General features: G+C 32.3%; 3 protein-coding genes across 4 annotated transcripts; all 3 read right to left on the reverse strand.

The window, feature by feature from the left end:
* Positions 1-8,704: 8,704 nt before the first annotated feature.
* LOC124365964 (cytochrome P450 6j1-like) lies at positions 8,705-21,639 on the reverse strand. Its single transcript, XM_046822117.1, has 9 exons — positions 21,490-21,639; positions 19,488-19,704; positions 19,173-19,361; positions 17,327-17,459; positions 14,612-14,808; positions 14,319-14,452; positions 12,665-12,871; positions 10,905-11,008; positions 8,705-8,878 (listed from the first exon to the last, which is right to left on the reverse strand). The coding sequence occupies exons 2-9, from the start codon at positions 19,676-19,678 to the stop codon at positions 8,720-8,722; spliced, it is 1,314 nt and encodes a 437-aa protein (XP_046678073.1). The 5' UTR covers positions 19,679-19,704; positions 21,490-21,639; the 3' UTR covers positions 8,705-8,719.
* A 3,297-nt stretch (positions 21,640-24,936) lies between these two features.
* On the reverse strand, positions 24,937-37,283 carry LOC124366542. The gene is made up of 7 exons (XM_046823132.1): positions 37,109-37,283; positions 32,118-32,242; positions 29,417-29,480; positions 28,926-29,028; positions 27,990-28,078; positions 27,101-27,184; positions 24,937-25,180 (listed from the first exon to the last, which is right to left on the reverse strand). The coding sequence occupies exons 2-7, from the start codon at positions 32,223-32,225 to the stop codon at positions 25,029-25,031; spliced, it is 600 nt and encodes a 199-aa protein (XP_046679088.1). The 5' UTR covers positions 32,226-32,242; positions 37,109-37,283; the 3' UTR covers positions 24,937-25,028.
* Positions 37,284-38,962: 1,679 nt separating this feature from the next.
* LOC124365965 lies at positions 38,963-52,288 on the reverse strand. 2 transcript variants are annotated; one of them, XM_046822119.1, is made up of 8 exons: positions 52,158-52,258; positions 51,904-51,938; positions 49,312-49,438; positions 48,020-48,083; positions 47,499-47,601; positions 46,707-46,795; positions 45,807-45,890; positions 38,963-39,167 (listed from the first exon to the last, which is right to left on the reverse strand). In XM_046822119.1, exons 3-8 carry the CDS (start codon positions 49,417-49,419, stop codon positions 39,016-39,018), a joined length of 600 nt encoding a protein of 199 aa, XP_046678075.1. In that variant the 5' UTR covers positions 49,420-49,438; positions 51,904-51,938; positions 52,158-52,258; the 3' UTR covers positions 38,963-39,015. The 2 variants fall into 2 exon arrangements, with proteins under 2 accessions (XP_046678075.1, XP_046678074.1); XM_046822118.1 differs by lacking the exon at positions 51,904-51,938 and having other exon boundaries at positions 52,158-52,288.
* Positions 52,289-57,158: the final 4,870 nt, after the last annotated feature.

The raw sequence follows: 57,158 nt of genomic DNA on the forward strand, positions 1-57,158 counted from the left end.
CTCTGTTTGTTTATTTTTTTACTTTCTTTTCAATATCTTTCGTAATTATATTAAATATGTAATCCCTTACTTTTTTAGTTTTTTGCCGATAGTAAAACACTCCATTAGACGTTTTTTCTGCAAAAGACTTTACAAGTTCTTTGAATTCTGTATCATTTAAGGAAAGTATCAACTGTTTCTTTAAAATGTTTTGGTAATTCGTTGAATTCATCTTTGTTGCACTGTTTTTAATGCTAGAAACTGAAGAGAGCTTGGTGAGTTCATGTTGTTTATTTAGTAGAAAAGTTTTTTTATTAAAGTACAGTATGTTTTTAGTAAAAAATGTTTTAAATTGATTAAATTTTATAAAGATTTCGAAGATTTTTTCCTTTATTCGTAGCAGATTTGACAACATTTTACAAAGCACAGCTTAAGAAAGTAGAAGCAAACAGCTATAGATTTGGTTAATTTTTCATTCCTCAGAGTAGATAGTAATGTACCGATCGCTTTTGGAGACGAACGACTGTAGATTCGGTTAATTTTTCATTGAGATTTGCTGTGTGTTATTTCTCAGCTTCCTTTATGGTACATTGAACAGTATTTTACATTGCTTTTCGGTCGGCTCCGAAAGTGCGCCAGGAACCCCATATTACTATCTACTCATGGGGTTAATAATACTCGAAGTGAAAGGGTTGAAGTCCTGTAGTAATATTACTATATGTTAATAAAAACACAACTTTTTTCCAAATTGTTTACTTTTTGGGCGAGGCCTGTAGTAATGTTTATAAAGATACGAAACTAGTGGTAGTTTAACGAGTGAAGTGACCTGTGGTGAGACGTGAGTGAAGATCCGCATATCTGCCTCTAAAAACTAGACCATGAGCAAGTGGAAAAGCCCATTTTAATCACCGGTTTTTAATGTTGGGTTATACTCGTATTGTATTTTGAATTTTTGAGATAATAAATTTCGAGTTTTGAGAAACTCAATTTTGATTAAAAAGATAATATAATGATAAGAAATTTGACTTTTCATACTGTGCTTTAAACAATATGGAATAATACAGGGTGTAAAGTAAGTCCTGATACACCTGGGTATGTTCCAAACGGTTTGAGATGTAAAATATTCAACATAGGCTACCCACGAAATTACTTTATTGGACTTTTTAGAAGGTAAAAATATTCTCCCCCCTATTAAAGAGGGTAGTGGGGGATCACTTTAAATTTTATAATTGCCAACACCACTATAACGTGTTATACTAATAGTTCTATTAAGTAATAACACAATGACACGAAGAAAAATAACTCTACGCCAATTTCTAGCAAAAGTTATGGGAAATAACGCAAAAAATAACAATCTTTAGGGATAATGCCAATTTCTTGCTAGTTTTGGTAAGAGGTGTCTTTTTCTAGGTGGCATTACAATATAAGGGACTGTTTGCCCATAACTTTTGCTATAAACGGCGTAGAGGTGTTTTATTAGTGTCATCGTTTTTCTATTGAATATAATGTTAATATAAAACGAAAAAAGATAGCGGTTGAAATTTGAACATTTAAAAGTTACCCCTTCTCCCCATTTTGAAAAGGTAGGTGGCATTTTTTGCCTTCAACAAACTCCAAGAAGTAATGTAATAAGTATGGTAAAGGTTGAACATCGATATCTCAATTGTTTGGAATATATCCAGGCGCATCAGGACTTAATTTACACCATGTATAGTTGTAAGCTAAGAATAGAACAGAAACATGTTCAATATGGAGAGCTTCGTAAGATTTTCAAAGAAAGTTTTTAGAAATAATAAAAGGATTACGCTTTAGTTCACTTTTAGTTCCAGGATAGATTTATATTTTAGGTGCACTTTGTATAAAAAGAGCCAATTGTAAAAAATCTCAAGGTATCAATGTCTATGTGACTTTTCCTAAACTTTTAGTTATAAATATCTCTAACGGTATTCAAAATATTGAGTAAAATCTTATGAGAATATATTATTATTTATCTGTTGTCACAAAATTTACCTACTTATTCCGACTGAGCAGGAAGAAACTATTGTAGTTTGGTTTATTTATATGAACCAGATTATAGGTTAATTTACTTTATGTATAACTAACTTTATGCATACTACTAAGGAGGAGTGGCACAAATTATTAGACGATACAATGCGTTTTAAGCTATACCACGTACACTATTTTAGAAAATCATAAACAAACTACCTATAAAGGTATTTAAAAAGAAATATACACTTAATTCTGATAAAATATTTAACACTCTCTGGTCCATCTGGTAGTAGAACCGTAGTAAAAGTTTCTAGAGGCAATGAGAACTGGTAATTTGTAAGTGCATATAAAACATAAAAACATTATATATAAACCTGCAATTGAAAAAAAAGGAACAAAAATTTCCTGAATTACAATATACTGTACTCTATTTCGTTGTTACCACTTTACTCATTTTATTTATTGCTATTTTATTCGTTTTACTCATATATCTAATGCAAGGTGAACACAAGGATGGAATATAATAAACGAGACCATTGAGTCTCTGAGTTTTGACTGTCGCTTGCCTTCTCCTGCCAAGGTGACCTAGACTTGGATGGGGAGTGTAGAAATGTTGTTCTTAAACTGTAAAGGTTTCTGAGTCCGAAGAAGAAGAAACCTGTTAAGGCTTTCCCGCCACCAAGTTTGTTCAAGTTGTTCCCGAGCGGGAAAACGCCCAACTTCCGCCGTCCGTCCGTGGTTGATCGACCACTCTTGTCAATCACACACTTGTACTCGGTGTGGCAGGTTGTTGAAATGTCGAAACACAGCTCCGTAGTCAAAAGTTGTCGTTTGTCCACTGCTTCCAAGGAATACATATCTGAAACATGTTAAAAAAGAAAAATAAACTAATTTTATATATTATTAAAATTCAAATTAGTTTTTGTATGTAAAATTAACATGTGGTTTATACATATTTGGTTGTGAAACAGCTTAGTTGGACGTTATAATGTAAAAAAAACGAGTTTTTATACAAATTGGGAATTTTAAAATAAGGAAAAATTATGTTTTGTCCATAAAGATTTCATAAACACTTCACCTTTATCCGGGGGAAGTTCAGGCACATTTATTATTTTATCATAGAAAAATAAGGATCTACCATACTGAATAGAAATTCAAGAATATTGAAGTATTCATAAACCACTATGTCAATAAACGAATAACTTGTGATTGTTGATAAATAAGGCATATTATCTATATACATAGTAGCCGTACTAATAAGAATACATAATCAAGTTTTTGGATTTATTTTTAAATTTAAATGAAAATTAATGGGTAAATTATTTTGTTGGTCTTTACAATAAAAACTACATACAAAAAATAAAACTGTTAACTTTTCAATTCAAAAACCGATTTTTTTATACTAAAATATGAAACCAAAAATAATTAAAATTTCGATTTATATATTAAATTAAAACACTATGTTTTAATTGGAACATTTATTTTTCCTGCAATTTGGTTTTGCAGCTAGGATAGGAAGAATTATTTGATCTTTAATTTAAAGCGTGGTTGATCGTGCCCTTGCAATGTAAGATTATTCTGAAAATCGTTTAAAAGTCCAATTGAAGAGGAATTAAAATACTTTGCATTCAGAGAAAAGAATGGTCAGACAAAAAGAGTCCTTGATATAAATCGGGAATTAAAAATATAACCTTCCTAAAATCTCTTAGAATATGGTAAATTTCTGCAAAAGTCTAATACTGGTTGAATAGTAGTGAAATAATAGATGTTTCTAAATCTTTCAATCTTAACAAGTTGTTTTCTTCACCTATTTGTTATATAATAACTTCAAAAAAGGGAAACTCTCTCTTCTGCTGCTCTATGCCTAATAAAATGTTGAACTTGGTTGTATATCACTAAATGGTGGAGAAATAGAGATTCCGAGAATGGTGGGCAAATCAATTAATAATGTCAACGCAAATCAATTGTGATAGTATGAATTTCAAGGATATGAGTATATGTAGTTTGAATTTTGAGTTTTAGTATTCCTTTAAAACAGTTTGTGCTGCGACGAGTCATAAATAAACTTATTGAGATATGTTAGCCCCAACGAACTCTCCAAAGCTAATTTAGAGCAATATTGGATCCTTATCTAATTAACGTATTAGTAATTAATACTTAGGAGATAGAAATTTTCAGCCTATTAAAAAATATTTATTTAAAATAGGTATACCGATAATTTTCCTAAAACATTTCAAAAGTCTCCGGGTTTGTGTGAGCGTTAGTCAAATAGTTTTTTATACAGTGTCATTAAAGGTAGCCACTAATGGGAATCGAAACACCCGAACCCCATAATATAATGGATTTATTAAACTATAAATGAATACAACTTCCTAAGCCATTTTATAAATGAACTATAGACTTGAAATTTTGCATTGAAGCCTCAGCGGAAGGCTCTTACGTCCACATCAAGGAAAACTATTTTTTAGTCTTCTGAAATTACCAGTTTAAATATCCCATGCAAGCTCAACTTTGCAAGTTCATTTAAACCTGCCGGACAGGGGTAAAAAGGATTTCCTGGAACGGCAGACAAAGAGCCAGAAGAGCTGGAATAATTACTACCAACCACACACTGTAGAGCAATAGTATTCGTTCTAGCTTTCATGACACCGAACTGCTGCAGCTATAATTTTTATCTTAATTATATATTATAGAGTCTGAGAGACTGTTGCACGTTGTTATAATTTTTAATAAAACCAAGCGGGAGGATGCAGTGTTTTTTTAAACTATTACTGGTCATTATAAACACCAGATGTTTTCTAGGCTTATATACTGTATCTTCCCAATTGTCACAGTGTTGACAGTTAAGGGAGTGACAGAAGGAAAGAAAAAGTAAACAAAATTTACAATCTGTTCAGCTGGTTTTACTTAAACAATAAGTAATAATAAAACTAACAGAATCGATAATACTTCGCTTGCAATCTTATTTCGACACGAAGAAACTATTGTAATTAAAAGGCTTTTTTATGGAATAAAAAATATTTAGCACTCAGATCTAAAGATTTGTCTTTTTAATGGTCCTTTCCAGCCAGCAGCCTCACCGAAAAAATCTTATTAAATGGTGGGCGAAAAATTAATAAATGGTGGAGTAACTTCACAAATATATTTTCCAAAATAAGACGCTTGTAAAAAAACCTTTAAATACTTTTTTGAATATAAAAATCCTTTTTCAACAATTAACGTTTATTTTGTTGAGCAAAAAATATAGCAGGACACTGTAAGTATAGTTATTTTTTACTATTACTATGTATTCTTCCTGTTACGTTGGAAAACTTTTGATGAAAAAACAACTTAGCTACGATCAATTTAAATTATTCACGCTCCCAGCCACTCCTGCTAATTGGAAAACTTTATTTCATCTAATTCAAAACATTCAAGAAAGAACGAAATTTCCCCCACCCCCCCCCCCCCCCACCCCCCCCCCCCCCCACCCCCCCCCCCCCCCACCCCCCCCCCCCCCCACCCCCCCCCCCCCCCACCCCCCCCCCCCCCATTTTTAAATAAGCCCACAAAACCATGCTATTCTGAAGACCAGTATTTGGCTTGCAGGAAGGGTAAAGTCGACAATAGGACGCCAGTTGGTACGTCCTAGTCGATATGGTTGTAGAGGGGCTAGAACGTCGGGATCCCACATTAAGTGTGTTCCTAGACTTATCGAAAGCATTTCGACTGCGTTGACCATGTTTACAATGCTTGACAAACTTGAAACTCATGGCATTCGAGGCGTGCCTCTCCAGTGGCTCAGGTCATTTTTTAAGCCACAGAAACCCTAAATTGTCCAGATCGGAAACAAATTAATCTGAACCAATTCACCTGAGCTATGGTGTCCCACAGGGCTCAATTCTCAGTCCAATTCTCTTCCTGATCTATGTCAATGACGTAGGTTCATCACTTCTGCACGGAAAACTTGTGCAGTATGCTGATGAACACGACTCTCTGTTTCACTAGCAAATCAAAATTGATTCTGGAACAGCAGAGCTTTGTTGAGATCAACAACTGCGTCGAACATTTCAACAGCCTCAATCTTAAGACAAATTCTGCAAAATCTAATTTTCTAAATTTTGCTTTGCGATCAGTAGATACAGGCATGACGAGCCAGCTATTATGTTGGCTGACACAATGCTGGAAGAAGTCTACTGCTCGAAATTCCTGGGAATATACCTAGATCGAGGGTTGACTTGGAATAATCACATCGATCACGTTTGCTCCAAATTGGCCTCAGGCACTTATGTTTTGAGGTCTCTAGCCAAATACTGGGGCCCTATTCAGGTTCTAATGATGGCGTATTATGGCTTGATTTACCCCCATCTCACTTACGGGTTGGTGTTGTGGGGAGCTTGTGCAAACAATCAATTTATGAGAGTGTTCAAGCTGCAAAAACAAGCGATCCGCATTATCGCTCTGTTGAAATTTAGAGAGTCGTGCAAGGAAGCCTTCAAAAATTTACAACTGTTGACGCTGCCCAGTCTCTACATCTTGGAATCAACTATGTTTTGTATGTCCTAAATGTACCATGACGAATGGCCGAGACATGCATGCGTATGAGACTAGAGGCAGAGATAACTACCGAACTGGTAGACACAGAACGGTGGTTTTATGAACGCTTGCCTTCACAGGCAGGTGTTCATTTCGTCAACAAATTACCAAATTCAATCAAAACCGCTCCAACGCCCAAGGTGTTAAAAACTCGTTTGAAACGCTTTTTAGTGTCACAAGCATTTTATAATGTAGACGAGTTTTTAGCATATGATTGGGAAACCACCAATTAAAAAAACTGACTGAATCCGTCGCTGGAAGTGGGAATCATTGGCGAATGAATGGATGTATGTAAATTAAGTAAATTGTATGTCTGAATGTAGATCAATTGTGGGGTGTATGACACAATTCTAGCAAGTAAAAAGTTGACTTTTGCCATGCATTATAGAATGTTCCGGTAATAAAAATCTGATTTGATTTGATTTGATATCAGCCATGCCTAGAAGAATTAAATTTTTTATTTTAAAATTCCCAATGTCCTAGAGGGATACAATGTGACACACACGTTCCTCATCACTTAAATAAAGAATAATTTTCATGAAGATAAACACATACAGAGGTTAAAATAGGGTAGTAACCCTTAGAAAAACTATATGCTCGTTTTTCTAACTACTGATGTCCTAGAGAGATGTAATGAAAAAAAAAACATGACGCATGACATAAATAGATAATGTAAATAAATTTCCTTAATATCAAACATCTACAGGGGTTGAAGTGGGGTTGCAACCCCTAGGAGAACTAATTTTGTATTTTAACTGCTCGATGTCCAACAAAGATGAAATTTGATGCACACTTGTACTATGATCTCAACAGACAAATACAAGATTTGTCATGAAGATCCACCCATAGGAATTTAAATGGGTTCCAAAGTAGGTTATAATGGTCGAAAGTAATCGCTTTATGACTAAAATATACTTTTCAGACCAAAAATATATATTTTGTTGATCGGAGCAACAATGAAGACGTTTCTAGGCACAGGACATTACTTAGACCGGGAGAAGATAACAAAGGCTGGAAGTAGACACACTGACTTAAAGTATGCCTCTCAAACTGAGATGTATATATACTTTTTGATCGCGGAAGCAAGGAAAGGTCTACTACGGCAGGTGTGTAATACAATTGATCCAGATTAAAAATGCTTCTTTATACGCTAAATCTGATATAAGGGCCAGTTAATATTTTGTTTCGCTTTTGATCCTCTTAGCAATGAACACTGAAATAACACGTAGCATAAATATTTCTACTTTTGAATCCAAATTATTATAGAGCTATCCCATACACCATAATAGATTGCTACGAACTAAGTATTCCTCCACTATGACTTAAATATTCCAAGTAACGCTGAAATTGTCGAAGCTATTCATTCAAGTATTATGGAATTTTGTAGAAAAATTTGTGTATTGCATTGGTATTCATAAAAATTGTTTCACTTTCCGACTTCAGGTCCTCAAATATTGCTCTTTACTTAAATTTAAGTTATTCTGAATTCTACCGGGAGATTGGAATATCCAGTGATAATCACTCACTTTAAGGAGTATTTATTAAGCTATTATAAAGGATATCCCTATGAAATATCTGCTATTCAATACGAAAATAGGTGCAAAGCCGCGGTTGACTTCTATATTGACTATAGATATCTTAACATTTTAATTTTTCACATACATCAACCACGATTACAAGTAGATATAATATTGTCACATTGATTACGTAATTAGGCTACTAACAGCCTAGGAGTACAGAAAAGTAACCTATTAGTAATTTAAGTTATGTCAAGTACATCTAAACAACCGTCTACTGCTAGTTCAACTTAAAAATTAAAAAGTATAGTGCATAAAATCACAAATTTGTAAAGTTATAAAGTTTCAAAAATTTGTATTTTAAATTAACCACTAACTACTACCTGATAAAAATACCAATTTTGTTTTAAAATAAAAACGTGTACGATACGAGTGTGGTTGTAGTTCTTACTTATAAAATAAAAAAATAAAGTAAATAATAAATATAGCATGTCTTTGTCTGTGAAATTGGGAAACGTAGACAGTGATTAATCGTTCTTAAATTATTTACCAGTTATGAATTCATTAATATAATAAAATTTTATATTTAATACATATTTATACAACGAGTTATCTAGGTACGAACAACAAGAGCGTTCTATAAACAGACATTCAAGTAACTATTTACCAATACACAAGCGGGGGCCGCCTCCAAAAGACAGATAGGTCATGGGGTGCCTATTCTTGACATTTTCTGGCAGAAATCTGTCAGGATCGAACTTGTCAGGATCGGGGTAAATGTCAGGGTCTCTCTGGATTCCATACACTGGTATTATCACCTGAAACAAAGTAATCAAAAATCTTACTGGATTCATAGGATCTAGCACTACCATTCTTTAAGTCGCATACAGACAGAATTCTATTGTCCTTTTTATGAAACAAACTATTGTTATCCTATCTTTATGAAAAAACAAAAATTGTGCAAAACCATATGGAAGTCATAAGTTATCGTTACAGTAATAAATCCTTTATATGATCCCTGCGCCGTACTTTTAAGACTATTAACCTATGGTTATTATTTTTCCTAGAAAAATTTCCATTTATCTAAAAATCCTGGCCCTTATACTCATATTTGGTTATGTTTTCTCTGATTTTAAATCCAGTTTTATATCCCCTCAGCATATACGAGTAGATCACGAAAAATATGTATTACAGTACTATGCCCAATATGTATACAAATGGCTACTTTGCAACAAAATCCATCTTTTAAATTCAGTACTGTACACTGAATATAACCTTCAAGCAGCCTCGCTACTGATACAATACTTCAAGAAACAAAATATAAAACTGTTTATATATATTTTTTATTGACTATTTTCCTCTCCCCCTTCCGTAAATTTAAAACAAATAAGACTTCTGTAACGTATTTTAAGTAAATAAAAGCTGAAACTTTATATCTTTGATATCGAAATTATTGATTTTATTATTTTTCAGGTGGTTTGTTGTTTTCAAGACTTTTAGTTAAACATAAATCATCAATATCGGTTGAAGGAATAAAGTATATACATTTTTATTGATTAATAGGGAAACATTTAGTGAAAAGTATTTAAATTTTCTATTCAATAACTTTGCTTCTAATAAAAAATTTGCACGTTTCTGAAAACATTTTGTTGCAAGCTCCTCTTTATTAGTATTTATGTGCCTGTTATTTATACGAGCTAGTAGAAGGTAACCGCTGTTCGTAACGGAATAATAGAGCACAAACTATGTGTTTCGATGCTGCGTAAATTTCTGTAATTTCTTTGTTAGCACCTAAGAAGTAAGACCAACTTTGTGTAAAAGTTACAGGAATATAATTTTTGTGATTTTTAATATTTTATTGAAATTATAGTATATTTACGTGTTTAGACTGCAAAATTTAAAGCAAAAATGTCTTACTGAGCAGCAAGTAAGAGGAACTTGAGTACAAGATTTCTTCTAAGTGCGTTTTGTGGCTTTAAAAATCTCAGGATGAGTTAGGCAGTAGATTTTGTTTTTTATATATAAAAAGATTATTGACATGTTTGTATCCCTCTTGTTTTATAACGTTGTTTAAATTTCTCCTTAGTCTCATAAGATCCCAAAAAGAATCTACAATATTTGAAAATAACAATATTTACATGTTATTTTTCATAATTTGTTTGGTTTTTAACACTCATTTAGTTCATAATTATAAGACGATTAAGGTATATAATCGGTTTTCAGTAGGAACATATTAAAAAAATGTATTGGTAAAAATTTAATATTACAGGCATAAGTGACAGCGTTATGCCACACCTAATGTTTATGCATTCCTTTTATGCATCCAATATTCCTAGTGATTTCGATGTTGATTACATTTACATAATCAATGGTCCCACGAAATTCTGATTTTATTAGGACACTACTCTTGCAAACATTAAATCGCAAAAATTTTCTGATAAATTTTTACTAAACATTTTTACGTCGCTAATTTTCTGGTATATTAAAACAGTTTACCGAAGTTTTACGTGAAATTTAAAAAGTATTTTGGGACTATTATGGTGTTAGACACATTAATAAAAAACTGCTAATTATATATATATATATATATTCTAAAATTGTGTATATCAAGACACTAAATAAATTACTTCTTAACGTTTTACATTGTATACTTTATCTAATCTTATATACTGTAAGTTATTAAGGGTAATCTGTTTTAAATAACCTACATAATTGTATACGACTTCCTTAACGTAATAGTAATCGAAATATTGAAACCATCTTTTTGGAATAATGATGGGCTATTCGATGAAAAAGCTCACTATAGGTACAATATTGAGTATATTAATGATAAAATGGACTTACTTCTTGCCCTTTGCGGACTGGAAATGATCGACCACCGGCTTTTAGTACGCAGTCCTTGGTGCATTCTTTGCTCATAATGAAAAGTCCGTACTTGCGCAAAGTTTCTAAGAACAAAAAAATGTAATAAATTAATTATTGGTAATTAATATAATAAAAAAATCCTATTGTTTACACCTTTAGCGAGATAACTTTTACCATGCATGTGAAGTTCTTACGCTTTGAAGATACTGAAATGTTTCTTCATCGAAAGCCAGTTGATTTTTAGTTATTTTAATTAAGTACCAATAAATGTCCCTCTTTGGCACACTTGGAATTAATTTTATCATTTGAAAATATAACATTGTATTATTTTATGAAGCTTCCATTCAAGTCACATCACCGATCCTTCCACTGGCCAATGGTTCCCTATCAAAACTCTAGAAAGTTCAAGGTCATGCATGCAAACCTTGAGACAATTTTGCCTTACTGAAAACAAGCTGTGTGCACATCCACACATCACACTTTCACGCAAGTTAAAAAAGTTTCAACACAGTTTTTCAAAAGTTATAAATGGTAAGGGTGTGATTCCAGTGCATCAAATTATCTGGTCTCTTTCTCAAAAACAGGGACTACCTAAAGCAGATATCTCCTGCGGAATGTACATACCTAAAAGTTTTCCTCTAAGAGTGAACGTTACGAGGTCTATAAAAAGTTTAACCGCACAAGAAAGCTTTGTAAATCCACTGAAACAACTTCAGGAAATATTTAGGTCATATACGAAGGAAATCATCTCAGCGCAGCCTCCATTGCAAAATCTGTTCTTGTTCCAGATAACGGTGGTACACCCAAGAAGGCTTCCGGTTAAGAATCCGTGAAGTATCTTGCAGGATTCTTTGTTGTTAAAAACCTTGTGATCCAAACCACTAGACCAAGTTTCTTCAAGCTTTTGAAACAATTCTGCGTATGTGTTTAAAGGAAATTAACTTGGAAACAATGGAAATACCAAGATCCTGTACAATACGTTTCTTCACAATCTTACAGCCTCAAATCTTATAAAAAAAATAAAGGAACAACCACAATAATGCTGAGGTTCAGGGTCTTGTGATTTATTTCAGCCTTTCCTACAGAAGAGTTAATGATTGAAAAAATAAATCGTCTGCAACTCCCACAAGGAGTAGAAAAACTTTAACATAATAAACGTCAAGTTGGATGTTGCAATTCAAGATAGATTGCCATTGATTTGTAAAACAGTGAACCCGAACTGGAGCCTTGTGGCACTCCTGAACTGGTAATAAAACTCTCAAATTGCGCTTCATCAAAGAGTACTTTTTGTGTTGTTTCCATAATTTAGCATTTCTTGTACATAGCCTGAGTAATAAAATATTTAGTTTAGTTTATATGTACTATGACTAAGTTGAGATGTACCTATTTTCTTTTGGAAATACAGTGGACATTGAAAATTATGTAAGGACAAAATTTGTTTAAATTAATTATAGACCTTAACGTAAGTATCGTGATAGAATTTTGCAAAACTATGAATGCTAACGGACTTTTACGTATAAGCTCTATTCCCATACTTAGTGTTTGAATTAGTTGTAAATAAAAAAGTATCATGTTCAAAAATTCACATGAGCTCTATGTATATTTTTTTCTGACAGAAAATTTTTGTGTGTAATAGTGCAAAATATGTGAAAACTCTTTCGTAAATTATGAGGATATGAAGGTCGGAAAATATACAAATTACAATTAGTACGAAGTTTTCAGGAAATACAACTCTGTACCTTGGATAACGCGATCAAGTAGAGATAGTGAAGAAATGGACTCAAAGCTGAAGGACTCCATGGCCAGAACCTCTTCTCTCACAGCCTCCTGGATGTCTGGGTTCACTGTCAACTCATATATAAGAAAGTTGGCTACCACCGATGAGGTTTCAGATCCATCGGTGAAGAACGTTAAGCTATGGGCAATCACATCTTCGATGGTGAATCCTGCAACAAGATATTAAAAAAAATAATTAAGAATAGATTGATTTGGCTGTAAATATTTATTTTGTATTTTTACTACACGTATACTACAACATTTTTGTAACAATTACGAGTCGGTTTCGATGATTATTTTGTTATTATATGTTATAATGGTTGTATTATAAAAATCTTAAACACAAGGAAACATCCTCAACTTCTTATTTTAGCTGATTGTTCTTTTCTTCTTGAGATATAAAATCCTTGAAATAAAACAATGCACATAACACAGCAACGTGACCTTAATAAGATTTTACCGAGAATCATATGTGACTATTACGTATGATCAGTGTTTGTCAAAATTTTTAATAAAATTTACGGTTTTTTTTTTAAAGGTTTGAGTAAAGAAAGTACCATAAAAACATTTTTTGTTTAAAACCACAATATAAATCGATCATTTATAATAACCCATCTAATTATTTTCCCTCTCTAATTGAGATGGAGAGTGGTTTTAGTAAAACAATGCCATATTAAATAAAAAACATGCTTTGTTGTTGTGGTCCGCGAAAAATTAACCAAATCGAAATCAAGCAATTGAATTGAATTATCTCAAGAAGATACACTATATTTAGGGGCTTAGGGGCTTGCTGCTGGGGGGCCTGTGAGGGTGACAGGCGGTGCTGCTTGTTGTGGTCAAGTGGCCAACCGGTGTGTTAGAGTGATTGAATGTTTCTTGCTTCTTGCTCTTCATTTTGAATTATCTTGTATTCATTTAAATATGTAAGTATTCATTTAAATATATAGATTTTTACTTTAAGATAATTTAATTTTGCATAGGTTAAGTGTTTTTGTTTTTTTTCTATTAAAGAAAAATTTAATAATTTACCAAAACTGCATTAAACTATTGTAAATTTTCTGCATACAATATGGCGTTGAGTGGTAGAGAGGGCTTAAAATAGCCCTAACTCCACCTCTTTAATAAAGGCATTTTTAATTTAATTTAATTTCATATACTCGTATTTAAAATTCGAACTACACGTAGGAAATGAGCCTGCTAGTTTTATTTTAACAAAGGTATACACTTTTAATAACAACACTGTTTAGATTTGATTTGGCACGAACCTGAGTTTAACAAAAGTAGTGTGTAATTATAGAAGTGACTTACTCATATAAAGGGACATAATGAATTAAATTTATAGCGATATTAATCATGTATGTCTCTAACAAGAAACTTAATGTAGAATATATAAAAAGTATGTACAATTTCCTGGAAGAAATACTAATATTAGCTGACACACATGCAATTATGAAAACAAAATATGCAATACAAATTTAGTTCTAATAAGAGCGTGAGGTATAAAAACCGTAATCTATATTATAATATGTAAAACAAGCTTTTCACTAAGTTTTTATTAAATAACTTAGTTTACATTCAACCCTTGAGCTTTTATACAGCATTACGAACTATTCTTACCAGCATTCTCGTTTTTCATGTTTAGAAAATATTGAATAAAATCATCTGGCACTTTATCAGGATTTTTCTTCCTGTACTCTGCCGTTTGCTTGATTGTGTTGGCAAAAAAGTCTAATACATCATTCGGGAACAGTCTGAAATTAAAGCGGTTATTGGTTTTAGCTAAATTAAAATATGAAATCCAAATAATTAGTGAAAGCTATCTATGAATAATAATTAGCTTTAACATTCATGTTATTCAGCCTTAACAATGTTCATATAAATCACACAAGAACATTAACCCTCATATTTACCCTCTTCCAAGCAATTTGTTGACAAAGGGGAGAAAGAATGCCACAAACATTATCACAGGATTGTAAAATGAGCCCGCCCAAAGTTTTTGGCCTTGTTGGTAGAATTCTGCGTTTGGATCGTAGAATACGTTGCCATCTAGACCGAACACACATTTGGCTATGATCTCTGACGTAAACATGCTTATCGCTTTATGAATCTGAAATCATACATGAATTCTTTCACATCATATAATAATGGCATTAATATTTATTTAAGACGTAGATTAATAATCCGTGACAGTGTTAATTTAATTAAGTTTTATTTCTAAAAAATTGATTTATTACAATAAATTCCACTTTATAGTATGAATTGTTTGTCAACCCTTACTAGATAATTCTTGCAGCAAACAAGGGATACATGTGTTGTTATAGTTAGTTTAGACATGTAGCAATATGTATGAAAATAATAAAAAGTATTACAGTTTTATCTTGATCACTAATATATTTTTTGCGGGTTGGTTCGGTAACCAAACTTTTTACGATGAAAAATTCCATTTTGTTACTTTGGAAGAAGAATCCTCATAATGTCTGACTACATTCAGCTATTTCAAAACGGATGGTTCCAATACCGCAAGCCACTTCTCATTATCTGTTCGATTTAATAGTAATTATTACATTACAGTAGACAACAGATTACATTTAATAGTTAATTATTACATTAATTCCTGTCCAAGTGTGATGAAGCATTTTGATTAGGGAGCCGGATGCCGCATGGTCTAAATCGTTGGACTTAATCTGAATCTGAGTTAAAGAACGTACAGTTTTAAATACTGCTGTAGACTCTTTTAGCAATACTTTATTTCTCTTTTCCTTTTTTGGGGGAGATAAAAGCCTCACACAGGCTAAGTGAACAATGAGGACTGGCAGAAGGAGATCAATGTTACCTTTAAAAAAAATTATTTGTTTCATCATCATATATAAGAATCCAAATATCGAGGCTTGAAATCTACGCTCATGTACATATAAGACGATGTACTTAGGCAAGTTTTGATCTTTGAGGTTGACTAGATTGCACCCCGTTATAAGGGGTGTAAATAGCCCCCCTCCAACGAAACAGTTCCAAAATGTTTAGTGATACACCTTACAGCCAGCGCAGGTGTCACGTGTTTTTATGCTCTCGACTTCTGTGCAGTGACGGGTACTAGGTTCATTTTCTCCAGTCTGGACTCCGAGCGGTTCTTGTAAAGGTTAGTTTGTAATTGCCACACGTTGCAGGCATTTAAGCACATTTTTATGTATTGAGTTTATTACACTTGAGGAAGAGGGTAGTTTTAAATCCTAAAACGTTATGTTATACATTTTGTAACATATAATGATGGAAAATGTTCGAAATCCTTTTTGCCCTTTCAAATAATCCATCTTAAATAAAAAAACTTTAAATACAGTTTGTACTCTTCTAACTCTGACACCCTCCCCTGGACGGAGTATTTGGTTGTTTTTATTTTGCTTTATAAATAAAAGTTTATTCAAAATTAGTCAGAAAATATGTTTCAATGTAGCTTAATAATGTTCAAAGCTTTAAAACCGTTTACGTCCTCGAAGGTTAACAAAATTATTTCATTGTTTAATGCGTTGTTGCTAACACTAAATAAATTTATCACCCTTAAAACCAATAAGTAGCCCACAATTTTTTCTCAACAAATTACATAATCTGCATATTTAAAACATGACACTTTCAATTTCGAGCCCAAATTTGTAAATTGGCAAGAAGCAAGAGGAAGAAATATTGATTTTAAATTAAATATAAGATTGTATACATTTTTAAAGTTGTAATTTCAAATTAACCGATGGTCGTCTTGTTAAGTTAAAGTAATAACCAAACGGTCAACAGTCGGTTGAGGATTGTGACCGAGCCTCTGAGAGTGCGGGTTTCTAGAGAGTGAAGTGAAACAGAAAATATTTTGTCTCATTTACATACTTATATTTTATACTTTTTCGTATCATCAGTTAGTCTTACTTGTCAATTAATTAATTAATACTTGCTGTTGTTATTATTATTCATTATTTATTTTGTTAATATTGTTATTTGTCGAAACAACTGATTTACACTTGCTATTGTTGTTTATCATTATTTGTTTTTGTTGAACCTTGTTATTTTAGCACTTTGTATTATACTGCTTGTTGTTTAATATTGTTTAAGTTAAATAGTCTATTGTTGTTGTATGAATGAAAGCCTGCATTATTTTGATGTTATGTATGTTATAGATTTTGTTTTTTGAGTGCTGGGAATTATTTGTAACATTTTTCGCCATTAGCCATTGTTTTTATTCCCTTAGTGTTAATATACACTCAACTCTTATTGCCTTTTACCCACATGATGCTGAAGTGAAGTTATGGTATATATATTTTCATTGTCATCTATAATAAATTGTATTTAGCACGTAATTATTTATGATAGTATAATAAATTATGCACACATTTTTAAATATTCCGTTCAAAAAACTAAATAAAATCTATTAAATCCATGTTTAGTTTAAAAACCAAATTTTTGTGAAAATTATTACAGTGAAGTGTTTATTCTAGGTTTAACCCACTAAAACGGCCGAAATATTTAACCCAAAATGTATCTATGAAGTGTTTTATATTATAAATATAGTAGCGATAACTAAAAAACGTTCTTTCCAAATTAATAAAAACAAGCTGGAAGCTCCTACTGCTAATTACATACATACGCACGTTAATATCCTCATCAAGATGTTTCTCCATGTATTCGTTGAACTCTTTACATACTCTCTGGATTAGAGGAAAAGTGGTCTTTATTCTGGCGTTGCTGAACACCGGGGCCACCAGCTGACGAGAGGTTTTCCAACTGCAAACACCAATGGGTGAAGTTTTGAGATCAGAACATCTCTAAGTTTGTAAGACTGAAGTTAATTTACACTATTCATATTTCGTGGATACTATTAATGCACAAAACATACGCATACATACTATTTTTACAACTACAACTTTTATTTTACAACACATAATGCAAAAAAGCTATCAAAACACCAGGAGCCAAAAAATATATTTGTAATGTCCTAGTAGCTTATTACTAAGATACAACATTTCATTTTATTTTTTAAATCTATTTACAGATTTAAAAATTAAAAATTTTGATAAATGAAATTAGTTAACTTAACACAATACGGCATTGTAACTTAATCCAGTCTAAGGTATTTCAAACGCCATAGTTGAGTTTGCTTTGTTGCCCCGATCGAAAAGAATATATATATTTTAACATATAACTAACATATGATCAGAAGACCAAATACCTGTCAAACGACTTTTGTTTACATTAATCAAATTTGTATAAATGGCAATAGACTTATTTAATTTTTCAATAAACATTGAATCACAAAAAGTACTTGCTCCGCCGGGACTCTAACCCGGATCTCTCACTTGCCTGTATATATTATATAGAGGTAATGGTGGCACATTCACCTGGCAAATGAGATATCCGGGTTCGAGTCCCGCCGTTGTCCCGCTATTGCCATTTATGAAGTAGTTCATTGGGAATCTTGATTACTGTCTGTGAGAAAGATACTCTGGTTCCATTGGTCTTATGAGTATTGGTATTGCTATTGGTAAACCTTGGTATTGGTACCAGAGAAAAACAAATAGAATAAAAAAATTGTAAACAGAGTATATACTGAAAGTTTATAATATAAAATTTATCAACTAATGTCTTGAAATTACTTTGCTGGAATAGTTGGTCTCATGAAAAGCTTGAATATTTTAGCTTAACATGCAATGTTATTTACATAGGAACTAAATTGTAAAGAACTTTTCGTGCCTTCCTACAAAGAATACAGAAAAATAGATGGAAAGAGCATGGATCTCATATTTGTTATCTAAAAGTTGTATTAACTCAATTTCTTGTCTCATATGTACAAATATTTTAAAATTTTAACTAACTTTGCGAATATATAGAGTCTTGAAATTTCGAAAATAACGTAGATTTAGAGATAGTGTGATAATATCCAAATATCATATACAAATTCACAGTATACATATTCAACCCTCACATATACTTATTCAAATAAGAATACTTCTAAGATAGTGACCTTAAAATCTAGGGAACATATTATGCTAAATTATAGTCACTAGCCAATTAAATTTCTATTTATTCACATGGTTTTGCAGACGCAAGGAATGAGACGTACATGAACATTTTACAACACATTTAATAATTGTAAAATCTAGAGTTGCGTTCTTCATTAAAAATGTCATATATGTTAATTAGCCACCACAAGGTTTAGTTATCTGGTTTTAGTTAGTCTATGACGAAAACAGGTTCTGTATTTTTATGTTCATCCTTGAGATAGGTACCTTTAAAATGAGTAAAATCCTATTATGGACAATGTTATGGAAATATCTGTTATAGATATTATGCCACATACGATACAGCGTCCCTGTAAATTAAAAATGAAATCCATGCGGTTTCGTTAATGTATCTATCTTTTAATTGTGGTTATTTCAAGTAATATAAATATTTAAAGCCTGTAAAACACAAAGTAAAACATCATTGTTATCAATATACCTTTGACCTTTTTCCATGAAGAGGTTTTTTTTGACATAGGGGTTCAGTTTTTCGTCTAAATGGAATGAGTTGTCATGGAAACTTGAGAACTCTCTGATAAGCACATCTTTGATCAGGTCCAGGTCTTGTATCATCAAGGCGGGTTTGCGAAAAATATAAACACCGACAGCAGGGTGACTCTTGTTTTGACTGCAACAGTGTAAAATCTATCTTAAATCAAAAGTTAAAAAAATTGTATGTTCAAATACAATTTGATATAATTTTTTTCTACCAGTTCAAAAAGAAGCACACTGAGAAGGAAGTATGTGAACGTACTGGTACATCTCGCACAAAATCCAACCGGCACTTTTCTTGAATAAGGCTGCTTCTTTCAAATGACCAGCTCCTGGCAGGACACCAGGTGGAGTGTAGACTCCCACGGACTCCCAATGATTGTGATGTCGTCTCAGGTACCAGTAGACGATCGTCACCAATCCGACTACTGTGAGCAAAATCCAGTCCCACATTTTGGTTTTGGTAAGATCGTCAAATTCTGAAAATACAAAACTCACTCACTGGTGGAAAGTAAGTAGTTGTGGATCGATACACATGAAAAAGAAGCTTTCTGTACTTGTGATTTTTCAAAAGTAGGTCCTTCTTAGGTATCTGAGGATCACAGCAATATAAGTTTTAGAAATTAACAATTTCAACTGAACTTAAATTATTTTGAACAACTTAAATTTGAAACATCATAATTCTGTGAGGAATAAACACCATAATGGGTGGTAAAATTCAATTTATGATATTGTTGCAACTTTATTTACTATATTCTCAACGTTGAGGAAACATGATTTTGGCATCGTTCAAAGATAAAAAACTCAGTAACACTAAATTTCGAGATGTTCAATCTAATCTCTTCCTCAAGTGAATAACAACCTAACCTATGGGGAAACCTTGGTCACAATGTTTGTGTTTTATCGTAGATGGTTAGTCGGCGATTGCAGACCTATTATAACCTATATTCTGTAGTTTTAATAATTAGTGTTGGGTTTTATTTGTATTAAGTGTATGTTTTAGAGTTAGTGAAGTTGACACACAACATGGTGATCCTGACTCAAGCGTGTCACAACGCTCTGGTTTGATTTGTTTATTTAAATCTAGATTGTAATTATGTGTTAAGTTAGTTATTCACCTGAGGAAGAGATAAGATTGCAGATAAGAAACTTAGTATTATTGATTTTTTTGTATCATTGAACGATGGCAAATGTTCTGAAAGATTCTGTTTCGTTCTCAAACTTTCTATCGTCAAAAACTAACTTCTTATCATTGTATATATTATTTATACAAAATATATCCTCGGTTGGTATAGCCGGGTAACTCTTGATAGAACGGTCCTAGACACTTGAAACTGGGTTGAAGGACACGTAGTGATTTTAGTGGGGTCAAAAGGGAAAAGGGTATTCCATCTCTTTGAAAACTCTTTCGTTACGTTCTGTTCAATCTTTCGATACTCCGTTGTATCGGTTTTATAAAATTATAGGTAGGTGCAATGTAAAAGGGCTTTCTAAAATTTGAGAAATTTACTAAAACCTTCTTTAAAATATCGCTAAGGAAATAAGACATACTTTAAAAGTATCTTATTACATACTGAATTTGAAAAGTTATTAAAGATTACCATCAGTCTAACAAAGATTTCTAAAAAAACTCGAACATATATACAGATTTTTCATTAAAAAATTGCAAAGTATAATTACTTTGTACAAATGTGGACATTTATTTATATATAGTTTAATATTTACAAATTATTTTAGTGAAACCTATTAAACACATGAAATGTTATAGTTGAAATTGAATGTTTTAAAACATTGTTTAAAATCTTTCCAAACCCTTTGGTTTGTGTAGGGAACTAACATTACTGTTAGATAATAAATTTCATGCAATAACATGCAATAATAGTTAAATTAAATTAGTTATAAGCAATAAAAACGAGTGGTCGTGAAAATAAAATAGGTTTCTATATTTTATTTTATGGTGGCAAAATAGAATTGGGGGCATGGTTTGATGGTGTAACTTTATGGTTGTACACATGTGTTTTTGTAGTAGTGTGTTGAATATATTATTAAGCCAATTACTTGTGGAGTATGAAGTTATTTGTTTATTGATTTTGACACATAACAATATAATCTAACGGACAGGATAGAAAAGTAACTAATTATAATATCAACACGAACCGAATCGTTCTTACGTTATACTACTAAGGTTTGTTTATTGTGTCTTTGCTTTATCTCTTCAGCTATAATGGTACAAAGTTGAAATATATGAAGCACAAGGTACTCACCAGCTAAGCTGTCACAGCAGGTCTGACCAGCAGGATGGCGACCAAATTGATTTTAATACTCCTCCGTCCTTGATAACCGTTTGCGTGTTGACTTCAGCGATGACAAGCAAAATCTGCCTCCTGCTCACTACACGTTACAAATCACTGCTTCCTTATAAAATAGAAGTCCAACGCAATATGCATAATACATGTATTTGTACGAGTAATTTCCTTCATCATAACTCATATTATGTTTATCATTGTAATATTACGAGTATATTACACTAGTGGAAATCATTGAGGGTTTCTAAGGTGCGATCACATTTTACGTGGTTTGCTCCTACACTGTAAAAATCTCTCACGCTGGGACAATGTGACTTCTTCGACTACAGAGCCTCTAATTAAATTTGATGTAGTTTGCTCCTACATTGTAAAATCTCTCACACTGGGACAATGTGGCTCCTTCGAGTACAGAGCCTCTTATCACATTTTACGTGGTTTGCTCCTACACTGTAAAATCTCTCACACTGGGACAATGTGGCCCCTTCGAGCACAGAGCCTCTAATTAAATTTGATGTAGTTTTCTCCTACACTGTAAAATCTCTCACACTGGGACAATGTGGCTCCTTCGAGTACAGAGCCTCTTATCACATTTTACGTGGTTTCCTCCTACACTGTAAAATCTCTCACACTGGGACAATGTGGCTCCTTCGAGTACAGAGCCTCTTATCACATTTTACGTGGTTTCCTCCTACACTGTAAAATCTCTCACACTGGGACAATGTGGCTCCTTCGAGTACAGAGCCTCTTATCACATTTTACGTGGTTTCCTCCTACACTGTAAAATCTCTCACACTGGGACAATGTGGCCCCTTCGAGCACAGAGCCTCTTATTACATTTTACGTGGTTTGCTCCTACACTGTAAAATCTCTCACACTGGGACAATGTGACTTCTTCGACTACAGAGCCTCTAATTAAATTTGATGTAGTTTCCTCCTACAATGTAAAATCTCTCACACTGGGACAATGTGGCTCCTTCGAGTACAGAGCCTCTTATCACATTTTACGTGGTTTCCTCCTACACTGTAAAATCTCTCACACTGGGACAATGTGGCCCCTTCGAGCACAGAGCCTCTAATTAAATTTGATGTAGTTTTCTCCTACACTGTAAAATCTCTCACACTGGGACAATGTGGCTCCTTCGAGTACAGAGCCTCTTATCACATTTTACGTGGTTTGCTCCTACAATGTAAAATCTCTCACACTGGGACAATGTGACTTCTTCGAGTACAGAGCCTCTAATTAAATTTGATGTAGTTTCCTCCTACACTGTAAAATCTCTCACACTGGGACAATGTGGCTCCTTCGAGTACAGAGCCTCTTATCACATTTTACGTGGTTTCCTCCTACACTGTAAAATCTCTCACACTGGGACAATTTGGCTCCTTCGAGTACAGAGCCTCTAATCACATTTTACGTGGTTTGCTCCTACACTGTAAAATCTCTCACACTGGGACAATGTGGCTCCTTCGAGTACAGAGCCTCTTATCACATTTTACGTGGTTTGCTCCTACAATGTAAAATCTCTCACACTGGGACAATGTGACTTCTTCGACTACAGAGCCTCTAATTAAATTTGATGTAGTTTCCTCCTACACTGTAAAATCTCTCACACTGGGACAATGTGGCTCCTTCGAGTACAGAGCCTCTTATCACATTTTACGTGGTTTGCTCCTACACTGTAAAATCTCTCACACTGGGACAATTTGGCTCCTTCGAGTACAGAGCCTCTTATCACATTTTACGTGGTTTGCTCCTACACTGTAAAATCTCTCACACTGGGACAATTTGGCTCCTTCGAGTACAGAGCCTCTATTCACATTTTACGTGGTTTGCTCCTACACTGTAAATTCTAGAACCTAAATAGAGTACCTAGTTTATCTACTAACATTAATAACCACTAACCATACTAATTGCATTATCTTACTGATCACCCTTACTTAATTTCCTTATCTATAAGATACGTGTCATGGCCATCGGCCGAGCCAGGCCTTCTAACACTAACCTCTTACTACTTCATTATCCTAATCTTTACCTCCTATCATCCACAGCCAATTGGCTGCGTCCACAATCCTATTGACTAATCGAATTACGTCTTACTAACACTAACTAACTATAGATGAGTCGCTTTGAAAGCGACCTGCGCGAAGATTTCTTGCGCATAGCATTAGGGAGCAGCAGAAGCTCGACTACGCCTACCGCCACCTCCTCTTTCACTGCTCCATCTATTTCCTTTAGAATACACAAGTGGGAACCGAGTGCTTTGCTTCTCTGCATTAGTGTTTTGGAACATAACGCTGTTTTTTTTATTCTCTTTGTTATGAAATAACAAATATTATTATTTATGTTAAGAATAGTCCATTGCATCCATTTAATATGTTAGATAATTAATAAGTATTTGAACAAATGTTTATTGTTAACAGTTGTTGTTATTATTACTAGGTTTGTAAAACAGCTGTTGCGTAACACATATCCTACGAGTGTTAATGTGGCGACTGAGGAGTAGTTGTTATAGAATGTGGAGGGGGAAGTGAGTCCGCGTTTCTTCTCCCTCGCCACATCTCTCTCTCACACACACTCTCTCTCTCTGTCTTTCTCTCTCTCTCTCTCTCTCTCTCTCTCCCCCCCACGCACTGTTCATCCACTTACCAGGTCGCTTTCAAAGCGACTCATCTATAACACTACTACTTATATTTCTTCTTGTTCTTGTGTTGTGAAAACTAATGGTAACTCCACAGACAGTTTACACACTATAAACGTATACAAATTGAACATATTAGTAAAATTAATGAAAAATATAATTGTGCTGTCATAAATCAATGTTTAACACAGAACAGTTGATTACACTTACCATACTAATTCGATTAATATTTCATAGCTTTAGAGGCCAAGATGGGACTTTTCGCTACTTTATAGATCAGTGGAGTCCGCAGGGATTTTTGAAATAAGAGTAAGCCTCTATTAATACCTAGGGCCGTAGAAATAGCCATATAAAGTTTCAGCGCAATCTGTTGAATAGTTAACGTATAAAAAAAACAAACAAAGACACTTTCGAATTTATAAATTTTAGTTTGAATTTACTATGAACTATGACAATCATGTGTTCATTCCTGCAACGATACTGTAAATTATTCATACATTTGTCCAGTCATATAAATAAAGTCATATATATACAGTGTTGTCTCAAAGAAATGTAAGATAAAAATTGAATTTGTATTTAGACAAAGTGCTTATTTATGTAAGGTATTAATTGTGGGTAGAGGGGCTTGATTTCCAAAGTAAACTTATCATTGCTTCTTTGTACTGTATGATATACTATTTGCAAGATAGGACAAATTTAAAATCATGCACCCAATTTGAACTTCAAAAATATATGAGTGGTAACAAAAAATATATGAAATACTGACTGTTATTATTATTAAGCTGTTTATTTCCCTTAAAACAATATTATATGTGACGATTAAAAGAATTCTAGGTATTATTGGATGAAATATAAAGTTCAAACATCAGCACATTCTGATGTATCGAATGCTACAAGTTTGTCCTTGCAGATGTTGTTTGCTTCGAGGACAGCGTCAACCCTCTCTTGACTCTCACTGGACAACCCGTCTTTAGATTTGGCAACAACGATAACTATCGGCTCTCCTTCAGCTGAAAAGCGATATCACGAGCAATGAATACAATGGTAATGGTACAGTTTAGATAATCTTATGGTTTAGCAGCAATAACAGCAAACACAAATGAAAATCATCTCGTTAAGGAGTATGCGGACATACAAAACGCAAAAAGGCAGCACTTTTGGTGGAAATAAAAAATGCTGAGTAGGCTACTTAAGATTCATCTTTATGTAAACATAGCATTATCAAATCAATTAGCTGCATATATAAAACAAATATAATTGGTCCTAAACACGACCTTTGAAAAATTCTTTCAACTCTTGAATGGTTAATGATCCATCAAATTTTTATTTTTATCACCTGAGTCCACTAATTTAAATAAGAACAAAACAAATTATATTTAACACTTACATATATCATATATATATATATATATATATATATATATATATATATATATATATATATATATATATATTTCACCAAAGTTGCAGAATTTAAAATTAAAAACAATTTCACAGCTTACTGAGACGTGAGGGAAATGATGTGATAATATACTGCCACAGTCTTATCTCTGTCTCTAGTTATATACTGTGAAAAGTATTCAGTGAAGCTGGAGAAGTTATTGTGAAACTTCCAACACGTAACGATATTATATAATATTTACAACTCTGTAGAATAAAATATAGTTTCGTTGTTTAGATTAATTTGTTCTGCATTTGTATTTTTTATCTATAATAATCAATGGGCTTTCTATACTGGCTAGATTTACGTAGACGATAACGTATATTAAGGTGACAGCTCATTTGATTGGTCAGCGCATTTGACTAACTGTTCCAAATTGTAACGATATCCCGTGGTATAGTGACGCAGGAATGTCGCTTCGCCTCTCACAGGTAATCGGAATTTGATAATGTCAATCAGGAAGTAGTAGATCTAGATTTCTTTGTTCGTTTTGGGCAAGCACATATCAGTTTCTCTCGTCTCTCTCTAAATATTATGTGGTTTAACTCACACAAGTTGTATACTAGTGCCCCTTCATCTACTTTAGATTTTGTGGAGTTCGTCTTTCGAGACCCTGCACAGATGTTTGTTGGATATTCCTACCCCTTGATGTGGTGGAGTGTGAAATGTGCTCAACTGTGAATGTGCCTATAGACAGTGTGGCGACTCTGTGGCAGACCTTTGGCAGGATGTGACATCTCAGTCGTACAGTCCTGTGCGTGTGTGGCAGGTGAAGACGACTTTGGCGAGAGGCATAATTCCTCTTTTCAACCTTTTTTCTCTTTGAACATCTCCCCCCTTATATCAATATTTGTTGTTTTTAAAAGGTACAGATAAAATATAATGGATGAAGACAAAAAAATCTAGGTATAGGATTATAGTGATAACAGATATTTGGATATGTTGTTTATGATATGGGTGTTTTAGACTTTGTTTCAAAGTTTTATGAAAGCATCCTGTAGTATGGAGGTATGTAACTACACACATGAGAAATCCCTTAAAGTATGAACTAATGCCATATAATATCCCATAAATAAGATCCAGAAAATCGAGGAAACACTTTGTTTTAAAATATTGAGATCAGGCAAAAATAAGGACAAAAAAAATTGGAAGAGAACGTGTATGCGATAGATTGCCACTGACTCTTGTCTACGACTAATTTCTTACGGTGGAAGTTTCATTCCACATTAATAGTTAATTTTTGTTTAAATGAAGAGATTATAGTAAAATAATTTTATTAAACAAGTATTGAGCAACAAGTTACTTCTTTACTAGTGACTGTTGAACATAACCCTTGTGAATTAACTTCAACACATTTAACCTTAACTTCTTGTCATTGCTTAAATTTACTAAGTAGTTTCACTCATACTGTAGCTATTTTACAGAACCCATTCACTTTGGTAAAATTAAAGTTTTACAGTTATAGTAAGTTACTGTTCTACAAACTCACCTGTCGTCACACCACATAAGTAAAATATTATGAATGTTTTATGATCGTCTGTATCTAAGGCAGACACTACAGTAGTTGATCCAGCTGCAACAAATATATAAATAGATTGTGGGATAGTGTATTAAACCCATGCTCTGGGATTACTTGCAGACATTATAATAATAAATCACAAATCACAGAGTACTTTATAAGAAAGCTTATATAATTAACACAAAGAATTGTATCAGAACAACAAATAGAATTGAGCTGAGTTCATGCAAATTAACCTTTATATTCTCGTTGTTTTACGATTGTCATGTAGTGTCACCCGTCATTAAAAACAAATCGAAATGAGCATTCTGTAAGTAAATTGCAAGGTTGAGTTTAATTTTGGGGCCGGTAGGATCAAAACGAGTGGACCACAAGAGCAAACACAAATTTCTTCACAATAACCGCCAATGCTTTGTAATTGCATGAATTTAAACTAAAGTGGTAAAAGCATAATAAAACAACTGGTAATCGAATGTAGACTGAGATCGACAAAAAGATGGAAATTTTCGGCCCATGAGAGTTTTCAGTACAGTTAACTGAAGGCCCAAAACGTCTCAATGGTAGCAGTAGAGTGTTACTAGAGCTTAGCCAAAGCAGGATAAATGCCATTTAAAAATAAAATTTCTAAAAAAATCTTAGGGACCTATAAATTAGACAGAAATTGGTATATACGTTTTATAGGAAATCGTTCTTAATTAATAAAACACTAATAAACTCTCTTTTGGCAAAGCGTTGAACCTCCTTAGTAAAAACCGCTTTCCTATGCTAAAGAATATGAATTTTTCAGAGATATACTCTTAAGAAAATACTTTTATATTGGAAGTAATAAGATTGTTATTTGTAACCAAAATTTACTTACAGGACTTATCCTTGAAGTTGAATATTGCCCATGGTTGATCTTCGTCCACGAGTGATAATTCCGCTTGTTTCCGTTCATAGACATATGTCCTATTGTAATTCATAAAAGGTAAACAACGAAAAGAATGGTAAAAATATTGATCACATGTTTTGGATTATTCAATAAACTAAAGGAAAGATCTAAAATAGTGACAAACACTAGTTAAAGCTTTTTGTTCTTTAAGAAAAGTTCTGTTGTGTTAAGGATCAACATACATTGTTATATGATCGACTACTGTAAGTAGGTTATATACTAGGTCTTTTAATATTCTTAAGTTATATTTGAAACCAACTATTCCTAAGTAATGGTATATCTCTATTAAATGCCTGTGGATAAAAAATTTATAAACCATTTTAGAGATTTTCTAGTAAGGTTTCTAAGAGCTTAGCCTCCTTAGAAACCTCATTTCATACACAAAACGTTTGTAGTGCACAATGTAACAAATATATGAAGATTGAACTAAAAATATTTTTAAATATTGGTAAACACACACACACACACACACACACACACACACACACACACACACACACACACACACACACACACACACACACACACACACACACACACACACACACACCGTACAACACCTTTTTTTTGTTTCGAAAAGGATACATTTCAACGACAGGAGATCTAATCATATTTTTCCAAGACAGAAATAGATTGTAGATTTTTCCTCACTTCGGCAATGTAAATATGTAATAAAAAAATGGTGGCTAAAACTTCTCAATACTCTGTTGATTTTCATTATCATTGTGGGTACCTTGGGAAGACTATAATTAGAAAATCTCTCTCTCTCTCTCTCTCTCCCTCTGTCTATCACTATCTCTCTCTATCTCTCTCTCTCTCTCTCTTTAGATCTTAATTCGTCTCCCTTATGATTATATGACTTACTTTGTATTGTATCCGAACACAGTGACGTTATAATCAGGAATGTAGGATTGATGTAGGTTACAGTTGATCTGGAACCCTGTGCACTCGCAAGGAGGTTGGTTGTCTGTGGATAGAAAGATTAAACCTTTTGTTGTATGAAAATAACTAGTTTTACATATTTCATTAAAATAATTTCATTACTTTACTAAAGCAATAAATGTTCATCTTAATGCATTTCGAATTAAATAATATAGTAATAGCATTGCATAAAGATAAGCATTTTTATCATATTGTTAAATAACCTGTTTTAATTTTTATTTCAAATATTATAACATTTTAATTCATTTTCTAAGTATATGGGACAATTTTTAAATTAACTGAAGATGCAGCTTCATAAAAACGCAATGAAATGCTGTTTAACAAAATAATAAACCGTAGTAAATGATCCGAGTTTATAAAAAATGCGTTATAATTTAAATACACACGGAAAGTTAAAACTTGTACTTGCTTACTCCTTATTCCACACTGTCCAGAGCTTGTATTGGTTGCAAGAACTGTCCACCAAGTTCCTACGCCCTGAAATCAACGGTTTTATACATAATGAATATACAGGTACACTAAATCCTCCACTCACTCCTTTATCTGAATATATAGTGGTATCTACTCGTAAAATGCATATATATAAGTATGTATGAAACCAAAAAACTGGTGGTGCTTTGCAGGAAAACATTGCACTATTTAAAGGTAAGACAGGAGTCGAAATTAAAAAGGATGTATTAGTTATGGTTTTATTATGTAGAGTATTTACTTAAAGAAAAATGAAACTTGCTACGATTTAAAAATTCCTTATGAACCCATTTATCATGTCTTTGGTTAAGTCAGACGTGTTTTGTGACACAGGTCATTAGTGTTGATTTTTTAATGAAACAAAATAGGTTTCTAACTTAAACTTGACTATTAATATTTTGCCGGTTAACCTGATTAACATGTTAAAACGGCAACTAATTGAATAATAATGGTTTGGTTTATGTGCCCTCCAAACAAAAACTGCAACTAGGCATTCAATAATATCATTAGGACACGGGTTCAGAAAATCGACTATAAATAGGTGTTGATGTGTTGGATGCAGAATTGTGTTTCAGTGAGTGCTTGAGGAAAGTGAAAGTTTTTTTTAATATTTGTTTTGTGAAGCTGGAAAAAATGGCATGCTTCATAAAATTAGTCTCGATTAGGCGGTGGAAGGCGGAGATAGCATTCAAAGAAATTGAATAAGGGACAGAAAAACCAATAGAAAATTTCGTAAAATTTGACTGGACGATAAGGTAAATGAAGATTCCACCTATAGAGCTGGACTTTTCTAAAATCAAATCGAAATAAAATTAACATACGCGTTTGTGATGTCCTCTTTCGCTTTCCAAAAAACTGTGTTTTTACGTAGGTACACTTTTTTACAAATATTCCATATCAGAGACAGTTTTGCTTTATGCGTATTATATACAAATAAATAATATTAGGCACAATAATTATTATTGAGTTTCATTCATAATTATTATTCAGTAAAACATTCTTTTAAAGTTTTTAAAAACTTTAAAAGAATGATGATAATTACAAATTTATGGTCAGTTTTAAAATTTTCACATACATTGTTGACTTAAAAAGGTTGTTGCTTCATATTATTGTGTTTATTTAATATATAATGAGGCAATAAACCAAGTCAATACTTTTGATATCAAATACAATTTGATAACTTTGTTAAAGCTTATCATGAATTAAATAGGAACTGCTGTTTTATCTTAAAGTTGTCATTATTATTTTGTTAGTAATATGAATGGTTAGTATTTTATAATTAATACATTAATAATGAATTTCATAATTTATAAAATAATATTTGAACCCTAATACAGAAATTTGAGAGTATAATTCATTCTATTTTTGTAACTGAGAATACATGAAAGTAACGAGCTGGCATGCTATATTTATGTAAGATACAGCATTTTCACATGAAAGACCATAAATTGCCCCTGCATAGATTGTATCATAAAATGGTGGATATCATACAATTAATATACTATATTTCTAAAATATAAATGAAATATATGTTTCTTAAACACATGTCGATAGGTTATCACGTTATTTTGAATTTCAGAGAGTAACATACGAGACCAATCGTCCATAAAATTTAAAATTTGCAAAAAAGCTCCTTGATTGAGCTAGAGCCGTGGAGGTTCTTCTGATTTGAGATATTATACAGAAACTAATTTGTTTTGGTCAATGGCATTCAGAATAAAAAAAGGTTTTATATAATAATAATTTTTGCTGAGTAAGATGTTTTATAGAAAACTTACACAATGTAAAATATACTAAAGTTGGAAATTTGCTATTAAAAATGGTGTTCCTATTTCCTCCCCCTCTAAAAAAACCTGAATTAATCCCGATCAAACTGGGAGTGATGTAGGCTTTAGAAATGGGTACTGGATTTTATACTGACCTCATTGGTATATTGACTGGGGGCAAAACAGAAAATGTACTATTATTTACGATTAGTTAAATATACTCTTAATTGAATAACCAAATATACTATACGATCACTCAATTTGGAATTTAAAAAAGTAAAGAATAATGTCATATTTTACCAGGCGAAGTTAGGGCTAAGAAGCCCTCTCTAACACATAACCTGGGGACCAACGGCTTAAAGGTGACACGTTGCTTGATCTGGTTATCTTGCAATAACCGCCGTACCCGCTACATTAGCACTAACGAGAATCACGCTATGAACAATCAATCATATATATGAGGACTAAGCATCTCCATTCACCTGATACTTTATCATAATATTGGTGGCCTTCCTAATATGTAAAATGTAAGTGGCTATGATCACTTTGTAATTTTTCCAGGATGCTTTGCAAATGATTTTGTTCCTCGTGTTATAAAACACAATAAACGTTAGATTATAATGTACAAGATGAATAATTTTATTTTCCGAGGTCAATCCTTATACCTATTTTAGAATATAGTAGTTCTAGTCTTATTTATGTGTTTCGAGTAGTAAGTGATGACATTTTTATTACCTTGTGTTATAAAACAAAATTATGCACGCAAATATGTCTCATTGATGAGTAATAGCTTACTGTTTAAAGTTTGTAACATCTTGAAATAACTACGCTAAAATCTGTTTTAGTGTACGCTTCAAGTAGTATAATTGGCTGTTCTTACGGTTGAAGGGACACGCTGTAGAGGAATGGTCCCAGGACAGAGGTTACATACGTCATCGGTCAACACGTAGGGAACCAAGAGTAAACAGAACAATGCAGAAGACACCATTGTATAATCTCTCTCTCCTGGGGACAAAGACAATAGTTTGTTGCAATAATTTGTCTCAAGACGTTATGTGTAGGAATGTCAAAACTTATACACCAAAACAACATTTGCTATTACACTTCTTGTTCTTCAATTCACGTTTGTTATTATTTTTGCTTTGTTTGAAGTATTTTATTGACGGTTGAAGGTTTGAGAAGATTGGATTTGGACATTCGCCATCTTTGCATGTTACAAAATGTATAACGCAACATTCCAATGATCGAAATCTTCATCAGGAGAAAAATGTTTGATGGATTAAAATAGAAAGGAAATAAAAAGAACGGAATGAAAATGTATCAAAAATATCCAAAAACTGCTTTGAGTCCTGTTAAAGGTAAATGGACAAGGCGTTGGTACTGCATAGGATGCAAATCACGAGCACGAAAACATTACACTTCGCACCAGCGCGGGCAATAGTGGGATACTGGTAGGAGGATGGATTTAAATCCTAGAAACGTTGTGTCATTCATTTTGTAACATATAACATGACTTCCCAAAATCTAATTTTCCCTCATTGTTTATACTTCAGACATTTTTCCACCTTTCTCACTTTTGTGTGGTTGTTTACCCGTGCACATTATGTATGTCTATAAATTTTGTTTTTTGACCCCAACGTGAGAATGAGGCCAGTGAAGTTTCTGTTCAAGTGGTATGGATACGGATAAAAATTATCCAAAAGTTATATAGGACAGATATGAACAGGACTGTCAGAAAAATTCACGATAATGTTCCCAGCGATATGAAACCCCCCCTGTAAAGTGATGGCGGAACATTGGGGCTCTGTTGTTTTAGCAGGATTTCTGATGTCTCAAAGGCGTAGTTTGTTCTTCCTCTGTGACCAGTTGACTGTTAGGAATATTCCATTTCTAATTTCCCTTCAGCATCTAGAATTGATAGACATATCCCTAGGAATACAGTTCTAATATACAGGGTGATTCGGTTAGTGTTACCGGCACTTTCTAAGCTGATTGTACTATAAAAAATAAAGAAAAAAAGTTCATATAAACATGGGTCCGGAATATGCTTCCTTACTGGGTTATGGCCAATTGAAGATTTCACCAAAAATTGTTGTGCAGGAGGTCAAATGATGATTTGCCGCGTGTTTATGAAAGAGATATTTATAGGCGAATGCAACTTTTTCTAACGGATTTTTAGATGAGAAATTGAATAAAGTTCATCTCATAGCTGTATCTCATTTAATGTTTTTGTTATACTACAAAAAACAGAAATAAAATAATTTTTGAAAACACTTTTTTAAGGTTTTTAACGGACAATTATTTTGTTAAAATAGGCATTGAAGACCCACATTTTTACAAAGAAACTTGCAGAAAATTTAATTCTGAATAAAATTATGTGCCACACGGCTATTAACAGCGAAGTATTAGTTTCTGGAATTTTAATTTTACAACAAACATTCTACCAAGCAAGAAATTCCAAAGCAAAGGAAAACCGCATTTTAATGACATAGAGTAGCCTAACACATAAGATTTATTAGGATGCAATTTAAATTAAGTTTTAAATAAATTATTGTTTTTCATCTAAAGCTTATAATACTATGTACCACTTTCATAACAGGTGTTCAAAAATCAGTCCTTGTACTTCAATACACTTAGCAGCTCGCTTTCTGATTGATCGAGTTATCCTCCGCAACGCTGCACGATTGTTTTTGATTTGTGCGGCGGCATCTTGAATTCGATTTATTAACTCTTTACGTGTATTTACTTTTTCCTGGTACACCAGGTTCTTCATCCAACCCATATACAGAAAATCTAATGGAGTTAGATCTGGTGATCTTGGTGGCCAAGTGTGTGGTCCACACGCGACCAATCCCATCGCCCGGGAAACTGCTCGTTTAAGTGCATTGTTACATTATGGGAAAAGTGGGCAGGGGCACCATCATGTTGATAAATAATATTGCACCTTGCTGCTAATGGAACATCTTCTAGTTTGTTCTGTAAGGAAATTCTAGGTACATGCGGGGAATTTAGATGTCCTCGGAGAATGAATGGTCCTATTAATCGATCATGAATGAGTCCACACCATACATTTACACTAAATCTGTGTTGAAAGTTGCGCACGATTGTACTATGTGGATTTCCCTCTGCCCAAGTGTGTTCATTGTGAAGGTTGTTGACGCCATCTCGGGTAAATTGAGCTTCATCAGTGAAATAAAATGGTTCTATGATGTTGACGGTTTCTAATTAACCAGTTGCAAATTTCCAATCGAAGAGGAGGATCTGTTGGTTGAATACTTTGAACTTGTTGTTTATGGTAAGGGAACATGCTATTTTTGCGCAAAGTTCTCCATACTTCAGACTGAGACACTGCGAATCGCCTAGAAAGACGCCGTGTACTGACACCAGGACTGCGTTCAGTAGCCATGATTATAGCCTCTTCCATATCTACATTATTCTGGGCAGGGCGATCCCGATAATTATTAATACTAGGAAGTTTACCTGTTACTCTTAGGGTACGAAATGATCCACTGATCGTTTTTTGGGTTTGGAACTCTGCGATTAGGAAATCGTCTTCGGTATTCTGCAGTAGCAGCGGTTGCATTTCCGTCACAAACGCCTAAGACAAATACCATGTCGGCATATTCTTCCGTTGTAAATAACAAAGGCATTGCAATTGTGATAGTAAGTTACATTAAAATACACTTCACTAACAAACGAGTAGTAAATTAATTGTATTAAATTGCACTCATTAAACTAGTACAGAATTGGTAACAAATAATTTGGATTCCTCAATAAATTGCAGTGTATTGTTGAACAGCTGATTTGTGATACCCAACTTATAAAAACATAATTTACCTTCTGTAAAGCTAACGTGAAAAAAGATATGTAGGTACATGATGTAACCATTTGGATAGTCCTAAAAAGTAATAGTATTATTGTTTTTTAGTTGAGCATTAATCTATTAAAATCGTATTTAAAATTGTATGCTAATCAATTATTTGTGTACCTTATATCATTACATTACGGTGTTTATTTACTAAATACGTATTTCTTGCTTGGTAGAATGTTTTGTTGTAAAATTAAATTCCAGAAACTAATACTTCGCTGTTAATAGCCGTGTGGCACATAATTTTTATTCAGAATTAAATTTTCTGCAAGTTTTCTTTGTAAAAATGTGGGTCTTCAATGCCTATTTAACAAAGTAATTGTCCGTTAAACCTTTAAAAAAGTGTTTTCAAAATTATTTTATTTCTGTTTTTTGTTAGTATAACAAAAAAAACTAAATAAGATACAGCTATGAGATGAACTTTATTCAATTTTCTCATCTAAAAATCCGTTAGAAAAAGTTGCATTCGCCTATAAATATCTCTTCATAAACACGCAGCAAATCATCATTTGACCTCCTGCACACAATTTTTTGGTGAAATCTTCAATTGGCCATAACCCAGAAAGGAAGCATTTCCGGACCCATGTTTATATGAACTTTTTTCTTTATTTTTTATAGTACAATCAGCTCAGAAAGTGCCGGTAACACTAACCGAATCACCCTGTATATTATAGGCCTTTTGTACAACCTTGATCTCAGCTCTTTGGTTATCAATATGTAAACCATTATCATCACTTCAGTGATATCGTAAAGTATCTCCATATGGTTCTGGTTTAACGCCTTCGGGTATGTAACGTAATCGATTTGTGTCAGCGCTATTTTAGCGATGGCTATGATGCAAATATCACAGTGTATCACACGTGTTTATTGGATAGACCGGAATAAAAGTAAGATCTTCAGACAACTCTTTGTTTTAATCCGAAGGGATACAGTGATTTGAATTATGTCCGACTCGGAAAAATTAAGAAGATTAATGCAGCTCCTATGGCCATCTTAAAGGAAGAGAAGGTAAGTAAGGAGATTTATTTGTTTCCTAACTGGATATCAATGGTTTCTTTTAAACTATTGAGTATTCTTCGCTATTTATGCTTCTTCACCTTTATTAAAATGTTATGCTCAGTAAATTGAAGTTAGTAAAGTTAAGATCGTTTGTTCGCTTTGTTCTTTCTTCGGTTGAACAAATGCCGTGGTTGACAAAAGGTTTACGCTTTCCACAGTACACTGCAGCGCACCATAGAAGAATAGGTGTTCAGCATCTGGCATTCTTTATTCCTGATATTTGCAAGTTGCAAAACTTGTTTAAATCATAATTACGGAAATTGTCGCAGTATTCTTCCCTATGGATCGAGTCACTCTGAATGTCCTTCTTACTTACCTGAAGTACATGGGTAAATTAGAGTTACCTTAAGTTTGTCTGAACCTTAGCATTTAAGAATTTCGACGGACAATTTTAAATTAAAAAAAAAAAAAAAAAAAAAAAAAAAAAAAAACTGCTTTGATATTACCTAATTCTGAAATTTGAATCGGCTTGAATGCTTTAACAGGAGTCTTCAGCGTCAAATTCTGACCATCTTATAATTTAGGACATATTCTAAGGTAGATGTAGACTGACCTAATCGCTGAAACAAAAAAAAAAAAAAAAAAAAAAAAAAAAAAAAAAACGGCGTGTAAGCTAATGGTTACTCTTTAAAATAAGAAGTAAGAAATAAGAATAGGCCCATATTCATACCAAGGACCCAGGGAAATACAAAATTTCAGTACAATCGGTTGAATAGTTTACGCGTGAAAGCAAAACAAACAAAAGTACTTTCGCATTTATAATATTATTAGTATATTACATTACCCACGAATGTATTTAGTATGCAGATTATGTATAAAGTTCTTAGATATTACTACTGACTCTATTGAATTTAAAGTATCCTAAACCCGAGTGATAATATTATACAAGATGAATAAAAATAATCATATTAAAAACTGATAAATTAAAATTCTGTTGCACTTACCAAACCTATATTAGTAAATAAACGTCAATAAAAAAATCAACGAGATCGAAATCTAAATATAACTCGATAACTGAATTATAATAATGACTCAATTACGTAAAAAATTCAAAAACTTCCCCCAAGCACCTTCGAATTCAGTTTGAACGTGTTGTCATGGAGTAGAACAATTTATAATTTACCATAGACAGTTATGCACCCACGGCACGATGCTATTAAATATAATGAACTACACCAATAAAACACTAGACTCAATTAGATACCGCGCATTACACTAGTGATATTACTGCATCAAAACAATGGAGCCCGTCATCATGAAATATAGGTAGTTCCGGTTTAATTTTTGATAAATACCGACAAATTTAACTGGTTACATAGTCGTGTTATCGCTAGCATACATATTTTGATGTAAAAGACGTTTTTAGAATATCGTACTTAAAGTTTGCATTTCATTGAATTTGCTTTCTAACGTCCGTTTGTCTCAGACATTGGTGCATCACTAACCCTTTTAAATTTTTAGTAAAGCACTTCTAAGTCGGAATACACTATAAATTACATGTATTGGAAAAAGAATTGTAAATTATCTCAGATACTGACACATAGTCTCTTTTAATATACTAGGAATTAAATAATGACTTGTTATAAAAAGAAAACAATATAGAGGAAATAGGTCATGCCAAATAAAACATTGATTAATATGAAGTACTCTCATCTTGATTCAAAGTAAGAGCAGGTAACATTAATTAATTGTTTGAATCTGGAGGATGATTATCTGTATTTCTTGACTTGGTTGAACATGTTCTAAAGGGACGGTGAAGATTCCACTGCCCATAAAACGAAGGCCAACATCCTTAGGGATGTTTGTAGCAACTCCAGTACTAACAAATTTTGCAAGTCTTGTGATACCAGCATGTTTATTCTGTCTACAGCAAAAATTTCAATGAATTATTTTTTTAACTCCCCCCCTCTCTCTAACTCTCTCTTTTCCTCTTTCACTCTTTCTCCCCTCTCCACCTCTCTCCACCCTCTCTCTCACCTCACGTGCACCCATCTTTCGTAACTCATTGCTTTAGGAAGGACCAAATTTGTATCAAAAATTTTTACCTCAAATACAAAATGCAGGTAGTATTTAAATTTTTAAGAAATAATCTGCCAGAGTTACTGAATGAACTATTGTACGTGCCTTGCGGTTCGATGCATTCTAATAATAATTATCTTGAGCGTTCTAAATGATTAATATTAGCCAAAGATGGTTGTTCAGCACCCATTGAGACAAGGAGGCGGAGTCCTAGGATAAATATTACTGGGATACTACGTCAATAGACCAAATTTCCTTTTGCATAGTAGAAAAAATTATAGATTTCATATGTGGCTGTCATCTCGAATGCTTTTAACGATTACATTTTTTATACTTCTAACACTTTTGAAACTCCTGAGCTTTTTATTGTTAGAGACTACCTAAAAAACTTGTCCACGTAATATGTAAGTTCAGTTTGATTTGGCTAGATATTATAGCAATCATGTGTTTACCATTATTTCCGTAACGGTACTGTAAATTAATCAAAATTTTGTACCACCATTACTTGAAAAGTTTTAAGGTACATATAATTACATATCAAAGTTTTACGTTCAATAAATGTAAGGAAAAAAATATTTAATTTGTTTTTAGACAAGTATATTGTTGTGCCAAATGTTAGGTATTAAATGTGGGTACAGGGACTCGGTTTCTAGACTAAACATATCATTGCTCCTTTGTACGAGTATGATATCCTACTTGAAAGATAGAAAATCTTTCAAAAAACTCACCCATTTTTAATTTCGAAATAAAATGAGGTAACAAAAACGGATGTAAAATAATGACTGTCAATGTTATTGTTTAATTCCTTTAAACAATGGATGAAATACAGTGTTCAAATATCTGCACATTCTGATGTATCAAATGCTACAAGTTTGTCCTTGCAAATGTTGTTTGCTTTGAGGACAGCGTCAACCCTCTCTTGACTCTCACTGCACAGCCCGTCTCTGGATTTGGATACAACAATAACTATCGGTTCTCCTTCGGCTGAAAAGAAAAACCACAAATAATGAAGACAATGGTAATGGTACAGATTAGTTAATGCACAAACTAGTTTAATGCTGTTACAGCATTAACTAAAAACAATTTGAAAATTAATGAAAATCATCTTCTTAAGCACTAGTATGTGAACATACAAAACTCGAATAACATCTGCGTTAAAGGGGCACTCCACTATAGGAGTAACATTATTTTGTGTTTTATTGCTTTACTAGCTGTTACCCGCGGCTTTGCACGCAATCTTTAGAACCGAAGTCCTTATATTACTTAGTAAAAGCAATTATGTGCGATTAGCCGTGGGTAACAGCTAGTTCGTCAATAAATTCATAGTATTTTATAACGAAAACTCTTGATTTTAAATAAAATACCAATTACAACAACCAAATACCCAGATACCCACGGATTCGCACACGATTTCCTACAGAAAATTGGGACATAGGAGGCATATTTCTTTTGAACGTCGTTATTACCCTTCTGAGATAAATGATAGTCACTGAAAGATACTCCAAGCTCATGATCTATTTAAGATTTAAATGTTAAAACAGTCTCAATATGCAACTGTGAAATAACTGGAATGTTTTCTCAAATATTCTATGATTTTTGTACACAATTGAACTATATTAGACCAACGTGGACAGGAGTCAAAAAGTTGGAATTCATTAGCGCACATACAATGTAGTACATGATGGCGCTCAATGTAATTTTGAAACGAAAATAGGCATATTTTAGGTATATATTATTACAGTCTATGATTATGAGCTTCAGATGTTAAGCGAAATTACGTATGGTTTTTATTTTAGGCTTTGCGCGTGTATCACTTCTGGATCAAATTAGTTATATCTCCGATGCCATGATTGAGCTTGCTTTGTTGTCTCGATCGAGAGAATATGTACACACGGAGTTTCGAGAACCATACTTCTGTCAAAAAAAAAAAAAAAAACAACTAAGGTTGGTTTTACAACGTTCTTTATATTTGTAGCCAACGTAAGATAGTAATTTTTATATCTGCATTGCTCTTCTGATCAAGCATGAGCATGGTTTATATTAGATAAATATTGCAGTTAAAGGCGAGTTTTTTTACGTCAAATTTGAATTGTATTATCTGGATAGTAAAGTCTATGTTTAACAGTGATTGCAGAAACAGTTGAAACAAAATTTGCTGTTTCTCTTAAGCTTACTCTATGCTTTCAAACTATAAGTGTAAAGAAATTTAAAATAGTAATTAAATGATATAAACATAATATATTTCTTTTGTCGCATTACAAAGAACAGCTGATTCAATTTGAAAAGGCTCTTTCACTTAATAACATATGTTTGCTGCAATGCATTTCTTACGGATATTTCTGTAACTTTTAGAGACCAGTGGGGCGGAATCCTGAATCGGGAACGGGATAAAAGGTATCCTATGTCCTTCTCCCAGTTCTTAGCTACCTCCCTACCAATTTTCAGCCAAATCGGATCAGCCGTTTTTGACTTATAAATAGTGTAACCAACACGACTTTCTTTTATATATATATATATAGATTAAGTTGGTTCTTGTTCAGATATAATAAAATAAGAAGGGTATTATTATGGTTTTTAAATTTGCAACCCCTACCTCTTAGAAACGGCGGTTTGTAAAAAACAACGTCTACGGGAACAATCGAATCTTGTTTACGTGAATAGAAGCATAGTTTTTTAAAACTGCAGAATAGATATTTATTTGAAACATATACCACTAAAAGTTAAATATTGTACATATTTCAATTACATTTAATTTTTTAAGTTTTTGTTTTTAACCTTGTTTCTGACTTAAACGCACAAATAGTCTATAGTTTATGTTATTTAATCACACTATACATTATATTTACACATACTTACTTACTTACTTACGGCGACTTTTACAGCTATTCTGGCCGTTTGTCGCAGTCAATACGCCATTGTCTCTTGCATAGCCATGCATCCTCTTCAACGTTTCTTCTTTGCATGGCTTTCTCTATTCCATCTTTCCACATTAACCTAGGTCTTCCTCTTTTCCTATTCCTTGTTGGTCTCCAATTCCATACTTTCCAAGGGATCCTATCTTCATTCATTCTTCTCATGTGACCATACCATTGTAACTGTTTTCTCTCTATATTGTCCGTAATTGATGATTGAACATTCATTATCTCTCTTATTGTCACGTTTGGAACTCTATCTTCTAATGTCAGTCTACAGCACCTTCTCCAATAACTATTTTCTACTGTCTCTATTCTTTTCTTCAACTTTTGAGTTATTGTCCATACTTCTGCACATTATATATATATATTTATACATTATATATTTACACATACATATATTTACACATACATTCTTCAATTTCAGAAGAAGGTTTCTATCTTTTTCATTGAGCTTTAGCAAATCCTGTGACACGTGGGGTTTGAATACTTTAATTTCTGTCTGTATGTCCGCACGATATCTTGAAAGGGATGATACCTAAAAAAATTCTTAAAATTGTGCATGAAGCTTCATTTATACAGGGTGGCCCGTAATTCTCTGTACAAACTTATATCACATTATTGCTTAGGTCAAGAGAAACACATTTCACTACATGAACATAGGTCTCCGGGGCTTAGTTTTCAGTGAGTCCGTATGTTTCTCTCATAAAACTAATACATTAAATCATACCAAACCTGTTTCATATGTTTATGGTTACAAGGCCAGTTACCAACATAATTTGATTAACCGTGAATACTTTCAATATAGTGGCCATTAAAAAGTTTCAGTTTTACTAACAATTAGAAGAATATTAAGTTTGAGGGAATCTTTACACAAATATAAAGACATCCAAAAGTATTTACATCGAATAATAGAGAAACGTGATCATTAAACGGCAGCTTTACAATATCTTATATTTATTGATCTTAGATCCAATTTCTTTGATTTAAAGCAATGAAAGACAGTTTTTATAACTGTGGCTAATTAATCCAAATTAAAGCTCTAGGTTTAGATTGTAAAAGTTTTATTAAGAAAAACAACTAATTTCTTTATGAACAATAAAACACAAAACGAATTTCTTGATTATCTAATAATAATAAGCTGTTTTATTTACAATAAATGTTTAAAATGACGACCATCAAAAACGTTGCATAGTCGTAATCGAACAATCAATCATCGTAGAACATGTCCGAAAACTGGACCATATTCTTTTCTGGTTTATTTTCTTTGACGATCGCTGCTACTTCAGCCAATTGAGCATCTAGGTCCATTTCGTTTTTTACAGGAGAATATTATCTATTTGTTTCGTTATGCCCCAAAGGAAGAAATCCATAGGAGAGAAGTCGGGTGATCGAGCGGCCCACGTGTCGGCCCTCCACGCCCAAATTAATCTGTTTTGAAAGGTACTGTTCGAGTGATCGCGGACTACATTGCCATAATTGGCTGGGGCCCCGTCGTGACGAAATCACATGGTTTCTCGGGTTAACAAGGAAATGACCTACAATACCCGTCCATAGATTGGTCGAAAAGTTTCTTGGTTGTACAGTTTCATGAATAGAATTTTGGGTTTCCTGCAGCTCAAACATGACAATTTTGATTGTTAAATATGCCTTCCCTAGTGAAGCTAGCGACAATAAACAAAACTGGTTGAAGTAACAAAGGATTAAAAAAAATTGTTTCCAAAAACAAGCAAGTGCAGTTCACCCTTGTAGAAAAATCATCAGGTTTCTTGGCTTATACTTTTTGAGGATTATATAGGTAAAGTGTCTCTCCCTGTAAAACACACAGTGTTCCTACTACAACAAGTTCACGCCTACCAATCTAGAACTCATCAACGGGTGTGCTTCAAACCGATAAAGAGCAAGTTCCTCGAACTCAACTTCACGAACTGATCTGCCACGCCCAATTTCACTCATATTTACCTTAAGGTAAATATGAGTGAAATTGTGAACATTTAAATGTTCCATTCATTTAATCTGCTATGAACAGCATTGAATGTATGGTGGTTAGAGAACAGCATAGCTTGTCAGGGAATGTGCAGCTTAAAATCTTGTTGGTCTTCTTGTACTGCCACGAGCCATTCCATAAAAATAGTACCTATCAATATAATCCTCTGTTGTGCAAGTATTCATATTCCTCACGTGAAGTAAAACATTATTTACACAAAATAAACTCAATAAAAGTAACCCTATTAGGTTCACTATGGCCTGTTGAGAATAATAAAGAACAAGCGCAACCTTACATTAATGTTGAGACAAAAATGACATATAATTGACAACATCATTGAACACCTTCTTTTATAAAAGATAATTAATTGTCGTATGACTTGATTTTAGTAAAATAGAATAAGTCCTAAAACAACAGATCTTAAAATAAATTTGTTAACAATCAAATATTTGATTTTGCACTATCCTATAGTAGATCTGAAACATGTATAGGTTCTTTTGTATCATAAATGACAAAATCAGAGAAAAATTCTGGAGCTGTCGTTGATTTAGTCTTATATTGTATCGTTGGCTATTTTCTGAGAATCTCTAGGTAGGCTGTGTCTTTTCACAGTTCTGCTCTACATCTGTTATTTATTATTCGATTTAAATACTTTTGGTGTCATTAAGTTTGTGATAAAATACTATAAAATTATTATTCTTGGAATTAATTAGTGAAATAGCTGGTTTTAAATATATCCAAAGTTAATATTCTTAATTGCTACCACTTTAAAAATATTAAAAATAATATCACTATATGTATTACCACAAACGTGTAATCAAAACTTGGCAGGATTTAATGTTTTGATTTTTGAAATAACAATTTTTTATAAAACGCTAAGCTCCGGAGACCCAAATTCATATAGTGAAATGTGTTTGTCATGACCTGAGCAATAATGTGATATACCTTTGCCTAGCAACAGCCTGTATACTAGGAACACTGAGTTCAATAACGGTACATCCATAAGGTTAGTAGTTTATGCTACTCCATAAGGGGTAGCATGAACAGAATAAATGAATTTGTAAACAAACTCAATAAGCTTATAAAGATTTAATCATATGCCATATTAACACATGTAGCCTGTAGCGTTTTTAAAGCAACATTGGTTGATTTTTTTTTTATTAAAACTTAAATTGAATGAAATTTTTTCGGAAAGAAATATTGGGATTTAATTTTAAATTAGATTGTTTATGTTACAATTGGTGTATGAGTTAGTGTTTGTCAAAAATTGTGTGTTCTACATTGAACAAATTCTTGGATGGTGTAAACTGGTCGCTCCAGTAGCCAGTTTCTCAAGGAGGCTTTGAAGTTCTTTTCTGGCAGTCTTCTTAGGGATTCAGGTAGAATGTTGAAGAACATTGCTCCTCGATAAGAAGGTTTCCTCTCAAATAAGCTGAGATGATGTTGATTTAGGAGAAAGTTGCTCCTGTGTCTGGTGTTATAGGAGTGTCCGTCTCCAGTCCTTGCTTGCCCTGATTTGATTGTATAGAGGATTGTCTCTTGGATGTAGAGTCCTACTACAGTCAGAATTCTCAGTTCTTTGAAGGCTGATCGGCATGTGTCAAGTGGTCCTAGTCCTTTTAGAGCTCTAATTGTCCTTTTTTGTAGAACCAGCACCCTTTGGAGATTTGAGATTGTCGTGCCTCCCCAGGCTATCAGGCCGTATCTCAAGTGAGATTCAAACAACGAGTAGTATGCTGTCATAGCTACATCAGTGTTGCTGATTTGTGCAATTCTCCTTATTGCGTAAAGACTGCTATTTAGTTTTTGACAGAGCTGGTTGATGTGTGGTTCCCAAGATAAATTTCGGTCCAAGGTGAGTCCTAAATATTTTCCGAATTCTATTGTAGTTACTTCTGGGAGACCATGATAGTTATTTTGAGTAGCTGTAAAAATTAGTTGTTGGGTTTTTGATTAATTTAAAACCAAATCATTTAGGTTGTAATATTGTTTAGCCATATTGAAAGCTACAAAGGAGTCAATGTCTAGTAGATCTTTGTTTTTGTTTGCTACAATTAGGGCTGTATTGTGAGAAGTTAGGATAAAAACGAATATGTAACCATTTGGAAAGTTAGTGCTGGTAATTTTAAATTATTAGGAAGGCGGTTCACTGCCTTGAATTGATCAGAACTTGGGTTGTTGTGCAGTTACGTTAGATCTGACAAGGCTATTGCTTGGATGGCATCTGACTCTCACCTACGACTATGGAGTCCAAAGAATGATTATTGAAAGAAGCATTTAAGTATGAATTGACTTCAGGTTCAATCAGTTTTCACAGTTCATTGTTTCTTACAGTGGGCTTATTCTCGTAAATCAATTTTTTAAATTTATTGAGTAATACGTTGTGTTTGTACCAAGTTGGTTATGTGCACCAATGCATTTCCCTAATACTATAAATTGAAGTAAGGAAAAGGTAGGACTGCCTTCTGTGGAATGAAAAATTGTAGTGGCTCGGGTAGTAAATATTTTAACGGTAACACTGAAAGTTACGGGACGCAGCACTAACGTCATATACCGCAGTATTTACTGAAATAATCTCCAGGTCTCAACACTACTTGTACGTATGAAAAACTTATCTCCTGTGTAACTAGTACGGGCAAATGTTTTACTCTTGGCTGTTTACAAGAGCCTTTCTCTTTGTTAAAATTAATGTTTTACAGCTATAATAAGGTACTAAATACTCACCTGACTTCACACCACATAAGTAAAATATTATGAAGGTTTCATGATCGTCTGTGTCTAAGGCAGACACTACACTGGATGAGCCAGCTGCAACAAATATAACTAGTTTAGATTCGTGTTTAGGACCAGTAATTTAATGATATCAATAATGAATCACAAATTGAATTCCTTTTCAGTTAAGCGGAAGTGGTAGATATTCAATTCCGTTTCAGATAATCGGATGAGGCAGATATTCCCTTTCAGATAAGCAAACGTGATGAATATTCAATTACTTTTCAGTTAAGCGGATGGGATAGATATTAAATTCCTTTTCAGTTAAGCGGATGAGGCAGATATCCCTTTCAGATAAGCGGACGGGATGGATATCCAATTCCTTTTCAGATAAGCGGATGGGATAGGTATTCAATTCCTTTTCAGTTAAGCGGATGCAATAGCTATTAATTCCCTTTGACTTAAGCGGAAGGAATAGATATCCAATTCCTTTTTGGTCAGGCGGACGGGATATATATTCAATTTACTTTCAGTTAAGCGGATGGGATATGTATTCAGTTAAAACGTCTTATAGATTTGGCCTAAAATTAACGTTAACGTTTTAAATTATAGATTACAAGGGTGTTTCTAGAACGCAGAGGATGAATAACTCCAGGATGAATAAGATTTTAAAATAAAATTTCCATAAATATCTTAGGGACCTATGGAATAAGGCTGTCATTGGTAGATAGGTTTTATGGGACAAAGTTCTAAACTAAAAAAATAACATTGTTAAGCTCTCTTTTGACCAAGTTATGAATCTCCACAGTCACAAATGCTACTTATACTACAAAATAATAATTTTTCTGAGATATTATGTTAAGAAAAGATTTGATATTATAAATAATAAGTGTTTTGATATAATTTACTTACAGGCCTTATCTTTGAAGTTGAATATTGCCCAAGGTTGGTTTTTGTCCACGAGTGCTATTTCCACTTGTTGCAGTTCATAGGCACATTTCCTGTAGGAATTAATAAACGGTAAAACAGTAAAAATAACGGTAAACATATTAATTGCGTATTACTTTGTTGGAGCACTCGGAAGAAAAACTGTACATGAAACTAAATGCATAATTTGAAGAATATAACCATTTCTTGTTGTTGTTTGTGTGTGTTATGTGTGTTGTTTTGTAAAATGTAAATGTTGTGTTTATTTGTGTGTGTTTGTTTTTGTAATGTAATTTGTAAATGTATGGTTGTATTTGGTTATATTTTGGTTATTTGGGTATAAGGCAACAATAATTATGTTATTAAAAGAAAAATGGTAAAAGTAAAAATAGTCCATAAAGTAGTGAACGTTTTATATTATTTCATAACAGTTTTACCTACTGTATATGGTTAAAATAAATATACTAGTTCCTTTACTGTTTATTATTAAATTGTTGGTATAAATCTTAAAACTAACTATTAGTAAATAACGAAATAATTCTGACAAAAAAATAAACTGATAAAATTGACACACCATTTTAGAGTTCTTCTACCAGGTTTGCTATGATCTTGAAACAGGTTTGAAATTTGAAACACAATATACTTTTAGCGCAAAATATAAAAATCAGTTCTAGATCTAACTATACAGTTTTTTAAATCATGGTAAAAAAAACACACACAAGTAGCGAATACGGTGCATTGATATTTATTCGTCTTTGATATGATTACATAACTTACTCTGTATTGTATCCAAACACAGTGCCGTTGTAAGCAGGAATGTAGGGTGGAAGTAGATTACTACTGAACTGAAACCCCGTACACTTGCAGGGGGGTTGGTTGTCTGTAAATAGAAATATTGTACTGTTTGATGTATAGACGTAATGCATTTTACAAATGTGTATTTCATGAAAGAATTTTACAAATTTTACTAAACCAACAGTTTTACATCTTAATGCATTCTAAATATAAAAAAAACCTATTAATATAATTGAAAAAATGAAAAAGTTGTATAAAAGTTACAGAGGATTGTTAATAAAACAGGTTTACATTTTTATTTCGAATAGTAAATGTTGTAATACTTCATTCATTCTCGAAGTATACAGAAAACTCTTTAAAGTATTAGAGAACCTACTTTATAAAAACTTGAAACAATGAAATATTGTTTAAGAAAATGAGAAACCGTAATCAATGATCAAGGTTCATTAAAAACGGCATTATTTTTTAAATACACACGCCAGTTTAAATTGGTACTTGCTTACTGTTCATTCCACATTGTCCAGTGCTTGCTTTAGTTGCTAGAATCGTCCACCAAGTTCCTTCGCCCTGAAATCAGTGAATGTTTAAATTGTGAATCTCAAGTAAAAATGCTCCTTATGCTACAAAAGAATTATTTTCCTGAGATATTCTGTTAAGAAAATATTTCATATTATAAATAAAGAGTGTGTTATTTATAAACAAAATTCACTTACAAGACTTATCTTTGAAGTTGAATATTGCCCAAGATTGATTTTTGCCCACGAGTGCAGATCGTAAAACAGCAGTCAAAAAGTATAACAAATGTATTTTAATTTGTCTTTATTCGAGCAGTTTATTTAAATAGCCCCAAAGTAGAGTAAAGTTGTATTTTTACGATTTTCATCAATTAGATTTGTACCCTTCTATCGTGTATTTCGTTGTTTCAGATCTATTTCGTAATATTAGTCATAACAAATGGAATAATATTTAAATTTACTTAAATAATAGTATATACGAGTGTAATAGAATAATAAAATATAATGTACATATCTCTCAATTTGGAATAAAGGCAGGTTCTCAATTTGCACAGTTAAGATGTTTTAACAACTAGCCCAGGTGGCATTAAACCTCTAAAATCACAAAATTTGTTATTTCATAAATAAATTTCAGTTTATTTATTTTAAAAAGTTATATTTAATATATTTAAAAATTTTCTTACAATATTTTTTACAAGACACTCTCTAAAGGTAATACTAAACCAAGATGTGTTGTATTTTAAATGTTGAAATTTGGCAGTACAATTAAACTAATAAGAGTTTCTTTAAGAACCATCATATATTTGAGGATTAAGCATCTTCATTCACTCAATGCTTTATTATAGTTGGTACGTATTAAAATATTGCTGGCCTTACAAATTTATAAAACGTACGTAGCTATGTTCACTTTGAAATCTTTTCCAAGATTTATTGTAAATTATTTTATTTCTTGTGTTAAATAAATAAACAACATTACTGTTTTGTATAAAACATAATTGATTTTACTTTACGAATTCAATCCTTTCACTCATTTTAGAATACAGTAGTTCTAAGTTTAAGTATTTGTTAAGTAAGTCCTATTAGAAATTGATAACATTTAAACAATGATTTTAACTGCTATAATTAAATAGAATTAAACACGTCTCACTTGTGTGTCATTACTACGCTTGTATAATTGATAACTGATGGTATAGTGTTTAACATTTCAAACTTGTTGAAATTAACTACGCTAAAATCTTTTTTTGGTTTACGCTTCTCGTAGTATAATTGGCTGTTCTTACGGTTGAAGGGACGCGCTGTAGAGGAATGGTCCCAGGACATAGTTTGCTTACGTCATCGGTCAACACGTAGGGAACGAAGAATAAACAGAACAATGCAGAAGAGACCATTGTATAATCTCTCTCTCTCCTGAGGACAAAGATAATAGTTTGTTATAATAATGTATCTAGAGACGTAGCGTTTAGGCAATGTCAAACTCTGACACCAATACAGCATTTGTTATTACTTAAATAAATTATCTTTAACTTACCTTTATAAGCTTTATTAAACAAGAATGTAAATATCCATGATTATGATATCTTATTAAAAATATTGTTTGTAATACCTTTAAATAATACTTTTTTAGAGTGGTCCAAATAAAGATGCAAATTTTAAATACAAACATGGTGTATTCAGAAACAGGAACTCAGGCAAGTTCTAAGTTTAAAAGTGGTTGTGTCAAGAATAATAAAAACCACGTTTCAGGATAGCTTCAGACATTAGTTGTTGTCCTATTGTTGTAAACATATAATTTCCTACAAATTTATTCTCCAAGATTTATTAATTAATTGTTACTCCAAAATAATCATTTACTTACTATCCATTCTATCAATCTAACAATCATTATATCAGTACCGAGTAAATGTTCTAGGTATGATATAACTGCGAATAGAAGTATAAAATAAATTCTATGCTATAAAATATTGAAAAACTTACTTTAAAAAGATTCACTTTATAAAATATACAAGTATCACGAGCAGATAACTAAACTAAAAATCAATAAGTTAAGTCTCGGCTGTATAAATTGTAATACTGAAATTCCAAAGAATTAATATAAATTTCTCAACTTAAAACATCCCACGAAAAATCCAAAACCTGGATAAAATATTTATGGCTGAAATATCAAGAAATTATTTCAACTAACACGGAAACAGTTTGGTAAATAACAGATATTGAAGACAAGACCAAATGGTGGTTGGGAATGTTCACATTACCAGTAGTAAAACAGTCGAGAAATCCCGACGTTCACACCAGATAATATTCTATATCAAACCCAAATTCTCAGTACGATAATAAAATTGGTTGGAGAATTATGTTCATATCATGTATTGATTATATAAGTAGCTTCAGCGGCAATGAATAATACACGTCAGTTAGCCCACATTAAATATTAAGAATTACAACACATGCATATTGTATATAACAAACCATAACCTTTCGACAATATTTTTAATGACTGAAAATGGGTGAACAGTAAGCAACACAACAGAAAGATTTATCAATTCCAAAATATATATTGTGTTAATAAATTATACATCAATATTTGGACCCCTTATTCGTTTCCCTTTATTCGTTTTTAACTATCGAGATAAATTAAGTAAAATGTAATGATAAAAATTCGTTATGCATTAAAACTAATAATGGACAAAGGAAAAACATTGAATTTTATTGGATATTCTTTTATTTATATATATAGATTTTGCTTTTATACTATTACTACGCAACTCTTAGTATCCTATTATGATATTATATAATTTTTTTTCCATGAACTTTATTTGTCTGTTTAGGTTGCGGAATGTTTTCAATCACCAGTATTGCAATTAGAGCTACTCAAAAGATAATAAAAAAAAAACTCTACGTGGATCAAAACGATAAACTAAATAAAAAGTTGGGAACTGTTTAGTACTATTTTTTAAAAGTCCTCAACGTACCATAGAAAAGGTGTTTTCTTGAAAAAAAAAAGTTACTCGGAACATAATTTTGGTATCTCTACTGTAATAACCTTATAAAAAATAGCTGTAGATTTAGAGTATTGTTACTCTCATCAGAAATATCCCCTTGTAATTGATCAATGATTAGTAATGATTTATTTTACTAATTCTTACTAAGAAAAGCAAAACAAGATTTCCTAGGAGTAAAATTAAAATTTGTGTACTTGGGACACAGCGTGTTGCACACATGTTAATATATGATACCACTGCATCAGAAATTTTATTTTTATTAAATATTTACGTTATTCACTTTGATGTATTTTATTACTATTGAAAAATAACGTAATTAAAACTCAGTTACAACCTGATTAATTATTTCTTTGTTTGGCCATGAACTTTGGAAATTGGCGATATTTAACTACAGAATCAAATTATATTCTTCATAGTTACTCCACTATATATATGTGGGAAGAATGGATAAAGTATCGATAAAATTTAGCTGAGCCGTAAAAACATTTGAATGTATATAATATAAAATAGGAAATTAAATACACAAGTTACAAAAGTTTTAACGAAACTGATTTATTAGCACTGAAAAGGCTCATTGAGAAGGTTTTCATTGAATTGTTCAATTAAATCTTTATTGTAACTTAAAATTCGCAGTTACAATAAACTCTTTATTGTAACTTGTAAAATTTTATTACAAGAATTGAAATTATATTATTAATTTATAGTGATATATGCTATTAATGGAATTTCAAAAGATTTTATGACGTAGTAATAAAGATAAAACAAGATCCTTATTACGATGATACTGAAGTATTAAAAATTTTAGCTGTTGTCATTTTCTTAATGTACAATTTGCATTGATAATCAGCTCAAAGGTGGAAAGATTAATATTACCTTTTTGTTTATTGAGAGTTATAGATGGATAGGCACTGAAAAATGAAAGAAAAAAGAGGATAAGATAGTAGAAAGTTTAAATTTTAATCAGGTATAAGTAACATTCACTTCAAATGAATCGTTGTATCTCTGGATCACAATAAGTGATAACTCAATAAATGTAAAGTTCTAGAATCTTAAAATAAAAATTCAAAGTATTCAAAATTTTACCCTTAAAACTACTGAGCGTATTAAAACTACGTTGCCACACTTACAATATTTATTAGCATATACGTTTAACACTCTCTGAAAGTCACTAATATACTACAGCAATCCTCTACGACAAGATCTCCGCTGATGAACGCTGGTACTATTGCTCATCAATTCGTATGACAGGACAATTGCTGTAAAACACATGTTCATTAGAGACACTCCACGTCTGCCGTTGAATCTGTATTAATAACTACGGTTTATGTATTAACGACGTATAGACATTTGATGACTAGAATAATATTTAATCATTTTATTTCTCGTCATAAAGTTTACAATAGGATAACATTACGAAATAAATTTTCTATTTTTACGTCACAAGAACGATCAAACGATAAAAATACCCTTATCCTTTCATAGATTTAATTCAAAACGAAAAAAAACATCATGAAATTCATATCAACAACAATATAAAGTGTAAAACTTTTGTATGAGATTTTATCGAGTTTACTTAAAAAAGTAACTTGTGTAAAATGAATTTAACAGATATGTACGAGTTATTAGTTAACCTAATTTAACAGATATGTACGAGTTATTAGTTAACAGAATTTAACAGATATGTACGAGTTATTAGTTAACAGAATTTAACAGATATGTACGAGTTATTAGTTAACCGAATTTAACAGATATGTACGAGTTATTAGTTAACCGAATTTAACAAATATGTACGAGTTATTAGTTAACAGAATTTAACAAATATGTACGAGTTATTATATTAGTTAACAGAATTTAACAGATATGTACGAGTTATTAGTTAACCGAATTTAACAAATATGTACGAGTTATTAGTTAACCTAATTTAACATATATGTACGAGTTATTAGTTAACCTAATTTAACAGATATGTACGAGTTATTAGTTAACCGAATTTAACAGATATGTACGAGTTATTAGTTAACCGAAAACAATTGTACCGCGTGAAATTCAATATTTCAAACTAGCCAACTCATATTGTTGTCGTCACTGAATATAATTTTTTAAACAAAGTATTTCCTTTGTAACCTTCTTAACCCAAGAAATAAGAAACATGTTGAAGGAAGGCAGATGGAATTGAAATTTAAATAAAATTTAAAGCTGGCCTTTATATGACACTTAGTGAAAAGATATATTTTTCTTGTAATTCGAGCTATTACTCTGACTTGACAAACCATCGCCAGAGCTACATTTTTAAACAAGAACTATCAATCCAATAAGTGTTTGGACAGTTCGTTAAGGCATTCCTTGAAATTTCAATAGAATCTTTAATCAGCTGCCACATTTAGCCTATCCCATTGACATAGTACCTGTGGTTAGTACAACTATTATAAGACTACAAAAACGTAATAAGTTTCAAGACGATGGCAGGAAATTAAAAAATTAAGTGACATAAAACAAAATCTCACTTCCTTGTTGAAACTCTTTGAAAACTAAATTACCTTTAAAAACTCCCAACCAGTGAGCATTAGCTTGAAAATATTAGTTTCCCTATATTTCCAGTTAAATTTTAGATGTCCTACTACAAAAATCTTTAAATTACCCCGGAAATCGTGAAAAATAAATGTATTGGTAAATAAATTCAACAATTTAAGTTTTATTTTAAATTAAAAAAAGAATTTAAAATATTTTTAGGAATTCACCAAAGATTTTTAAAAATAATTCAAGCATGTTAGTTATATAAAATTTCAAAAGTAATTGTTACTTTAACATTTTTGAAACAAATTTAGAGTATTGGAGATTATCAAGAATAAGAATTAAAAAAAAGCCTTAATAGAAACTGGGGATCTACTTATGCACAATGGAATTGAGATGATGAATCTTCATATATATAAAATGATTAATTTAGATTTAAAAATGATAAATTGCTGACAAATTCAATATTAGCGCCTTGCTGATATTCTAGAGAACTGTAAAAGTAAAAATCACGGCTTTAAGTGTGTTCTCCACTTATGTAAAGCTTAAAATGTTTTTAATATCTCACACTTTTTGATAAGTTGGAGTACCGCAGTATTCGAGAAGACAGATAACTTGTTCTTTGAATTTACAAAGTCTCTAATCAAAACAAAATGACTAATGGATTCAACACTGGGACTTGTTCTCAGTTTATATTTCTGCACAATGTCATCATTGTAATCCAATAATTAGTGAATATAAAGATCTTCCAATTTGCCGATGATACAGATATTTTGTTTAGATGGAATTTTAAAGGTATTTTTGAAGCATAACGTCTTTGGTATGACTACCAACACTGTGTTTAATGTTTACAAACGCCTCGTTAAATGTCGAAGTTCTTCAAAACATAACGTTCTTAATTTATCTTTGCATTTGTCCAAAATTACCCTAGTGTCGGCAAAAAGATTTCTAACTGGCAGTACCTATGGCTTCGTACGCAATGTACTACTGAAAAATAGTGAAATCGTGAATATACCTTTTATATGACATTCTAAACAATTTTTGTTAGGTAATAATGAATGCAAAATATTCAAATCATCTGATCTATTTTAAATTTAAGTTTAAAGAGCATCGTTTTGGGGCCCTCAAGTCAAAGAGTGAAACAGTTATTGAAAGTACGAAATAATTAGAATGTATCTCTAATATTTCTTGATAAACGATTTAAGTAACAATGAAACATGTGGGAGTGCCGATGGCCGAGTGGTCTAAGACGCTGGAAATTTGAGTCTGCGTTAGAGAAAGCGCAGGTTCGAATCCTGTTTGTGACCGTTGCACTTTTTATCAGTACCATCGACCTCGTACTGTATCGACTCTCCCCCTTATTCTGTTTGATAAGATCCTCGCACAGGTCAGTGGCCCATGAGGACGGGCAGAATAAGGCAGAAAGGAGATCGGCTTCTCCTTTTTTTTTTTTTTTTTTTTTTTTTTTTTTTTTTTTTTTTTTTTTTTTTTTTAACCATTTTAAGCCAGCGAGGAGGAATCCTTAAGTTCAAATTATTAGCATTTTAGTTAACACGTAATAAATAATAAAGCTCTATGTCATTTTGAAACAGCAGTTGATTTTGCGTTAATGATCAGAATATATTCTCGTACGCGGGTCTGAGAAGCCTATTTCGGTCAAAAAGTGTATACCTGTGTATTCATGTGGGTTTTCCATTTTAAGGTATTTCTGGGGCAATAGTTGGTTTAAAAGGCCATATTTCAGTTACATATCAACCAAGAATTGTTTTCTAACTGTATTTTAATCTGTACTAAAAGGTATTGTCTTTGCTATCTGAATTACACTAATGATCAAGCACTGCATACTTAATATTTGCAAATATTTACAGTTAACATTTTATTTTACGAAAACTTCCTATTTTATCATCTGGCTAACCTCTGTGCTCATCAGTGATTACAGAGAATGTTAAAGTAAGAAGTATTGTTTTTTATTGTTATTTGTTATTATGCTTTCAATGCTGTAAACGTAAATAAATTTAAATGGTGCCTAAATTAAATTAACGTATGATTATGTTACTGCATTATAATGTTTACAGAGGTTTAATATCTGCTGGTTAATTCAAAAAGGGAGTTTTGAAGGTCAGTGAAGCGTAGCCCATACGAATTTTCTAAATAGGAATAGGCCTATATGTTAACCAAACCTAAGAATGTTCTTGTAAAGTTTAAATACAATCAGTGTAGTAGTTTTTGCCTGTTCGAGTAACACTAATAAATTTTTATATAGTAGTAGAGATTGTGTAGGTGATACATGTAGAACTAAATTTAATACATATGCAAGCATATTGAAAGTCTGTTGGATATTAGACAGTTAATTCAATATTGGTAGCACAAATAACTATTTATGAATAAATTATAAATTTTATTGAAGAAATATTGAACAGTAGGACTTTCCAGATATTTATGTTATTTGAATAAAACTATATTTAAATTGTATAAACCGATTATGAGGATATTTTATAAAATACGTTTTGAAAAAGTATTTTTTCCTAAAGAGGAACTATGGGATAACAATATGTAAGAATAACAGAAAAATAAATTCAGTTATTAATGCACTTGTATATTGATAAGTTATTAATTAATACACATCTGGGCAACCTTATGTTCAGGAGCGGCACAACACTATCCGCTAATGTCGAAATTCTGGGGATCATGGGGAATTCGATAGGTGTGGCCTACTGCGGAAGATGACTGATGTAGTTGGTGAAGTTCGTTTCCTAACATCAGAGGTTCTTGCTTGCCTCAACATAAGGATGTGCCACCCCCTGCCTACTTTGACTGAAGAGGTTCAAAGCCGACATCCCCTTCTTTCGATAGGACATGAGATTAGTGCCCTAAATTCTTCCTTATGGATCTCGATAGGAGGTGGCCCTACCCATCCTGAATATCCTGTCACTCCGGAAGCAGCGTAAATGTTCTCATAGGACTAGGTGCAATTTATAAGCTTCTTGTCTTAAGAAAACAAAAAATTAACACATTATATTGTTGTAATGATTTTAAAACCATTGAAAATGTAATGAAACGTGTTTTCAAGGTATAATACAATAAAAAAAACAAACTAAAAGTTCAGTCTGTGTATTAATACTTAAAAAATTTATAGTTAAAAACTAATTATTTTATTTTGCAGATGAGGAATCGGTTACAATTAATGTAACAACTTCAAACTGTAACGTAAAATTTTAATTTTGTACGTGATTATTATGTAATTAAAATGAATTAATAAACAATTTTCAAATATATGATAGTATTAAGAAAATTGTGTTATATTATGGTTAAATTGTTTGTTGAAGTTTAGTGTAAATAATGCATATTATGGAAATATTATATATTACATAAATTCTCCTTGCAGCAAAATTTAGGCGTTTGTGTGTACCGTACAGAAGCATTTTAATTGAAACTTATTTAGTTATTAGTGATACTTCTTAGAGCTCGTATAAATCCATTGATTATAGCGTGCAAACCTAAAATTTCCGAAATGGTATTTATTTAAAGAGTATTAAAGTACTCATCAGATAAGATTTGAAGTTTCTTATGTCTTCAAAACGAATTTATGTTCAGTGTTAAAATTGTAACACAGGAGT

Source organism: Homalodisca vitripennis, chromosome 7 (genome assembly GCF_021130785.1).
Source record: "Homalodisca vitripennis isolate AUS2020 chromosome 7, UT_GWSS_2.1, whole genome shotgun sequence".
Taxonomy (NCBI): domain Eukaryota; kingdom Metazoa; phylum Arthropoda; class Insecta; order Hemiptera; family Cicadellidae; genus Homalodisca; species Homalodisca vitripennis.

Excerpts from the sequence above, each read along its gene's own strand:
- LOC124365964 (XM_046822117.1), bottom strand. The coding sequence starts at position 19,678 with ATGTGGGACTGGATTTTGCTCACAGTAGTCGGATTGGTGACGATCGTC. Across the intron at positions 17,460-19,172 it reads TTCATGGAAAAAGGTCAAAG|TTGGAAAACCTCTCGTCAGC; the intron begins GTATATTGATAA and ends TGGTGTTTGCAG. Across the intron at positions 14,809-17,326 it reads ATCTTGATGAGGATATTAAC|ATTCATAAAGCGATAAGCAT; the intron begins GTGCGTATGTAT and ends GTATGATTTCAG.
- LOC124366542 (XM_046823132.1), bottom strand. The coding sequence starts at position 32,225 with ATGGTGTCTTCTGCATTGTTCTGTTTACTCTTGGTTCCCTACGTGTTG. Across the intron at positions 29,481-32,117 it reads TACAGCGTGTCCCTTCAACC|GGCGTAGGAACTTGGTGGAC; the intron begins GTAAGAACAGCC and ends CGTTGATTTCAG. Across the intron at positions 28,079-28,925 it reads GTGTTCGGATACAATACAAA|GACATATGTCTATGAACGGA; the intron begins GTAAGTCATATA and ends GAATTACAATAG.
- LOC124365965 (XM_046822118.1), bottom strand. The coding sequence starts at position 49,419 with ATGGTCTCTTCTGCATTGTTCTGTTTATTCTTCGTTCCCTACGTGTTG. Across the intron at positions 48,084-49,311 it reads TACAGCGCGTCCCTTCAACC|GGCGAAGGAACTTGGTGGAC; the intron begins GTAAGAACAGCC and ends CACTGATTTCAG. Across the intron at positions 47,602-48,019 it reads TGGACAATGTGGAATGAACA|ACAACCAACCCCCCTGCAAG; the intron begins GTAAGCAAGTAC and ends TTCTATTTACAG.